The sequence below is a fragment of the Benincasa hispida genome, chromosome 11 (assembly GCF_027475165.1).
Source record: "Benincasa hispida cultivar pf3 chromosome 11, pf3_genome.v1.1, whole genome shotgun sequence".
Classification (NCBI taxonomy): domain Eukaryota; kingdom Viridiplantae; phylum Streptophyta; class Magnoliopsida; order Cucurbitales; family Cucurbitaceae; genus Benincasa; species Benincasa hispida.
Window position 1 is genome coordinate 76726966 of NC_143488.1, and position 72089 is coordinate 76799054.

The 72089-nt window shown below is 31.8% G+C and overlaps 6 protein-coding genes across 10 annotated transcripts in view; 2 read left to right on the forward strand and 4 right to left on the reverse strand.

The window, feature by feature from the left end:
- Nucleotides 1–8545: 8545 nt before the first annotated feature.
- On the forward strand, nt 8546–12391 carry LOC120089777 (actin-like). Its single transcript, XM_039047171.2, has 5 exons — nt 8546–8684; nt 9675–9744; nt 9879–10272; nt 10672–11285; nt 12078–12391. Exons 2-5 carry the CDS (start codon nt 9685–9687, stop codon nt 12141–12143), a joined length of 1134 nt encoding a protein of 377 aa, XP_038903099.1. The 5' UTR covers nt 8546–8684; nt 9675–9684; the 3' UTR covers nt 12144–12391.
- A 1374-nt stretch (nt 12392–13765) lies between these two features.
- Nucleotides 13766–17491, reverse strand: LOC120091791 (Protein phosphatase 2C family protein). 2 transcript variants are annotated; one of them, XM_039049909.2, is made up of 5 exons: nt 17294–17491; nt 16721–17112; nt 15258–15622; nt 14429–14665; nt 13766–14342 (listed from the first exon to the last, which is right to left on the reverse strand). In XM_039049909.2, exons 2-5 carry the CDS (start codon nt 17019–17021, stop codon nt 14073–14075), a joined length of 1173 nt encoding a protein of 390 aa, XP_038905837.1. In that variant the 5' UTR covers nt 17022–17112; nt 17294–17491; the 3' UTR covers nt 13766–14072. The 2 variants fall into 2 exon arrangements, with proteins under 2 accessions (XP_038905837.1, XP_090163585.1); XM_090307459.1 differs by lacking the exon at nt 17294–17491 and having other exon boundaries at nt 16721–17158.
- A 6989-nt stretch (nt 17492–24480) lies between these two features.
- On the reverse strand, nt 24481–27736 carry LOC120091691 (uncharacterized). Its single transcript, XM_039049800.2, has 2 exons — nt 27269–27736; nt 24481–24855 (listed from the first exon to the last, which is right to left on the reverse strand). The coding sequence occupies exons 1-2, from the start codon at nt 27584–27586 to the stop codon at nt 24766–24768; spliced, it is 408 nt and encodes a 135-aa protein (XP_038905728.1). The 5' UTR covers nt 27587–27736; the 3' UTR covers nt 24481–24765.
- Nucleotides 27737–29721: 1985 nt separating this feature from the next.
- On the reverse strand, nt 29722–36360 carry POLD2 (DNA polymerase delta small subunit). Of its 4 annotated transcripts, none has more exons than XM_039050298.2 (14): nt 36198–36360; nt 35779–35908; nt 35273–35379; nt 35048–35174; nt 34352–34459; nt 33134–33249; nt 32975–33058; nt 32113–32181; nt 31939–32010; nt 31774–31865; nt 31555–31682; nt 31252–31353; nt 31070–31137; nt 29722–30332 (listed from the first exon to the last, which is right to left on the reverse strand). In XM_039050298.2, exons 1-14 carry the CDS (start codon nt 36252–36254, stop codon nt 30276–30278), a joined length of 1317 nt encoding a protein of 438 aa, XP_038906226.1. In that variant the 5' UTR covers nt 36255–36360; the 3' UTR covers nt 29722–30275. The 4 variants fall into 4 exon arrangements, with proteins under 4 accessions (XP_038906226.1, XP_090163683.1, XP_038906224.1 ...); XM_090307557.1 differs by having other exon boundaries at nt 29722–30345; XM_039050296.2 differs by having other exon boundaries at nt 33134–33309.
- A 10868-nt stretch (nt 36361–47228) lies between these two features.
- On the forward strand, nt 47229–60358 carry LOC120090988 (Plastid-lipid associated protein PAP / fibrillin family protein). Its single transcript, XM_039048736.2, has 7 exons — nt 47229–47608; nt 54544–54665; nt 54748–54828; nt 54940–55036; nt 57323–57539; nt 58854–58906; nt 60116–60358. The coding sequence occupies exons 1-7, from the start codon at nt 47363–47365 to the stop codon at nt 60209–60211; spliced, it is 912 nt and encodes a 303-aa protein (XP_038904664.1). The 5' UTR covers nt 47229–47362; the 3' UTR covers nt 60212–60358.
- Nucleotides 60359–71396: 11038 nt separating this feature from the next.
- LOC120092126 (VQ motif-containing protein) overlaps nt 71397–72089 on the reverse strand; it is an 858-nt gene continuing 165 nt past the window's right edge. Inside the window, exon 1 of the mRNA XM_039050339.2 lies at nt 71397–72089. This exon is cut by the window's right edge and continues 165 nt beyond it. Within this exon, the coding sequence (XP_038906267.1) occupies nt 71597–72089 (493 nt within the window). The 3' untranslated portion in view covers nt 71397–71596.

A 72089-nucleotide genomic window follows, 5' to 3' on the forward strand; every position in this document is an offset into this window, starting at 1 on the left:
TTTTTTCAATTGAAAATCAATTTTAAAAACCATTAGTGGATTTTTCCAATTTTTGGCACAATTCCACTCATAATCCACTTCCAATTGCAAGTATGTTGTGTCAACTTCTTGTGAAGTTTGATGGCAAGAGACATGCAAAGAAATTTCTAGTGAGATTTTGTTGAAGAAGTGTTCTTCAACTTGCGAGGAAAAATCAGTGACTTTTCCTTCAAATTCTCTAAATTCCAACTTATTTTGAATTCCACAATTCAATCTAAGGTCTAAAAGAATAGTAAGGATAATTCATTGGTGGTTCACAAGCTTTTGAAGTCAAGTTTGAAGTTGATTTCGTGGATTAAAGGACTTCTACAAAGGTATATCGGAAATCCTCTTTTCTATTCTTATGAACATGCTTTCTTAATTGCTTAAATTGATGAATTAGAGTGCTTAATAATCTTGTTTGCTTCCGCTAAATGCCTGCTAACTCCAACACTAGCAACTTAGTAACTCTCTAAAATACAAAATAAAATCGAATAAATACAAAAATTGAAACATTTGTCTATTTTAACTCAAATGAGTTGTTACTTGAAAAAAATCAAACATAACTCATACAAATTGAAGTAACTATAAATTTAACTTTCATATATGTTAAATTTGTACATGAAACATCATTTTCATATGAAGTTTCAATCCAATTTGAAAGTTTCTAAACAATAAATTTAATTTACACAATTAAATCCAATTTTATGTTTCAATATTCATTTGTTTCACTTTCTTTCACTATATATATATATATATATATATCCAACATGGCGAAGGTCCAATTTGCCATTGGAGGTTGATTTTGATTCTCTAGAGGTCATCAATCTCATTAATAGGGTGGCTTCACCTCTCTCTGATATTCTAATCTTTATCGAACATATTATTTTTGTGGGCAAGTTTGTTAATGTCCTTTGTTTTTGTTATGATTCTCGAGAAGAAAACAAAGTTGCTTGTGCATTTACGACTTTGGCATTTTCTCAAGGTCGGTCATTCTTTGATTTGGAATGATTATTTTTCTAGATAGTATTATCTCCATCATTGTTGATGAAGATGGTTAGATTGTTGTAATTATTATGATATTTATCAAGCATATTATTTTTGTGGGAAGTCTGTTAATGCTCTTTACTTTTGTCATGCTCCTCAATAGGAGAACAAAGTTGCTAATACCTTTACGACTTTGGCATCCTCTCGAGGTCATTCTTTGATTTGGAAAGTTTTTTTTTTCTTTTTCATATAGTATTCTCTCAATCATTCTCGATGAAGAGGTTAGATAGTAATTTTCTTTTTTTGATTAACGTTGGCCTAAAAAATGGTCAAAAATAACTATTATTAAAATACTATTGTTCCACATAGTATATACATGATCGCTCAAAAGACTTGTGTGTTAAAAATTAGTACAAACTTATTTTGCAAATTTTAAATTAAATTAATTTTTTCTTTAATTGAAGTTAATGATTTTTATTTAGGGTGGTGCCTCCTAAATTGGAGGATAGTGGCATAATGATTTAGTGGATTGATTAAGTGAGATTTTTTAGGTTGGTGGTAACAATTTAAAGATAATGCATCAACATAGTTTCTTATAAATATTTGTATTTTTTCCACTTCAATGAATGTAGAACTCAATTAGAACATTTGGCCCTCCATACAATATTTTCTCTTTTGTTTTCACATTCGGTGTGTTTTTTTTAATGATAGTGAAAATAATAGTCATCCACTCATCTAAAACCAACTGATCAATCATTTAAAAAAAGAGAGAGAGAAATGCCTATATATTTTTTTAAAAAAATCGTAATATTATCCTTGACCTTCATATAAATGTATGAAAAAAAATACCATTGGAATAAAAAAATCATCAAATTGAATTAAATTTGGAGTTTGAAATAGTGTGGTGTCAATCTGAAATAACAATTAAAACTCGAATATAACATTGTCCTAAACATCATTGAAGCGGTAGTTCTAAAAATGTATGAATTGTGAAGATGATATTACAACAACTTGTGATAGAATATAGGTATTTTTAAAAAAAAAAAAAAAATCATTATTATTATTTTTAAGGAAAATTTTCACAAATAAAAAAAAAGTCAAACTATTTATGCAAAAAAAAATACACTGATAGACTTTTATCAGCATCTATCACATAGTATCCATGATAGTTTTTTATCGATATCTATCAATAACTTTTATCGATATCAATTAAAAAAAAAAAAATTACATTTTACTATTTTGTGTGAATAATTTTTTTAAATTTTTTTTTTTTGAAAATCTCCTATTTTTGAATGACAAAAGTTCCCTAGGCAAATCGAACAACGGAGATCCAACTAACCTGACCGCTTCCCAACACCCAATCTTGGGAAGGGAAAGGCCCACAAAATTAAGCGCTGCCATACTTGACCATAATAAAAGTGAAACTATTTTAGTCAAACTTCCATGAAATTAAAGGCTCTCATATCTTTATTTTAAAAAAAAATACTAAAAAACTATCTTTTACCTTATTTTTGTTAAATTGAACCTACTTTCATCTTAAACTTTTAATTTTATCAACTTGCCCTAGGCAAATATTGCAATCCTATCATTAAACTCGCAAATATGTTACAATTTTACTTTTCAAATAAGTTTTTATTTGAAAACTTGTTAAAAATAAAGCAGTTTCATATGCTTTCACTATTTTCCTCATTTGATTTTATTGTTTTTTTTTTAAAAAATATCATTTATGATCCATTTGGTAATCATTTGTTTTTGTTTAAAAAATCAAGCTAAAATTTGAAAATTAAAAAAATAACTTTTAAAAACTTATTTTTATTCTTGGAATTTGACTGATAACTCAATTATTGTACTTAAAAAATAGTAATTAGGCTTAATTTTCAAAAATCAAACATAAAAAAATGAATGATTACCAAATGGAGCGTTAGGTATTATAACAATTACTTTGAACAACTCATGTATATCATTAGACACGTAATTAAAAATTTAGAAACCTAATTAAAAAATTTAAGGTGCAAAAATTTAATAAACATAAACTTATAAAGTTTTTTTAGATTCTATTCGATAACTATTTGATTTTTAAAAAAATAAGTTGATAAATATTTTTACTTAGAATTTCCTTGTTTTATTGTAGTTTTGAAATTCAAGTCGAGTTTTGAAAAGTTAAAAAAGAAAATTAATAATAATATAAAGTTTTTAAAAATAAATTTTCACAGATAGAAAAAATATTAAATTATGTAAAAAAAATAACAAAAAAAAAAAAAAGAAAAAAACGCATTTGCATATTATTAGATATATAATTAAAAATTTAGAAACCTAATTAAAAATTTTAAGGTACAAAAAATTAATAAACATAAGCTTTTTTGAGATTCTATTTGATAAGCATTTGATTAAAAAAAATGATAAATATTTTTACTTAAAACTTCCTCGTTTTATTGTAGTTTTGAAGTTCAATTCAGATTTTAAAAAGTAAAAAAGGAAAATTAATAATAATATTAAATTTTTAAAATGAAATTTCCACCTATAGAAAAAAGGTCAAACTACGTACAAAAATAGAAAGAAAAAAAACACTGATAGATATTGATAGACTTCTATCAGTGTCTATCAGTTATAAACTTCTATCAATTTCTATCACCGATAAACATTTATAGACTTCTATCCGTTTCTATCAGGTTTATTGGTGATAGAATTAGACATTGATAGACTTCTATAAACCTCTATCAAAGAATATTAAAAATTTGCTATTTTATGTAAATAATTTCGTTTATTTTTTATTTTTGAAAATCTCTCGTTTCCAAAAGTAGTTTTTTTTTTTTTTAAATTAACTTAAGGTTCAAATGTTTTTTCAAGGGATGTGTAAACCGTGATAAGAAAGAATGATTTTTTATTCATAAGTTTCATCTTTTAAAAACCAAGAAGCTTGTTAGACTTTAATTTATAAACCCCACAAATTAAAAATGTAATTTAACAAATTAATGAGCCAACTATATCTAGTTTACCTTAAGTTGCAATGTCTATGTACACTGCAACACTAGACCTATAATTTTTATTTTTTTGGAACCATAACAGTTAGAAAGATTTGAATACAATTTTCTTAGCCACTAATATATATTATATGTCATTTAAATTACGTTTGTTTTAGCTAATCTTACTAAATAACCAAATCATTAATATAAATTAAAATCTTAGTCCGAATCTTTCTTTTAACACATTTCCCACCCACAATTTTTATTTGCATTTTGGCCCTACTCGTTTTCAAAGAATAATTCGTTTTTTTTAAAAAAAAAATAGTACGACGATTATACAAAGCAACTAAATTTATTAACAAATCAATATTTTTTAAAAAAAAAAGAAAAAAGAAAGTTAAAGATAACCTTTTTAGTAGGGTCATTTTTTTAAGGAAAATAATAATAATAATAAAGATTCCTTTACTTTCTTAGCAATAACAAGTTGTCCTAGGTTTTCGGCTTTCTTTGCAAATAAGGGCAGATGCGAGATTTACAGTTAAGAAACAACGAAATTAGGAGTTCGTATTTTTAATTTATTAATTTATGAACAAAAGAAAAAAGGTATATTTTTACTTATTAAACAAATTAATTTAAAATTACAATCATTTACTATTCCTTTCTAATATTATTTTAGAAAAAAAGATACTTTTTTACTCAAGTACTTAATTGGGCGAATCAAAATTAGTCTTGAGAATATTTGTAGTCTGACACTTTTAATAGGTTTGTTTACTAATTATTTTAAATGGTAAAATTAGTTAAAATATTTTTGAATAGTATGGAATATCATTGTCTATTAATAATACATATAGGTATCTAAATCTAAGTCTTATAAATATCTATTACTGTCTTTTTTTAATATAAGAAATATGTAATTATGTTTTTAATCATCCAAAAATATAATAATTTGTATACATAAATTTTTCTATCTGTGCATTTATATTTGGAAAAAAGACCATGCATATACATTCATAGAATACAAAACTAGAGTTTTATGTATTTGAGTTTATTTAGCATGTGAGATTAACAATCTTGTAGTTTGACATATAACCTCTTATATATATATATATATATATAAAAAAAAGTACGAACGTAGGAATAAAATTTTTTAGACAATTCTACTTTCGTATATTTTAAAAATATCTAAGTTAACATCTATTCTTCCCTTTTATTTCTCATGTTAGGGTTAACTTAAAAAAAAATTAAAAAAAAAATAAAGTATGTCTTAAAAAATATTTCTCATTAATTTATTATAACATTAAACATTTTAATATAAAAAGTTGCTTGTTTATTTTAATATATGAATTTATAATGTATTATAGAATGTCAAAAGTTTTGGACTTCCAAGAATTTTTGTAACAATCTCTACTTCTAATACTATAAAAAGCTCTCATCTCAATTGTTTTCTACAAAAAGAAAAGATTTGTGTTTGTCAATATATTCTCTCATTTGTGTTATTTTCTCGAAAATCTTATACATTTAGTGTGTGTTAATGCTCTCTAACATAACACAAGATCTGTATATTGTTGTATAATTCTTTTTTATTCTTATTCCTTCCTCTCGTTTTATTCAAATGAATGAAATACGTACTATAACTTTTTTTGTACTTTTTCAACCATATGGACAATAAATTCTTTATCAGAATGCATACAGCATACCAAAAGCCTTATGCACGTTGATGCTGGGACAATAACCACCAATCGCGATAACTTCGTTTATAACAAATGATGTCCTATCAAATGATGAATGAGGAAGTGTTGATTTATTTATTTGTTTATTATTATTATTATTATTATTATTTTGTTTACGATTGTTTATAAAATTTAGTTTTCAATTTTATTTTATTTTGTTTAATTATATGTTTTTAAAGTTTGTTTTTTATGTTCAAGTGAATATGAAAAATTTAGTGAAGAGAATTAAAAGAAAACAATGTACAATATTTTAAAAAATAGACATACATATAAAGTTATGAAAATATATTAAAATAAAGTCATAAAATTAAGTATGCAAAGAGTTGCCTGATATCATTCATTTTAATATAAAAACTTAATAGCATATCAATATTAATATATTGTCTTTATTTATTTTTTTAATTTGAATATACCTTGAAATGTACTTTATTTGAATATATACCATCAAATGCATTCATAAATTTTAAATAATATTGTTTGTGCATGTGTACATAATTTCAAAAGTTAATTTTTTTTTATTAAAAAAAACCCTTAAAGAAGTTAAAACCGAAGATTTAGATACATTTATAAATTTGTATAAAAAAATCTCAAATTATTCTAAAATAAATGTAGGTAATATCTCGATCACCTTTAATTAGTGAGGGTTTTTATTTTATAGAAAAATTAGAATATAGGAACTTTTTTGCAATTAATTTATGAAACTTCAAAATAAAATTTATGAATCTTCAAAATAAAATTTATGAATCATCTTCAATTATAATCAATTAGGAAAGTTAAATAACTTTGCAAATTTTTTCTTATACTACAAACACGATAAAGAGTTATCTATATATTTCTTTTTTTAAATATTTTATATGCACTGTGAAGTTGTATTGTTTGGCAAAAATGGTTATAAATAAATTATACTATTGTAAGTATAAACAATTTAATATTATTAACTTGATAAAATAAATTGAAAATATCATGGGCAAGACACGTGCGATAAAATCTAGTGTATAATAAACAAGCAAATGCTTAAATCTCCCCCAAACATTTTTTTTTTTTTTTTTTTTTTTTTTTTTGTAACGTTGAGATTAGATGGGCTTGTTGTTGTTCAATCTAATGGTGGCTCTTGAGGGAGTGACTTTTCATGTTCATTTATTTTTATTTTCATGTGGTATGTTTCATTATTTAAAAAAAAATACAAATAATTCATTATTATGATTATTTTAATCAAAACAAATACTTAATTGCTCTCCAAATTTTAAGATAAGGAGGGTATATTTGGATTATATTTTCAAAATGTTCAATTTTAAAAATAAGTTATTTTCGAAGAAATTGAATTGTTTGACAATCACTCAAAATAGTTTTTCAAATATATTTTAATACATTTTTATCAAAAGTATTTCAATAAAAATGAATTTTTTAAAAAATATATATATATTTTTTTATCTAAACGGGCCCAAAATATCTTATATTATTATTTTTCATTAAAAGATGTAATTGCTTTTGAGTATTATCTTGTTGGCAGACAATTAAATCTTTTACGTTATTGATTTTAGGGTCGATTAGGCCTTGGATGCTTTATTTAAATAATCTATAATGATTTATTGATTGATGGTTAAATAATAATTTAACTAGAACATAGTTCAACTAATTAATATTCATCTTCAACTAAGATATCAGAAGTTTGAATTTTCTCACACTTCTGTGTGGTTGAAATTAAAAAAAAAATAATAATAACTCCATCGATTAAAATTTTAATATTTTGATGAAAAAAATTCAACTTGAAATTAACTAACTCTATTAAATATAAAATGCAAATTCAACTTCTATAATATTCCCACCTTTTTTCCCCCTTTTTTTGGTTCAAGTATGAATGTCGATGATCCATGAAAAAAAAAAAAAAAAAAGTGTTCCACTTCATGCTGAATTGAGATTTTAACTCTTGGATTTAAATCTAGATAATTGCAATTATTTTTAGGGGTTATTATTATTATTATTATTATTATATGAGTTAAAAAATGTTGGGTGGAGAGATTTGAACGGACATTTTGATATTTATGCTTAAGTTGGCATATCCAAAAATTAATAATTAGCTAAATATATATTTTAGTATCAAATGTTTGAGTATTTCTTTTTCAATTTTAGACCTAATTGTTTTAAAAGTTTTGATTAAATCTCTAATGCATTAATATTTTTCACTTTAATCTCTTACATTGTTGGTGAATATTAAATTTGATTGATGATAATAAATTGGTTGAATTTTAGAAAGGAAGAAAGGTTTTTTTTTTAAAAAAAAAAAATAAATAAAACTTGAAATTTATACTCCTTATAAATTTAGAGGAAGAACCATAATTTTTTCTAGACTTCCTTTAAATTTACACCAATTCATTAAATATTTAGTCATATTAGTTTAACATCAATTAATCAACTCCATTCAGAATATTAAAATATAAAAAATTAAATCGAAAATTTTTGTTATTTGGGTTATGCGATATTTTAATAATTATTGTTATTGAGAAAAAGTGTAAAAATAATTACAAACATTCGAGCTGAAATGTGTAATATTTTAATTCAGAGCCAATTTAATAAATAAATGGCAAGAAAATTAAGAAATGTAATAAGTTAATAACGAATTGATTAAATTCCGAATGTAGCCCTGGTCAACGAGAGGAGAGGATCGTCCGATGTGAAGGGCATAACGGTCCAGGAGAAGGCGAAGACCGAAAAGTTAGACAGCTGGATCCAACGAGAATGTGACGCGTGCATAAAGACCGTAGATCACAGATTCCAAATAGACGGTCAGGATTTGCGGAAAGGTAATGATGGGGGTTGATTTGCTTTTTCGCATTCCTTTTTAAAAACAAGAAAGCGAGGGAGGGGGGCGGGTAGTTTCTCTCTTTTCTATCGTTCTTTCCATTCGAGACTCAGTCCATTGCCGTTGCCATTGCCATTGCCACCACCTCGACAGTTTCAAGAACACGAAGCTTTCTTGATTTCAAAGGTATTATCTATCAGTAATCATTTCTTCCGTTTTTATTTTTGTTTTGATTTTGATTTTCTACGAGGAGGACGTACGCAACTGTTTGATCTTGCTTTCCTGTCATTGTACGTCGATTTACGTTGATGATCATACCTGTTTTTCTTTCCGCATTGTGTTTGAATTGAGTTTTCTTTTTGTTATTTGGCAATGCCGATGGATTCTGTGACCAATATCAGCTTAGAAATGATGATCGAGCAAAAATTTTGCGGTGATTCATTTATTATATGTTGAATTGTGTTTATCGTCTCAGTTTTTTGTTTCAGCATTGTGTTAGATTAGATTGTCTTTTTTTTTTTTTTTTTTTTGGAAATGTTTATGGTTCTGTGATTAATATATCAGTTAAAAAATGATGATCGAGAAATTTTGTTGGTGGTGATTCGCTGATTCGTTTATTGTATAATGAATTGCGTCGATCATGTCATTTTTTTTATTTTCGCATTGTGTTTGGATTAGATTTTTTGTTATTATCCTTATTATTTGGAAATGCCTGGTGGATTCTGTGATTCATATCAGCTCAGAAATGGCGATCGAGTTTTTTTTTTTTTTGTATGTTGATCATGTCCTTTTAATTTTCACTGTGTTTAGATTTGATTATTTGTTATTTGGGTTACGTGATCAATATCAGCTCGCGAATGATGATTGAACAAAAATTTTCCGATGATTCGTTCTAGTTTACATTTTTTGGTTTTCTTTCTCTTGAGCGGATGCGTTCAATTGGATCAGGCGTTGGAAATTTGCAGCCAAAATTGCGTAGTTTTAGTGTTATGTTACGTTTTTTCTTGTTTATCGGAGCAGCATCAATGCAGCGTCTGTTAACATTTTACAATGTATTGCTTTCTACGTGTAAGAATTCTAGGAATCTTTATTTTTCATATCGAGGGATCGATCTGAAGATTATGATCAGTAATTTTAATCTGAATTTTATCAATAATTTGCGACTTTTTGATGCAGACGATTCACAATGGCAGATTCCGAGGATATTCAGCCTCTCGTTTGTGATAATGGAACAGGAATGGTCAAGGTATATTGATCCGACATCCATGAACATCACGTTACAGTTACAACTTGTTTCGGATTTTTTTCTTCTGTAATCGCCTTTTTTTATTAGCGTTAAAATTTATATTTTGCAACAATTGCTGACACGACTATCTGTAGGCTGGCTTTGCTGGAGACGATGCTCCAAGAGCTGTATTCCCTAGTATCGTTGGTCGCCCCAGACACACCGGTGTTATGGTCGGTATGGGCCAAAAGGATGCCTATGTTGGTGATGAAGCTCAATCGAAGAGAGGTATTTTGACTTTAAAATATCCCATTGAGCATGGTATCGTCAGCAATTGGGATGATATGGAGAAAATTTGGCATCACACTTTCTACAACGAGCTTCGAGTTGCTCCAGAAGAGCATCCAGTTCTGCTCACCGAAGCACCCTTGAATCCCAAGGCGAATAGAGAGAAAATGACCCAAATTATGTTCGAGACTTTCAACACCCCCGCTATGTATGTTGCTATCCAGGCCGTCCTTTCCCTTTATGCCAGTGGTCGCACAACCGGTAAACAAATCTATTACCTTTTTCTATTTGTTTTGTATCCTTTCTTGTTTATTAAGGAGATGGATGAAACTAAAAGATGTTTATAAAGAAACGACCTTGTATAGTTTTCTGATTCAGTTTACCTTAACATGATCATACTCAACTTTTCATAATGAATAACCCCTTTTATTCCATTCCCTTCACTCACAAACACAAGTAAACTTTATCAGATTAAGTTTCATTGTCCAAGGAGCTGGTCAATTGATGTAAAAAGTTCCTCTCCTGATATCAAAGTACATGTATTTTTTCTATCTTCTATAGTGTTAGCAATCATGTTGTTTGATATATTTTATTTTATTTTGTTGGTGCCTTGCTTTTGATGTTGATGTATGTATATCGTGGGTTGTTTTGAACTTGTAGGGATCGTTTTGGATTCCGGTGATGGTGTCAGCCACACAGTTCCAATCTACGAAGGGTATGCTCTCCCACATGCCATCCTCCGTCTAGACCTGGCTGGCCGTGATCTTACAGATGCTCTAATGAAAATCCTAACTGAACGTGGTTACTCTTTCACCACCACCGCCGAGCGTGAAATTGTGAGAGATATGAAGGAGAAATTAGCTTACATAGCACTGGACTTCGAGCAAGAGCTAGAGACATCAAAAACCAGCTCTTCAGTGGAGAAGAGCTATGAACTACCAGATGGACAGGTGATCACCATTGGTGCTGAAAGATTCCGATGCCCTGAAGTCCTCTTCCAGCCATCCATGATAGGAATGGAAGCAGCTGGTATTCATGAAACCACATACAATTCAATAATGAAATGTGATGTCGATATTAGAAAGGATCTCTATGGTAACATTGTCCTCAGTGGTGGTTCCACCATGTTCCCTGGCATTGCTGACAGGATGAGCAAGGAGATCACTGCATTGGCTCCTAGTAGCATGAAGATCAAAGTGGTAGCACCACCTGAAAGAAAGTACAGTGTCTGGATTGGAGGCTCCATTTTAGCTTCCCTCAGCACTTTCCAACAGGTAAACATCATTTCTATACATCAAAATTTTTTCATATATCATCTACTCGGAGACTTAACGTTATAATTGCTCTTATCAGCATGTTATTGATCAAAGTTAAGTTACGTGTTCTAAGAAGGATGGTTATACTATCGACATGGGACCTGATATAGACACGATGACACATCACTTTCTCAAAATATAGGTCACAAACACAACAAGAACTCATTTACTCATTTAATTTTATAAGGAAATTTAAAGCCAATAACTTTATGCATTTATATACTTTAGAAAAAAAAAAAGTTGGATGTATTTTACTTTCAAAATTTATTATTTTTGTCCTAAATTACTATTTATACTTATTTATTATGCCTAACAAGTAATCAATGACTTAATAAATGTCAGACTAGTAGTATCTAACACATTTATTATGCTAACAAATATCCAATAACTATTGGAGTATCTAAATATCTGACACGTTATCCAAATGGAAGGATCATGCTTCTTAGGTGTGTGTTTTGATCTTAATGTTTGTGCCTAGATTGCTATTTATACTTATTTACTATGCCTAACAAGTAATCAACGTATATATGCCTTAAAGCATCAAGCTCGTATTCACTCTGTACAACTAGTATCTAACATATGTTTACTAACTATTGGAGTGTCTACATATCCGACACGTTAGCCAAATTGAAGTATCTGGAGTTTCTTAGGCTTTGATCTTATTCTCAATGTCCGTACAATAAATAATTCTAGATGATGGTAGATCAAAATTCTTGACTGGTTTACACGACCTTGTCTGATCCAACGCAGATGTGGATTGCTAAGGCAGAATATGATGAATCTGGGCCATCAATCGTCCACAGGAAATGCTTCTGATTTATTTGAAGCAAAGTTGGAAAGGGAACTTATACTATACACATGTTGTTCTACAGATGGCAGAGCTTTCTGTCAAGTGGTTGCTTATTTTCCTTTTTCTTTCTTTTTCTTTTTCTTTTTCTTTTTTGGTTCACCATTCTTTGTTCTCTTGGTTATTTCATTATGCCCTTTTTTTTCCTTCTTTTGTTTTGCTGCTGGAACATTGAACATGGAAGCAAGCGAATAGCATTCAAGGTTCGATTTTTTTACCGTTGCGTAGAGAAGCTCATTATCACTGATTTGGATTTGATTGAGTTGGAAATTTTTTAAAAGAAATTATCATGTTAGACGTAAGTCAACTTTTACATTTTAAAAACAAAAATAAATCTTTATATGAAAGTTTTAAGAAATTATTGAACTTCCCACTTTAGTTGACATCTTGAAAAGAACCAGAACATTACACATTTGATCAGCCCACTTATCAATTATCAATAAGATTAACTTAATTAGTTTTTATTTTATTTTATTTTATTTTTTTCCCACTTCAATAACGTGGAAGTAAGCTTTAGTCAATTAAGGTTCAAATTGGCAATTGCTTAATCATTATACATTTGTCATAAAGTTTAGGAGGGAAAAGAAACCGAACCCACTGTTTAATTTTATATTACAATTTGTATAGATGGCTTTTATTTCCTCCATGCTTTCTCTCTCTTCATCACCTTTCCCCTCTCTTTTTATTAGGTTATTTATAAGGGTAAAAACGAGTCTGACTCAACTGTTATATAAATATATTATTGATCAAAACATCTGTGGATTCTTATTAGAGTAACTCTTTACAATGCCTAGACATAAAAATCCATCTATTCATTATTGTAAATGAAAGGTCAATAAAGATTTCCTTAGATTGTAGATATTGTTACATAAGTACCGATATTAAACCTATGAGATTTAAATATATGCAACAATTAATGTTTGTATTTGGATATTCACAATAATAATGTTAGAGAGATAAATGTATGTGCTTGTTTTACCAATATTGCATATGAAAATCAAATTAAATAGTTTCATATCAAATTTTAAATAGCATTAATAATTTTTTAATTTTTTAATTAATTAAAAAATATATTTTAATATAAAATTTGACTTTAGTTGGTGAAAATTCTAATTAATTAATTTAAAGAGGACAAATTTTGATGTAAGCATAATTTAAAATCAATATTATTTAATATATATTATTAATTTTTATATTAATTAATCAATTATTTGATAAAAATAAAAATAAAAATTAGACATTGATTAACGTAATATCGATAATTAAACAATTCAATTTTAACAATAATTAAAACAAGTATAAATTAATTAGAATATTAATAACTAATAAATGTACTAATTAAAATTTATTAAGTCTATATATTCACATTTGACAATTACTTAAAAAATATTTATAAATAATTATTAATTATTAATATTTATTAATTATATTATATTATGTTTTTACTCCAGTATAAAAATCCCACTTGTACCATACAAGTAGATAATAATATCTTGAGTTTTAAGAAATCCTGTAAAACAAAGAAAAATATCATCAAACATTCAGAAAGATGGCAAATTAAACTCAAATTTACAACCATTATCAACAAAGCTGAAATCCCAAAGCCAATAAATTTATTCCAACTTCTGAAGCAAAAAAGCTCCATATTCAAATCAAAATGAATCCCCAGCTTTTGTTATAAGAGTTATGACCATAAAATGAGCAAATCAGAAAGCAAAGACAAAGAACCTCAAACTTTCTGTATAAAAGGAATTTGAGCAAAAAGAACATAGAAGAAGCTGATAAATCAACCAAATGTTTCAAAAAGTCCCAAATCCAAATCCAAATCCAAGTAACAGCTGCTGCTATATGAGTGTTCTAACAATCAGATTCATCCTATCAAGTTAAACCTTGTAACTTCAGCCAACAGACCTTCCATTCTCATCGATGCCTCGAAGAACATTGAAATTTGACGGTCCCACGGTATCGGTGAAGCCACGAACAGATAATTCTGGTACTCGTGCCTTCTTCCCTTGCAACTCATGGTCCAGAAAGATGACAACAACTGTGATATCATCGTGAAAAAACCGTCGTATGCCCTTTTCAAGCTTCTTCAAATCATCGTATCTCATCTCCCTCTTCCTTGCAGCCTCAGTTAGGGCTGTTTTAACGAGTCTTTTTGCAATTCCCTGAGTTTGTCACAAAGGGTGGAATTATCAGATCAAGGATATGAGCATATACAGAAGAAACTTAAGTACTCGAGAACGTAACGTACTGCTCTTGGGTTATTATACACAATCTCGACAGCTTGTTGGTTTGTTAGATGCTCCCAGAGGCCATCAGATGCAAATATGAAAAATTTGTCATTAGGTTGTAGAACTCTGGTACTTAATGATGGTTCTGCAGTAAGAACAGGCCGTCGAAGAGGCTCCGCGAGGTGGAATCGTGGAAAGGATGGATCGAGAGAAAACTCTGGTTTTTTTAAATATGCATCACCTATTGATCTGGAAACCTGATATACCCAAATGAAGCAGATGAATGAATGTAAATGCAATACGAAGGTGTGGAATTGACTCAAATCTCAGAATGCTAGTTCACAAAATGATTGGAAACCAAATTAAGGACACAAATTCAGGAAGGGGCACACCAGAAAACCATTTACCATCCAAATGTATGCAAATATACAACTTTTAACAATTTTCATTTCGGTTCAAAATTACAAGCAGCGACATCAAACATGCTAAATCGCTTTAAAGAAACTGAAAGAAGAAGCACACAAACAGAATTAACAAATACGCGGGGGGGGGGGGGCGGGGCGGGCGTATATGATTTACTTTTGATTTTTCTTTTTACTCCTTTATAACTGAATTCCTTTCCACTCTTTTCACGTTTAGCAACTGGAATGTAATTTAAGGTTGCCGCATGTTTCAATGTCTTGAATGCATGTCCCCACTTTTATGATATTTTAAAATATATATCAGATTCTCCTGAAACTATTTTACATGTTCAACAATATACGAGAACAAAAGCCAAAACAGACAAGTTCTGAACACATAGAAGTTTTCGTAGCAATTATATTAAACATGTCTTCGGTAATGCCATACCTGAATTATGCCTTTAATACGCCAGACTCCATGCTTCATAACAACGATATGCGAGTCATCAGGATGCAAGGACCTAAGTTCTTGTCTAACCTCCTCGATACTTGCATTGTGATCCCTTGTCAACTGTTCTGCAACTATCTTATTAGATCTACTTAAAGAACCAATAACGGCCCGGGAATCACCGACGTTACCGACGTATAATGTACCTCTCCAGATAACTCCCACCAGGCAACAAGATCCCATAGCTGCAATTGTTGGTTTTATTCCCCATGACCGACGAACAAGCGTAAGAAACCCTTCCTCAGTCGCAGAAAATGCACTTCGAAGAATATCTTCAGTAATGTTTCCATTTTCTTGAGCAAGCCCTACGATACAAAGAATGAGGCAAAGCTATAGTACAATGTTGTTGCTGTTTGACAGTCGGGATGGAGAAAAAAAAATAATTTATTCAAGCATTTAAAACAGTACTAATCCACCTAAGTTGCTAGAAATCCTAAAAAGTTCTGGAAATATGATGCTAAAATGAAAATAGAATAAAATTGTAAGCATGGGAACAATAAACTGCCATTTCTTACTATTTTGGTATTCTTTAACTCGTTTATCATTGTTTATAAAACAATTCTCTTCGATATGTACATCTTTTCTGAGGTTTTCAAAGTTTCAACACATATTAAATTTAGAAAATTGTTGCAACATGTTTTTGTCTTTTACTATACGATTCAGAATAACGATATCCCTCGGTTTGAACAAGATCTCATCAAACAGAAACAATACTACACCTTTTAATCATTAGGCTATCCTTATTCCTTGCATACTACAATGCATTCTCTCACTACTCTTATTTTTCCACCTCTCTAAAACCCCCTCTTTTTACACACTTTAGAGAGTTCCCCATCTCTCTACACCTCCCTCCACTTCCTCTTAAATTTATCTTTGTGAACTGTCTGAGAAAATTCTACTTGTTTTATAGATCAAACAACATTTTTGAGTATCGGGATCATAAACATAGTCTCACATCAGTTAGAAATGAAAACGACTGTTAGTCCGAAAGCTTTTCAATAGAATCCACAACTCATAACTAAAGCAAACGTTATCGTACCATTGTAGAGATACGAGAGACACATAGTTTTGAGTTCGAACAATGAGTTGACCAAACAACCCGCCATCCAAGCACACACCAAGAAAGCAAAAAAAAAAAGGTGGAACACATATGATCAACAGATTTCACAAAGTCAATCTCTAATGGAACAGGAAATCCAAACAAGAATCATAAGGCAATAACAACTACATGTCACAAACGTTAGATTTCAGAATCAAACATAAGAATCCAAGAAAGTTCAGAACAAATCTCAGAGGATCAAGAAGAAGAAGATCGACCAAAAAAGAACACATAAAAGCACAGTCAAAACTCAAAAGCATTCCCAAAATGGGGGGCAAAGAGGCAACCCTTGTTAGAGACTCACTCATTAGATTCCTGAAAAGATGATCACAGATAAAGCGAGAAGCATCAGGGCCACCATGGCCATCATAAACGCCGACGAAAGTGACATCAGGGCCAGTCTCAACCTGACTATTATCCTCAATTACCTCATTAGCCTGAACCACAGCAAAAGAAAATTCCCCATAAGAGTGCTTTTCAAGCTCTCTACTCCACAACAAAGGGTCCTCTAAAGAACAATCTTCATCATCATCCTTGTTCATACGGGCATACCGCCTCACTGGTTTCCAACAAGCCGACGCCATCCTTGCCAGCCACGAAAACATCCCTCATTTCCCTCTGCAACAAAGCCCCAATACCCACTTTCTCAAAGAGGGATCAATTGAACAAAAACCAATCGAATTGAAGACACCCCCCCTGCAGAATTGAAGAAAAAGGTGAGAAGAAATTACAAAATGGGGAAGGCCCAGATAAGAAAATTGCGGTTTGAAGTAGGAGAAAGAGTAAAAAGAGTTGGAGAGCTTCAAGAAAGAACCAAAAGGGAAGAAGAACAGTAACGGAAACACAATCGATTAAAATGGGATATTGAGAAAAATACCAAAGAGATAAATTGTAATTGAACAGTGATTTCTGTGTTTCCAGAAAGAGAGAGAGAGAGAGAGAGAGGGAAGAAAAAACAGAGAGACAATGAAGAAGAGAGAAGTTTTCCGCACTGAGCAGCCTCTGTAAGAAAAAAAGAGGGGAAAGTTGACGAAAGCGCGTGTAAGCGAGTGATGACAAATTTTTATTTTATTTTATTTTAAACTTTTTTTTCCTCTCTAATCTTTTATTTCGTTTATTTTAATCCGATTATCATTTTTTTTAAAACATAATTATTTTGTTTGAGTGGTTGATTTTTAGATGGATATTTGTTTTAAACGTAAAACTATTAGAAAATATTTTGAAGTATAACAAAAATATCATTTATATGGATAGATGTCTATTGGTCTATTATTAATATTTATATTTTGCTATATTTGTAAATAAGTTTAACTAATTTTTTATTTGTAAATAAGCTTGACTAATTTTTTTATTTGAAAATAATCTAATCAATATTTTAGTGTTCTTTTGTAATATTAAAGCTAAAAAAGTGATTGGAAGTATAGTGACTAAATAAAGAGGTATAGAGATTAAATAAGATTTAAATCCTCAATTCCTTAAAAGAATATTCTATTTTGAGTTATCAAAATATCAATTTCAATATATGGGTCACTTTAAATTTAACAATTATTTAGAAATGAATTCATAGCTTTTTGTATATTTATTAGCATTTAAAATAGAGCATGAATTTGAGCCACATAACAATCAACTTATAGGATGAAGAAGGTTAAGTAACAAAATAATTAAAAATAAATTATCAATTACCATTTTAAATGTTTGAAGTTAGAATGTACACTCCACAATTGTTGAACTAAAAAGATAATAATAACAACAAAAGTTAAATGTTCATATTAAAAAGAAATTCAAAATCAAAATTAATATAACTCAATCTTATAAAAGTTTGCACTATTAATCTCGAGCTCAAAAAATTGATTCACCCATCTCACATACTGTCGAGAAAAAAAGTATGTTCAAATGGAAAATGAAAACGATACGTTTTTTAAAGTTCAAATCTAAAAATAGTTTTAAATCATTTTTTTTAGTACAATGAATAATGAGTTTATTTGCACTATAAACTTCTGGAGAATTGGAGTATATGACAAAATTTAGGATTTTGTTCTAAAAAAAGGTAAAATCAACCAATAATAAGATTTATGGCAGCGCACGTGACATGCACGTGGCCACAAATTTCCAAATACTTGATTTGTCATTGTCTGATTCGTAATCGTTGTTAATGATGAAACTACAAATGCAAGTATAGAATCATAAACAAGGTCGAGTTATGTATACAGATAATTGTTAATTTTCCTAAAGAACAACTACCCTTCCTCAAGAACTTGTTCTCCTTCTGGTAGCTAACATAATATGCATATTTTATTATTAATTTAGATTATGTTTAACCACTTTTCGAATTAACCTTACTTTAATTAAATATCCAGATTTTTTTTACCAAATTTATATTTTAAATTTCCATATATTATCAAATTTCATTTTATCTATCAAAATTCAAATTTATTCTAATTTTTGAATTGATTTTCATTACTTTATACTTATTCAAATTTATTTAAATCTTTGAATTGTTTTTCATAATTTTATACATATTCTTAATAAATTAGTTGGATATTTCTCATATCCTTGAAGATTTAAATTGTTTTATATTATTAGATTTTTATATTATTTTAATGATTTGGAAAAAAAAAATATCTATCACTATCCTAAAAAAATAGGTATCACTTTATTATTCACGTAAATGTTTATAAATTTAGATTTTATTGTGGTTTTTTTCACAAGCTATTGTTTTTACTATGACTTTACAACGGATTAGACTTCTTTTTTCCTCTTTCCATTGATCTATCGACTTTCTCTTCATTTGTTCTTCTTGTATGACGATTTAATATTCTTTTGTTTCATTATTATAATCAATTTTTTCGGCCAAAGAAGATGAAATCTTGTTCATCGGAGAGAATTGGAGTTAGACACTAGAGAACGCCGGATAATTGAAGTTATAATTTTTGTATGGTGGTTGACTATTTTCTAATGTACCTGTGAATCTTGCAAATACACTATATATTTGAATAATAATTTAGCATAAACAAAACTTTCTCCTCAACATTCTGAGCATATTATTATCAATTTTGGTTTATCTAAACCTTTTTTCAATTGGTTTAACTTTTTGTTACCAGATTTAGTTTAATCTAAATATTTTTTCATTAGTTTAAACACTATTTCCAGCTTGTCTTTGATGGGCTCTGAAAATTAACTAATATAAATACAATGTAATTGTAACATGAAGTTATGAGATTGCTAATCTACATTTACACATACAATATAATTGTAATATGAAGTTATGCGATTTTAACCTGTGTTTTCTGATTTAAATTAGAGATTATCCCTATTTTTCTCCAACAATATTGAATCTATCTTTTGTTATCAAATTCTGTTTTATCTTTTTTTATTATTTGTTGTGCATATTATTACTATTTATATAGTTTATACATTTTAAAATATAATCTAATGATATAACAATATATCATTGGTATATAAAACATATTTGTATACCTATTTATTATTTTGATAAGATTTGTTTTTATATTGTTTCATTTTTCATTTTTTCATTTTTTCATTTTTTTCATTTTTTCATTTTTTTAAAAATAAACTAACCCTTATTTCTAAAGTTTCAATATATTTATAATTTGTGGAAAAAAAAGCACTTCCCTCCCTATATATATATATTTTAAAATATCCTAATTCTACTTTACCTCTCTTTTATCCCATCATTTTCTTTCTCTTTTTCCTATTTCTCATTTGCAGCAAGTCTGTAGTCGTAACATCTCCACAACCTCTCCTTTAAAATCTATGTTAGCATACCCTCCACAGCCGCATCTTGGTCACCTCCTTTAGAACCCTTCATTCTTTCTTCTTTCACCACTACATTTCGGTTTGCATGACTGTGAAATCTTCTTTTGCTCATCATCGACTGGTTCTCTAAGCGACCACATACAACATTGGTGACCATCACACCACAGACACATCATCATGGTCGTCCATTGAAGAAGCAGCCATCAATGGTTTCTCGGTGATGACCATATTGACAAGTTTTTAGATTTTCGAACCATTTCTAAGATTTTGACTATGCTATTTGTTTTTTAATTTTTTGTTGAGATTGTAAGTTTTTTTGCTTCTAAAAGTTTAGATAGAGTGTATTTGCAATTTTCAAGTTGTTTTTTAACCATTGTCTATTTGTATTCAATTTGTTAGTTTTAGAGTAGTTTAGTCATTTACCAATTTATATTTTCTATTATTTAAATTCATTTTTCTATTTTTATAAATTTAAAATTTTTTATCATTTTTTCAAATGAAACTTTAAATTTTACTATTTCTCTTGTCAGCCTTAAACTTATTGTTAAAACTTATTGATAGTACAATACTAAGTATCATTTGAAATTAGTTCGCTTTATTATATTTAAAATTAGTTAAGAGCGGAAATAAATTGAATTTTTTTTAGAAGTAAAATGAAATTTAAATATTTTAGTTTTGATGAAATTACAAAATCTGCCACTGAAAGTCCCTTCTCTCAGCGGCCAGTCTAGGAGTTTGACTATTTGGAATCACCGCTTTAATTTTTAAAAAATCAACCAAAAAAAAAAAAAAAAGGTTTTTAGGTACAAATAAAATAAGTGACAACAAATAAAATTATCCTTCATATAATATAATATAAACTAGATTAAATAACATTTTTCTATTCTTTATATGCATGTCATTTTCTAATTTATTATCCAATTCTTCTAATGTATGTCATCTTCTTTAAATGATCCAAGTGTCACAATTTCATCATTTCCATCGAAAATTAATTTATCTAAATTATCAAATAGTGTAATGGTAGTTGTACATTTAAGACAACGGTTATAACATTAAAATAATAATAATAATAATAATAATAATAAAAAAAAAAGTCTATCAACAACAACAACAATAGTATTAATAAATAAATTATTTATTTCTTTTTTTAAAAAAAATCAGGTAAAATCAGGTGATTAGAAAATTTTCAAGAGGTTGAATTTTGAAATTTTAGTAGTAATGGGAGGAAAAGACGAGGACGAATGAGAGGATGACACATGGAAGGTAAAGAGATTGTGAGATTTTTATTTATTTAATTTGATGGGTGGATGTAGTTCTCTTGAATTTAGTAGAAGGGAAAGTGGGAGAGGTGGGAAAAGAAAGGCACAAGGTGCATGTGAATTGTGAAGAAGAAGAAGAAGAAGAAGAAGAAGAAGAAGAGGAAAAGAGGATCCTTTTCTTTTTGCCTTTTTGGGTTTGGGATCACAAGCATGTTATTTTAACTCACCACTTCATTTGCCTTTTACCTACACTTTTCTATTCTCTCCTCTTTCTAACCTAATCCAAATCCCTCTCTCTCTCTCTCTCTCTCAACCCTAAAAAATTCATTAGCCCCAAAATCTAATTTATTCCACTTTTTTTTTTTTGACATTTTACTTACGTCATATTAGTTAAAACGAACCATTGTGTGCACACGTTTGCTCCTCTCACTCATTTGGATTTAGGTTTTTCGCTTCTCACTCTTGCTCCCTTGGATTTGAGTTTTTTCCACTCGTACTCTCTCTGTTTTCTCTTACTCTAACTTTTTGGTTTACGTTAGCAGAAGTGAGATTATGCGTGCACAATAAAACCGTCTTCGTAATTTTTTATGATGATGACACAAGTAAAAAGTAATAAAAATGACGGGGGAGGAGGGGAGAGGTGGATAGATTTTATTTTCAGATCCAAAAGTTAGGAAGTTTATACGTGAGAAATTATTTGAGAAGACTGTCAGATTCATATTGAATATGAGAAAGAAAATGCAAAAATAATTTGTATTTATATAACCATGATTATTATGAATACTTTTGAGTTTATATATTCAATAGTTTTTATGCGGCAACCATATTGTACTGAGCTCAATTATTCAATAAAGTTTTTTAATTTAATAGATTCAAGATACCATGTTATTTATCATTGTGATTTTTTTTTTTTTTTGAACAAATTAATTTGGTGAAATAATAGAGTTGGCGTGAATGAGTTGTCTAATCAAGTTAATTAAGAATTAAACATGAGAAAGTCATTATACTTATGTGAGTTGGTAGGTTGAAACAAGTTTGGGCAAATGGAGCAATTGAAGTTGAAAAAAGTGGACCTATGTGAAGTCTAAAACTACTAAAGGTAATAGAAGTTAGTGTTTGATATTGACATCAATGTTACTATAAAAACTTTGGAGCATCTTATATATGATAACATCTCTTCAAATTTATTAAATAATGAACAGAGTAGAAAGCTCTTGTGTTAGTGCAATTAAGATCATGTGTGGAATGATGACATGTTAGGGTTATGGAGCCTTTAATTATCAAATAGATTGGATCAAATCCAAGTTGAAGCTTTATTCAAAGCTTGAAGGAAGCCTATTCTAAAGCCAAGCTAGATGAATAGTCACACCAATGTAGATGTAGTTTCACAATTGAGTAGGGTTGTTACATTGTTCACATTTTGATGGTCGATAGAAAATATTGTCTCATATATGGTAGAGAAGGAATCTAACTATTTAAGCGAGGAAAACGCTCGTGATGAACCTGAATTTACATTTTTAATAAGAAGAGAGAAAATGACTCAAACTTCACCTCTATAAAGAGGTCGCTTGTCATGTTTGAAGCATTCTAAAGAATCTTTTCGAATAGATAGTTTGAGGCAATTAAAGAGGATAAAAAACATTCGAACTATAATAGATGAGGAGTTATAACATAGTATATAGATCGAATTTTATGAATTTTAAAGATTATAAAGAGTAATAATATTGTCATACATGATCTTCATCAATAGATTTGTGTGAAGATAAAAGATAAGATGTGTATAACTTTGAATAGTAAACTTGTATATGAATTTATTGTTTATTATTATTATTTTTTTTGGGGGGTTAATTTTATATATTATTATTGTTTAATACATTTATATAGAAGAAACTAAAAAATATGAAGAATCTTCAAACCTTTCTTACTCTATTATACAAGCATATCACTTAGGAACACGAATAACATGAAATTAAAAATGATATGAAACTTTAATAAAAGTTGAATAAAATGGAACATTTTATCATAATCACCAATAAGTACAAGAATATATAACTTTTTTTTTTTTTTTGGGAACTACTTCTAGTGGTTAGAATTATTAGTTTTTATTTTTCTTCTAAAAACCCAATTGACAAGTTATATATTTCGGGTCTTTTTAAATATAAAAAATATTTAAAAATATTTATATTTTATAGATTTTTCTATTTATAAGAATTTTCCTTATATTTATATACCAATTTAAGCTTTTAACTGTCATTCTTTATTTAAAAAATATGTTGTATAATAATGAATAGTTAAGGTCCATCCGTGATAATTTTGTTTTTTTATTTTTGTTTTTAAAAATTAAGTCTATTAATATTATTTTTACATCCAAATTTCTTCTTTTATTATCTACTTTAGTTTAAAAAATTAAACCAAAATTAGAAAACTAAAAAATGTTTTTAGACTTTAGCTAAGAGTTCAATCCTTATAGTTAATAAAGACACAAATCGTGATAAGAAATTGATAGGAAGTAGGCTTAATTTTAAAAAATAAACAAAAATAATAAAAATAATTACCAAACACAACTTAAATTTTCTTTTCTTTTTTTTGGTTTGGATCTTTCTTCAATATCAACATTATCTTCTTTTTTATATGGAAAAAAATGCATTATCTCTTGTTTTCCTAAGTTTGATCAGATAAATATATGATTCAATCTAAATGCTTTCTTTGTAAATTACATTTTTAGTCCTTAATCCTTTTACATTAGATTTCAATTTTCTTTTAATAATAGTGAAACTTAAATATTTCACAATCTTTAATAAATTACGTCATATTCTAAAATGATTATTAGTAGGGTTTACACTTCAAAACAAGATTTTCAATTCATACCAACGAACAAATAGAAAGTTAAGGCAAGATGTTACACCGTTGCTAGTTCGTTTTTTCTAAATTCTACGCGTCGTTTATTATTATGTCCCAGATTCAAACAAATAGTTCAAAAATTGGTCAAAATGGTACAGTGTTCAACTAGAATATATTTCTATCCAAATTGAAACCAACACTTAACATAAAAAGTGTAAGTGTGAATTTATTAGACAGTTTTCAAATTAAATTTAATACATCAATATATAAACATAGCTTTGAGTTACTTTATTTTTCCATGAAGCACACAATAAGCTTCCTAAACTGGAAAAAAAAAATGATAAATAATTTTTTGAAAAATAGCATCAAGTTAAAGATAATAAGGAGGGTAAAATGGAGATTTCAGCCACATCTAATAATTTAATAATGGCCAGTAAAGAAAGAGAAAAAAAAAAGAAAAAGAAAAAGAAAATCAGACAATGTCACTTATCAAACGTCTGTGAGTGTTGTAATGTTTCTCTAATAAAACCTTTGATGCTCCTTCCACTGTTCTTCGCCAAGTCTACATCATACCCAAAAATAAATTTATTATTATTAATCAATAAACTTAAATTATGTAAAATTAGTCAAGAGGTACACAAATTTATGATCATATTATAAAAAAAAAAATTAAAATTATATAGCTTATATAATTATTTGATAAATTTTATAAATGAATAGTTAATTGAGATGGTTTTAGAGAAAAAAAAATAAAGGGGTTCAACACACATAATTATTTGATTTTTTATTATTATTTTTTTTTTTTGGTATAGAATACAAATATATTATGATTTGAAATTTGAATTTAACATTTTAGAAAAAGGAAAAATAAATATATTAAACAGGTGGGAATTAAAGTTGAGTAAAAAGGTAGTAGAGAGTTAGGTCAAGATTAATTTTATAATAATTTATTATTATTATTAATAATAATTAAGGCAGAGGATATCTTAAAAAAACATTAATGAAAGTGACACCGGGTGTGGGGAAATCATCACCATCATACATTACTATATAATTTTATAATAGTAATAATAATAATAATAATAATTATTATTATTATTATATATATAACCCTTTTTAATTCCATCAAATTTCCTCTCATTTTCATTCCTTTGTCTTCCTTCCAAATTACTACAAAGTGGCATGTTAAATCAATCACTACCACTATATATATATATATATATATATAACCACTATGTTATAGTTTTAAATTAAAGTTTCAAATTTTTAAATTGGAATGGATTTAAATCCATGTATTACAATATTATTTTTCCTTTTTTTAGTGTAACTTTTAAAGTGCAAAATTTTCGACTTTGTTGAATTTAAACTTAATTTTAAATTATCACCTTTAATTTATCATTCAAACAATTGAAAAATATTAGGCAAAATAAGCAAAGTTAAACTGAGATTAAAAAAAAATACTATATTCTAATTTAATGACAAAGATGAAGTAGTTTAAGTCCTCAAATTTAGAATAAAATAGAAATTACTTTTAAAAAAACATTTTGATATAACTAAAAAGATCTATATTCACCAAAATAATCTCTATCAAACCACAAGAATGGTACTAGTAAAAAATAAATGTGTATAAATTAAAATACTTTGATTGTAAGGGTAAGAATCAAATTTCATCTATAAGTATTTATTACAACCATCCTTTTGTCTTTCATTTAGATACAGAATATTGAATTATGAAACCTAAAATCCTCACTATGGCATTATGTTAAACACAAGAGAAAACCCATTGATTAAACCTAATTAGGTTTTGGTTTAAAGAAAATAAAAGAAAACCTTTATCACTGAGAAATCCTAAAAGTCTAAAACACAATAAAATTTTCTTTTGAAGAAAGGAAAAAAAAAATGTATATTACAATTTTTTCACTTAAATCTCTATACTTTAAAAAGAATAAACAAATGCTAAACTTTTAATTTTGTGTTTAATTAATTTATGTGAACCCTGTTTAATAGTGTCTAATTTGTCTTTTAATTTTATGTCAACTTGACATATTATACTTCTTTTTAAAGTAGGGAATCTATTAGAAATAATTTTTTTAAAAATTTTGTGTCCAATAAAATTTTAAACATTTAATTTTATGTCTTTATAAGTTTATGGGGGTTTATTATTATTATTTGAGTACAATAGAGGATTACGAAGTTCGAATCATAGATCTTTCAATCAATAACACATTCATATGTCAGTTGAGTTTTACTTGTTTGACAAATTATTGTCTTTAGTAGGAAATTAGAGTCTAACATTTTGCTTGAAGGTATGTACTTTAACTAGTTGAATTATGTCGATTGATAAATCAATAACTCATTTAGATATAACACAAAATAAATCAATAAATAATACTAATTTATTAAATGGAAAATTGAATTTGAGCCATTCATCACATTTTTTAGCTATCTATTAGATATAAACTAAAACACAAAGAAAAAACCATCTATTAATCTACTTTTATAAACTATATTTGATTTTTTAAAATCGAGCTTGTAAACACTATTTTTATTTATTTTTATAAACTAAAATATCAACACACTACTTTTACCTCCAAAGTTCTTACTTTGCTATATACTTTTTACCGATTGTTTTAAAAACTAAACTAAATTTTAAAAAACTAAAAAAATAACTTTTAAAAATTTGTTTTTGTTTTTGTAATTCGACTAATAATTCAACCATTTTACTTGAAATACAAATCATTGTAACACACATTAATTTAAAAAAAAAAAATTAAATAGTTATCAAATAATATTTAAAAAATTTTGTTTTTAAAACTTTGACTACAAATTTAATATATCTTTTTAACGGTAAAAACATATTAAGAGATCGAGAAGAAACGAGTATGAATTTCAAAAACAGAAAATGAAAAACGAAATCGCTATAAGAACAATACAAAAAGAAAAAAGTGTGTATATGTGTGTGTGTGTGAAATTACCTTTTGAATTGCTCCAAGAATAGATTTGTTTCTAAAATCTCTAATCCTCAGCTGCTGAGACCTTCCATTTCCAATCCCAACTTTCTTCAACACAACCGACTTCCTCCCCACCGGCGAAATCAGCCATTTCCGCTCCACCACTCCGCCGCCGGAGGAGGGGCTCTCGCACTCCTCATTAACCCTCTTCCTCCGCCTCTTCACCACCGTCGACAGCCTCCTTCCGCCGTCGGACTCCGACCCCACCTCGGCAAATTTCCTCAAAAGCTCGTCGGAGGACTTTCTAGGAACATGCTGAACATTGGCAATTGAAGAGTCCATAATTCTAGAGAGAGAAATAGAGAGAGAGAGAGAGAGAATAGAAAATGGGAAAGTTTAGAGTGAGAAAATGGGGAAATGGGTTTAGAATAATAAAGGAGGAAATTAAACCGTTGGTGGTTAATGAATGATTTTGTAAATTTTTTAATAAAGTATTCAAATGTAGCCGTTGGAGAAACAGAGCAATAAGAGAAAACAGAGAGGGGTGGGGGAAGGGGGGATTTGTTTGGTCCGAAGAAGACAATCCGACGTGTCGTTTTTCTTTTCTTTTTAATTTTAATTTTTCTGAAATTCCCATGTTATTGCTGACACCGATCCGATTCCGTTCTTTGACTGACGGCGACGTAACTAACGGATCTGGTCTACGTCGTCTTCTTCCTCTTCCCCCTCTCTCGGGTCGGGTTGGTGCCTTATGGGTTTCGGAGGCTATTATTATTATTATTATTATTATTATTATTTATTTTATTTTATTTTATTTTTAGTTTGCTATTATTATATTATATTATATTATAGATTGTACTCGGATTTTGGGATCCTAATTTTGCGGTGCCCATTATCCGCTCTGACGATGATGAGGGTTTAATTAATATTTTGGTATTTGTTTAATTTTTGTGTATGTAATTCGAAACGTTTGTTCAGTTTTATCCATTTTGGAATCGGCTCAAAATCAATCGATTGATTTTTATTTTATTATCATGTTCATTTTCGTTTTTTGGTATTTTCTTTTTATCTTTTAAATTTTTATTTTTATTTTTACTTTGGTCCTTTAGTCTATTTTCAAATTAAAATTTAGCTTATTTCTTTTTTTATAGATTGAAAATAGATGTTTTTATTTTATTTTATTTTATTTTGACATTTTTTTAATAAAAACATACAAACTCCAAAATAATTGGTCAATTAATATATATGCATCATAATAATTAAAATACTAAAAGATACTTAATGTTAGATTTTATTTTTAAGACTATATATAATTGGTTTGATTTGGTTTGGTTTTTTCAATAAAAACTAATTTGAACCGATAGTTTTTTGTTTTCCCCAAATATAAACTAAGATGTCTAATTTTATATTAAAAATCAAATCAAACTAGTATATCAGTTTGGATCGGTTTGGCTTTTTAATTTTTTGTTGCATTCCTAATTTCAATAACCCAATTTTAGGTCTATACTTTTAATAAATCTTAACTTTAGTCACTTAGGGGCCGTTTGGATTGAGGTTTTCTCAATGTCCAGGGAATTATATGTATGGAAATAAAATTACTAGGAATCAAGGATGACTGTTTGGTTGTGCATGGGAAAACAATGTCGGGGAATAGTATGTGCGGTAATAGTATGTGGGAATTAAAATGCTATATGCTTTCACGGCTGGAAGGAAGGAAAATCGTGGTAGGAAGCGGTAGAAGAAATGAAAACCCACACTTCTCGATGGATATGCAATTCCTTCATTTGTGTTGATAAAAGATACCTAAGAATTACCTTTTCCAAGATAAGTAAACAAATCCCACCAACCAAACATAGGCTTTGTAAACCCATTCCCACCCTCTTTTCCTTCCAATCAAACGCCCCCTTAAAGTTTTTAATAGAAATTGACTAAATAATAACAATAATTTTCATGCAAAAAAATATAATGTGTATATTTTTTAAATTTTATAATGAAAATATTAATAGATAAAAAAAAATTAAAAAATCAATAATAATTTAGTGGTGAAGAGCAAATTTAAGATTTATTAAAACTACAATGACTAAAATTAGACATATTGAAATTGAACAAACTTCTTACCTATTAAATTTGTTTGAACTTTAAATGGTCTAAGATGGTGTTGTAATATTGTTCACCTTGATTTTTATTAAGAGGTACAATAATTTTCTCTCTAAACAAGACATTTTCACTGGAAAATAACCATTTTCATAGAGATTTCGGGGGGGGGGGGGGGGGGGGGGGGGGGGGGGGGGAGGGAATTGTATAATGTAAAATAAAATTAAAAAAAGAAAAAGAAACTAATAAAGAACCAAATCTCTATGATTTCATTTCTATCCAATGAATCTTCGTCGTCAACTATGCATGATAACCTCAAGGTCAAAAGCTCGATCCCCCACACATTCTAAAAGAAAATGAAAAACTTATTAGATAATAGAATATGAGGTAGAGAGAGGGATGGAAAAGTCATTCCCAAGCTAATATTTCATAGTTATACATTTTCGACACTAAAAATAATACACAAGCACCAACCACTCAGAACACAAACTAATATATTAGAAGTCAGGCATCATCAGTGTTACAACCAAGTGAAGGCATAGGTTACTATGGAACATACAACTCTGAACCCAACAATGCCAGCCAAACTACAAATTTCTACACTGTTGGGGCAGGACCTACATGAACCAAAACCAGTTAATACAGAGGATGACTATTCTCACTCACCCATCAGTTCTTTTGATTTACTCTTCCTCTCCAAAGTGATTCTCCCCAGAAGATGTGATCCACTGTTGAGAAAATGGAGACGATTCTGCATTTCACTGCAAAAACCCTTTTCACACCATATACAAACCTCTAAAATTTCCATTAGAGGGCACATTTGCTCCACTTTTTTAGAAGCAGGTAATTTTAGAGAAATCGGTTTCCTGCAAAAGCAACATAAACCGAATGCGAAACCAGGTTCTCGATCTCCTTCTGGTTTCGTTCGTCACGATGATCAGCTGAATTCAGTCCCAAAACTCAGTGTGTGGCATTCAAGGTTTCTCAAGTTAAGCTGTAAAGGAAGACTATTATCTTTGGAATGAATCATAGTCGAGATAGGGAAACCACATTGCTACGAAGGATAAAAAGAGCCAAGAAAGAAAAATCCATAGCCCTCAACTCTAATGAAGTCTTCAATAAAAATGATGACTAGATGATTTGATTGCATGAACATTAAGAAGTTCAACAAACAAATTGGGGCCAGAGTTTGTTGAGCACAGCAACTTCTTGCCACAACCATGTCATCAACCAGATTAATACTTATCAACCTTTTCATTATTTCAGACAATTATAGTATGTGAAAATAATTATTTGGGGAGAAAAAAAAGACAATCCATTTAAACTGAAGTTTTTGGAACCAAAATAATTCAAAAGTCTCATTCTCCCTGATGCTGCGTATCTATAATAAGAGGCTTATATAAAATTTCATGCATTTTTTATTCCAGTTTTTACTGATAAACCATTGGGAAAGTCATAGTGATTCTCTTTATAACCAATATGCTTTGATTTTTGACAGCTGATAAAACTTTGATCTAAGGGTGCAAGAAACCAAACCAAAACGAACTAAAGGATGAAGGGTAATGACTAGGGAGATGTTAACATAAATATTACTGTTGGTAATTATCTTTATAACCAACTTGCTTTTAACCTTTGATCTAGCAAAGTTGCACGTCAACAGTAATGACTAGGGAGACGTGGTGAAGAAATATAAATACTGAGTAAAGGTGAACTGAAGTAAAAGAAATTTACCATTACGGCAACCCCGTTCTCGCAAAATCTTGGAATCGCAATGAGTCTTACCATCTGCCCTTCAGCGCCTGAATTTTCAAAAAGCATATACATGACAATATATTACCTCATTCATTTATTCTCTAGAAGAAGCAAATCAGCAATTATAATAATTATTATAGAGAGTTTATGTGAAAATATACCCTTTATTAAGCGAGTATCAAACTTGTCCTGATTGCCAATAAAATATACATGAGGACAACTCTCAATCAGGAAAGGATCTCGGTCAGTGAATGGGTAACAACCTGTAAGACTCGAATGATATAAATACAACTTTGGGAAATATTATACTATTGCAAAAAAAATTTAATGATTTTTTGTGAAATATTATAGCAAAGTTTGGATAAAGTCGTCTAATGCAGGCTTTGAATCAAGAAGGGATTGTTTCAATGGCATATCCACCAACTGAAACAAGGAAAAACCGCAAATAAGAACGTGACTTGTACCGAGAGTATTTGGAGCAGTTGGTGCCAGATGCCTCCATCTCAAAGTCCTCTCCATAAATTCAAGTTTATCTTTAGCCTCTGAGTACTTCTCGAGATCATCTATATTCTGACCTGATGTTCCAAGAAACCTGAAACCAAAGGACCATCAATTGAAGTGTGGTTGACTCAAGTTCACACTAAACAGTCAATTACCCTATCAGGCTGACATTATTGACTTGCCTGAAATTATCAAGCTCAAAACAATGAGGGTTGGTGCAAGATCTGAAAGTGTTATAAGCTGATGATCCAGGAGAAAGACATCTGTGCAAAGGCTGTAAAGAAAATGACGTTATTGACAAATCAAAACTAGGAATGAAAGACGGGAGTTCTGGCTGTAAAAAAGACCTGCTGAGGCAAGGAAAAATTGGCTGGGTCACTGGAACCCGGCATGATGTCCACAGGTAAACCCACAGCAATCTGACAAAAAGGATAGTGGATTTACAATCAGGTATTAGGATTAAAGGAAAAACAGAAATAAAATTGATAAATAGTTGGACTAAGAACCAACTGGATAAGAACCTGATTCAATAGGATATCTAGCTCTTTAAGAGGTTCTGTCAGCTTTGTTTGGTCCTTTGCAGACAAATGCTGCAGAAAATACATCATGCATGCATCAACAAAAAGCCTAACATCACTGACATTACTAGAGTTTGCAGAAAAAATAATTGAATACCGGGAGAGTTCTAAATTTTCCCTTATCCTCATCCTTTTTTTGAACAAAAACAACTTCTCGTTGATGTAATGAAAATGATTAAAAGTTTAGGAGATGCAAAATCTCAAAAGGGGAGAGAGAAAAGATACAAACAATAAATACAACCAGCCTCGTTCAGCTACTAAAAAATAAAGACTACTACAAAACTACCAAAGAAACCGAAAAAACAACCACCAACCAACAAAATACCAACAAAAAGAAAATTGAAACTCTTTTAACGATGCACAAATTTCACATTAATTTTTTAGATTTTCATCTCGAAAGTAGAAAACTACATGATTTACGCGATTTAGTTTTACCACAGACTGCCCTTCACAATACTCCTAAGAAAACATCAGATACAAACACATGTTTCAGGGTCATGTTGGCATTTGATTAGTCATCCCAAAATTCATTAATGGCATCTTGCAGTCAATTTCTCCATATAAATAATTAACTAGTGCTTTTAAATAAGAACCCTAGTAAGTTAATCAGGATAAACAATAAAAGGAGTTGTTCTGTCCAAGGCTTCTTGTAAGAGTTCAAGAAGACCCGGCCTTTCAATTATTTCACTCACAAGCAATAACAAAATAGTTACTGCATTCGTTAAAGAAATTAAAGTGATCTTGGCAACATATTTAAAAATATAGAAACGGGGTACCTAGGTTACATAGTTTGTGAAATCTCTACCTGCCCATTTAAAATTCCTCGAGGAATTTCAACAGAATTCCCACAAATGACAACATGAACTATTTGAGCCGCAATCCCTTGTTCCTGTCCAGTTATGGTTCTAAAAGTTTTAGCAACTGACAAACATATAGAGAGGGAAAATATAAAGATGAAACAAACCTTCTCATCTCCTAAATGCCCTGTTATATGATCAACAAGGAGCTGAAACTGTAGAGGATTAGAGATGCTACTCCCAATACTTATGCCCGAGACAAAAATCACATACTTATCTTCGCCTGCATGCATTTGAACCTTTATAAGAAACTTTGCAACAGAGCATCTTTGTCCCTCATGTACTGCCATAATCATTTAGAAAGGAGTGTCATATTTTTCTTAGGAAGATCATCAATATTCAAACCACCTTCCACTGCAAGGAGACCTAAGTCGAATTAATCAAGTTTAAACATCATCCATCTTAGGTCCTTTCCAGTGTTTTTTAAAACTCAAGGCACAGTAAAGCTGCTTAGGTTCAGGGTTTAGGGTCTAGTAATTTTAACAATGAAGAAAAAACCTTACCTTCTTTCAAATAAGGAAAAAGCCCCAAAGCTTGAGGCCTTGGGACTTCAGAAAAGGGCACGCCTAATGCACACTTTCTTTTGTGAAAAGGTGAGACACCAGATCTGCGCAGAGGCTGGGAGGGGTTTTTAAAACACTACCCTCCTAAAGAAAAGCCCTAAAATCTTAGTAAGAGTAGTTGTTGACCTCAAACAAATCTTGAACACTAACACCCACCCCCCCCCCCCCCCCCCCCGCCCCTCCCCACAACAGATAAGTATACCATTTACCTGATGCGAGGAACTTTCTCCAAAAACATTTAAAAAAGAATACCCTTCAAGTTACATTACCATGGAGGGAAGCCCAAGAGGTAGCCCTCCCAATTTTCATAGTAAGAAATAACCAATTATATGAAGGAGCAATTAGCATTAGAGAAAAAGCCAGTGGCCTTAGGGAGCAATTAAAAGTGAGTTCAGAGCTATGTACCCTGGCTGTTTCTCTATTCACATTCACCACAACCACACAAACTATGTTGCAATTGATTGACAATTAGTTAATGGGAATATCATTGGGTGAAGCATTGCTCTTATCTATACACCCTCAAGGCTTCAAAATGCTGACATTCTCAAAAAACTCTACCCGTAAACTACTAAATAACAAAATAATGAATTCTCGACTGTTTAAGAAGCAATGAACTAATATGGCATTAACTGATAACATTAAAGTATAACACAAATACGTGATTAACCCTCTCACTACATTATAGTTGAACCCATTTCACTCCTGGACAAATTTAAAATGATTGAAACAGTAAATAAGAAAAAAGAGGTTATCACATCCTACTTGATATGAGTGGCCGCTCTATCTGGGGTGGCAAGCCAGCTTCTAGGATGTCTAAAACCAAAAAGTCACCAACGCAAGTTTCCTTTCCACGCAATGCAAGGACAATCCCTGGCACAAATATTAGACAATACATTAAAGTGCTCCCAAAAAAAGAGAAAAAAATGTCTACACGGCAGTTTGTGCTTTTTTTAATTAAAAAACTATTTCAGATCGAAGTTATAATCTGCATGCACAACATATGGAGATTGGTAGTAAATTTCCTGCTACAATTAATTCAACGTGGAATGATTCATTCAGAACAATAAGAAACCAAAGTTCAAGAATAACTTGGTGCATCCTGCATCAATGTGCTCAAAAAGTTGAAAACTTTATGCAGTTCTTCAAAAGAAGAGAGCAAGAGAGATTTCATTTTTCATACAGCATAATATGCTTTTAAACAAACAGTTATAGCTGCTTGAGTTATAATTTACGCGCACAATATAGGAAGACAAGCAAATACATTAGCTGCAACAACAAATGCAACATGGATCAACTCATACAAGACTAGAAGAAAAGTTAAAGGATGAACAGGAGCAACATGCCAACATGTATCAACGTGCTAAAAAACTTGATCACAATTTTATGCTATTCCTCCAGAATTTGATAGCTGAGAAAAGGGCACCATAGTTCCATTCAATCTCACTCTGTGATACACACCTGTAACATATACAGAAGGTAAAAGCACAGCCCCAGAAAGCTTTACTCTCCCACTTTCATCTTCCAATACTAGATGATCATCTGGGTGCATAAAGTTGTGTGGCCTAACAAGTGGGTTGGCAGATCTCTGTACATTCCATTTAAATGTCTCAATCCAATCCCAAAACACCAAAACCATAGAAAAGTCGTGTAAATGGTAGTTGACATATGTGTTTGATGTATTACCTCCTTTGAATACTCGTCCAGAATGGTAGGTTTAAGTTTCATGTGCTTGTAGACGGTTCCAACAATGACACATTCCTTGCCTTCCTCCAATCCCAATACAGTGCAAACTACAAACATTGTTTTCAAGACAAATTTTCACCTAACCCATAAAACTCATTCCTCATGAATTTGCTTCTAAGTTCTACCTTAAATTATGATTAAAGGCACAATGCTTAAACAGCTACGCTTACAACTTACATGCAAGACGAAAAACTAAAAAAGCTGTTCAAAGTAAGGATTGGTCCAAATCCATCCTAAATTGAGCTATACCACATCAATAAAACCACTAAACTTTTTGTATGTGTTAAGATACTAAAGCCCACCAGAAGGGGAAAAAACAACAGATTAAAGAACCCTAAAGCCAGGAATTATGATGTGCCTATGCATCACAGAACAAAACCTACTTCCACCCAAACTTCTCGTGGTATCAAATAGAAAAATAAAATGTAAAGGGAAAACAGAAATACCAGGTAAATGAGGTTTCCACTTAGAGACAAGCGAATGGAGTATCGTTCTCATCAAGTGGAGTCGAGCAAAGTATATGTGACTGTACTGCTGGCCCTTGTATGTCTCCTTCTGAATCTTGTACTGCTCATCCTACATCAAATAACACTATTTAGGTCCCCCCAAAAAAACAACATCAACAACAATAAATAAGCAAATAAACGGCGAGATTGTTCCCAGTTCCGGCCCATTTTCCGGCTTTCATCGACCCCCGTTGGCTAAGAAAACGAAAGTAAATGAAACGAGCAAATAGCGAGGGAAAATTCTTTGCATTTTCCATAGTAGCCGTGCTGAGGGGGAAAGGGAAAAAAAAAGGCGGGAAAGCCAAAAACTTTGGAGGAAATGAACATCAAAGTAAGAAATAGAAGAGGCTGCGAGCTACCAATATTTCATAGGTACACTGTTTGCGCTGGAGATTCTTCAGTGAATCGATTTCCATGGCGAGGGAGAGAATGAACAGAGAAAGTTTACTCTTTCGAACCAAAATGGGGGAAAATAGAATGGAAATTTAACAAAATAACTCAAATCTCAAAAACTTTTCTACCGTAACAACTTCTTAAAAACGTATCTAACCTTTTGTCTATGTAAAATATCAATTTTACCCAAATTTAAAAAAGCCTACAAACAGCACCACACATCTTCTTCCTTCCACAATTTCTTCAGCTTTTCATTTAATACGTATTCAATGCAATATTAATATTCTACTAATAACATTGAATAACATTGACATCAATAGTGAAAGATCACTCTCAATTATTCATTTTCCATCGAATGCTTTTCATTCTTCTATTGTTCTCTCAGAGTTTCGGTACAACATCTTTGCCGATCGCTTTCATGTTTATTCATTTTAATGTGTCTTTGGGTATAGAGGAAGATTCATTCATTAGACCCGGAAACAGAAAGAATGTAAATGATAATCTACCGTATTTCTTGTCCCTCATATCGTTTAGTATTGAATGAACTATCGTATAACAATATATAGACGATTGTTCATTACATTATAAACGTTTGTTTAGTATTATACGAATGATCGTTTAATATTATATAAACAATCGTTTGTAAAATTCTAAACGATTGTTTATAAAATACTAAACGATCATGTATATAATACTAAACGATCGTTTATATTATATTTAACGATCATGTAGAATTATATAAACGGTCGTGTATATAATACTGGGCAATCGCTTATCAATTACGGGGCGATTTCTTATAATTTGATCAGGTGTTGCTTAAAATTTACTAATCCAATTGCAAATCAATGATGCTACTTTGCATCTTTGTACGATTTGGTGGGAAATGGGAACAATCGAGAAGCAATTATGTTGGAGGTCATGTGGAAGGTTTGAATATCAAAAATGATATAACAGTCAGTGAATTAGTGAATATTACGCACCAAAAACTAAATATCGATAATCTATTGTTGGCTCCCCTAATTGAATAGTTGACGATGAATATCTTAGCTTCTTTTTAGAAGACAGTGATACATCCCATATACCGTTCTTTGTGTCAATTACACCTCGTGAAAGTCATGGAGTACACATTGAGAATATGTACCAACGGTGCAGTCCAACAAATCAACTCATTACAACTAGTCAAAACTTGCAACCATTCCAACACGTAATATTCTTATCATGTCTTCAATGGATGATCATACTAAGCCATGTAACTTGAGGGGAAGATTGAAGTGAAGCTTGGTTTGATCACAACAATGAATCCTGATGCACTCCACAGTGCAATACTGACCATGGATATGGACAATCTTCAGCACCATAAATTTTTCCAACACCTTACGTTCATGTTTCAACCCCATCTGCTCCCGTCCCACCAGTTGTGATGCCTTAGGTTCAAATGCATTCTGCCGTTTTAACCCAACCATTTGTAGATATACTCAGACCATCAGAGAGCTCATCATATGACGACCTCATCACAATACCTCATGACTATCCGAATGATGAGGATATAAAGGTCGGTCAGATTTTCTTTTTGAAACGTGACTTGGCAGTTAAATTGTCAATACTTGTAATAAAAAAAGAACTTCGACTGCCGTGTAAATAAGTCAACAAAGAGCTTGCTAATTGTATAGTTTTCAGTGGAGGAATGCAAATGGAGGGTCCGTGCAAAAAAATTGAAAGAAAGTAATTCCTTCAAAGTGACAAAATATCCAAGTCAACATATATGTTCTCTTTAAATGAAAATGGGTAATCATCGACAAGGAAAAAGTTAGGTTATTGGATACTTAATCAAGTCCAAATACAAACAAATTGGTCGAACATACCAACTGAGGGATAACATTAATGACATCCGACGAGATTTTGGAGTGAATACAAGCTACGTACGGGCTTATCGCGCTAGATAATATGGATTGGTGTTTGCACAAGGGTCGCCAGAAGGATCATATGCTATTGTTAGAGCATGTGTAAGGCACTTAAGATTGCATATTCCAGTACGATCTTTGAGGTTGAAGTTGAGGACACACGTTACTTTAAGTATATCTTCATGGCACTTGATCCGTGTATTAGGAGTTTCTTGAACTGAATACGCCTAGTAATCATTGTTGATGGGATACATCTATATGAGAAATATAAAGGTATATTGTTAATAATAACGTGTATTGATGGCAATAACAATATATATCCTATCGCCTTCAGCATTGTAGATGGGGAGAACGATTCATCGTGGAATTGGTTCATGACTCATTTGAAGGCTTCGGTAGGAGACATTCCAAACTTAGTGATATATCAGATCATCACATCTCAATTGTGAAGGTCGTCTTAAGTATATTCCCCGATGAATTCCATGCCCATATGTATATACCATATTCAAAACAATTTGGTGGATAGATTTAAGAATAAGGACATAATTCCACACTTCTACCTAGCAGCGAAAGTTTATAGAATGTCCAAGTTTCAAATGTCTTGGGCTAAACTCCACCAATATCTTGGGGGATGGCCTATCTTGAGGAGATTGGATTACAATGGTGGGCAAGGGTTTATCAAGTTGATTGTAGGTATGACAAGATGATGACAAATATTATAAAATGCCTCAATGAAGTGTTTAAAAAAGATGCAGGAGAACTACCAATCATGAAGCTAATTGAGCCTATTCGTGAATGGCTATAAGTTGGTTCTATATCCGACGTACACATGCAATGGTATACACAAACATTGTAACTAATTATGCAATGAGTATTATTAAAGAATCATAATTAATGTCTATAACATACTGTGTTTCTCTGGTGGACATGCATATAATTAATATGGACAATGAATATTTGAGGGGGGGTTGGTTGATCTTTGTTCACGGACATGTACTTTCATGGAGTTCAATTGCATAAATATCCCATGCTCCCATGCAATATGTGTGGCAACTCTTAGAAACAATAATATTTAAACATTATGTGTAAAATGGTTTACAGTTGAATGTGTGCTTGCTGCTTATGCAGAACCGATCCTCCCTATTGGACATAGATCAGAAATGAGTTGAAGGTCATATTTTAAAGACTTCGAACTTCTACCACCACGAAAGATACCAAGTGTGGGCCAACATCAAACCATTAGGATACCTTCTATTGGAACGAAGCCACGACAAATCCAGAGGTATATACAATGTGGTTAGAGAGGGCATAACAAGAAAACGTGCAGACAAACAATAATAGAATCTGCCACTAGCCCATTTAGGCTCGATGATATGTGATTTATAGACGATCGTTAACTCGTATATATGCGATCATGTACTTATTTTTGTGAGATTGTTTACTTTTTTTTAATGAACAATCGTTGACCTATATATATATATGATTGTTAACTTATATATATGTGATAGTTCCCGTATATTTATGCAATCATTTACTTATAATATGTGATCGTTTACTTATATATATGTGATCATTTAGTTATTTATAACCGATTGTTTAGTATTATATAAACGATCATTTAGCTATTTATGTATGATCATTTATTCGTGTTATTTTTTGTTCTTCGTTTTTTTTTTTTATATATTGTTTGGTTCAACATAGATATACAGTGCAAATTTACTTCAAGATATTCAAGTATAGATTACCATACATATTGATTAACCCACAACTGGGCGACATGTTGTTTTATTCTAAGCTATCCCTATCTGACATTACAAGATATTCTATAAACTTAGCACAAAAAATGCCACAATCAAGATTTTTGCCCTGTTGGAGAGTCGTCTTCGATCTTTTCATTTCCTATGCCACGTACTTGAACTTTCTATGTCGCTTATCATATCCGACAGAAATCAACATCGAAGGTATTGGTCTGGCTACCAGCTGAAGATAACCATCAAGTATATCACTACCTATGTAGTTAGGCATTGAGTCAAATACATAGACGGTGCACAATTTTAAATTGATGGCAAGCATGAGTCAGTGTTGTCTAATGTTTATTGACCCGAATATGAAGTTAACCTCTGTCCATGATGGTTTATATTCTTCGTGTGGTCCAAGTACGTAGTCAATGAAGTAAGATGACCTTACCCAAAACCTCGTGTGTGCATCTTGATCCAACCAACCTACAATTTTCCATCTTCCATTTCTATACCTTCTGGCCGGATCTTGGAAGCAATTCCTTCGACGACATTATTGCATCCTAAGGCAAAACAATACGTAAATATAAAGTTGAATGAAGGGTTATTATTGATGTGAAATTTTGCATACCATGAAGCTGGAATCAACTACTGTGAATCAATAATTGCACAGGTTAGGTCTCGACAACAACTTATGATGCACGTATACTAATAAGATATCCATATTCCGATAAAAAAAGGTATAAATCGGATTTTATTATACGATTGCTTAGCTATTCTTAAATGATCGCTGAAAATTTACTACAACATCGTTCAAGCATTTCTAAATGACCGTTGATGATTGTCTAAACATCGTTGAGGATTTCCTAAAAGGTCGTATAATATTTGCTAAACGATATTTTAGGATTTTTTGAGCAATTGTTTAACATTTTATAAACGATCGTATAGAAATTTTATAATATTTATAGAATTACTCACGTCTCAATCACCCATGTGTTCTACTCAAGTGTCTTGAAGAACTCCTTGGTTCAGAATGTATATACAATCATTCACTCTTTATTTTTAGTTTTCAGATGGCTTTTTCATTTTTTGTATGCATTCCATAGCTCATCCGGGATTGGGAACAATGGGTCATATTCAGTAACGGTTCATGTTGAAATTCTGGTACCGGGACCAAGGGGTTGGGATTGATAACATATATTGCTGGTTTCAATTCCACTGCAGGTGCTTGCGCTTAAAGCTCAATTACATGTGGATGAGCTTATTGGTACGATTTTGAAGGTGATTGAGTGTGTGGATCACTTGAAAATGGTTGAGAATCACTTGGAAGAGAGGGTTGACGATCACTTGAAGGTGGCTAAGTTTCTCCCTCTTTGTTACCAATCACATGTGACTTTTTTTCCCTTTTTCATATCCTCGATTGAAAACTTGGTTGGTTTTTTCCTTTTTTAATGCTCTAAGAGGTCATTTTTCTCTTACATTTAAATTGTAAATCAGTCAGATAATAATGACTTTACCTTGATTTCAATGTTAGGATGATTAATTCACACAACGGTCGTACATTCATTTCAATGGCTTCCTTTTGAGTTGCACTCTCCATAAACATTGGAGTGGCTCCTGAGATTGAACGATTGCATGGGGAATTCAAGTCTTTCATTGACTATTGTTTCCATCGTATTATGCTCAACACTCACACATTGATCACTGATACATTAGGATTGCTCATCGTGGGGGGTTCCTTCGTTATTATTATTATTACCATCATCGTGAGTCTATTCATTATTACCACCATCATCATCATTACCATCATTATTATTACCGTCACGAGTCCCTTCATTATTATTACTAGTGTATATGTTCGTTATTATTACCAAATCCAACATAGCCCATACCTCATGGATTCTCACTCCGAGAATACCGAGGTTTCCGAATGGTTGTGTCCTCCTGGCTACCTGCTCATGTAGAAGATCATTCGGTGGTAGACGACAGCGATATTTGGTGGACGATAAACTTGACAATCTCAGCGATAACGAGAGTTGCTGGCCTGAACGAGAGCGAGGGTTACAAAGAATAAGGGTTCTTCAAGAGGTATGTCTCTTGTTCATTTGTTATTTAATTTAGAAAAGCATGTCGTACTTCGTTGTGAAATGCATAACTTATTGTTCGTTTGTGAATGTGGTATTTTTGTCACAATGAATTTGGAACGAACTTGCTTTCGTTCATAAGTACTCCTTGATAAGAGTTCCTTCGTCACCAGGATAAGGTACCCAACCTTATTCTTATACTATATACCCTTTAGGTTATTTATTGAACATTGATCCCTATATGTTTTCACATATTATTCAAGACTCACAAGATAGTCTTGCATGTTAGTTTATTGGATTTATGGTTATTAAGATAAAATAGAATGCAACACAATCAACAACATTTATTGAATTAACATCGATAACTACTTACCGATGATGGTCAATTAATAACATTTACTATCTACGAGTTTTAGGGCATAAAACTCAACATCTACTAGTACAGGTAAAAAGCAAAATTAGAGGAAGGAAAAAAATAAATATATCAAAAAAGCATTATGTAAAACTCTCATTACTCCCTCTCGTTACTCGCTTTCATTTCTCGCTCCTATTTGCATCTCTCGTAGTCTCACTCTCGTATTCACTATTGTTTCTCAGTTGCCTCTTTCTTTTCTCGTTCTATGGTCTTTCTTTTTTCACAGGACTCTCGATTCTCGAAACTCTAACTCGACTCTAAACAATCCACTAACACCATCCCATGACACTCAACATCGCCTAACAACTCACTATCGATTATTTTCTATAGGTATTGTTTTTTTTTCTCTCATCTCCTACACTCGTTCCTCATTTCATTTTTTCATCCTCTCTGTCCCCTTCGTTCTTATTTATCATACCATTCAGACACTACAATATTCTATAGACTCCAACACCAGCATATGCAATAAAAAATAAACCTTAAAAGTGAACATTCTTAAACATAAACGAAAGAAGACGTAACAGAAATAAAGACATTACCTTTGGAGTTTAAAATTTGAAGTTGTGAGGAAGCATTGCAGACGGTTGATCGTCTGTAGGTGTTCGTCAAGAGATCGAGAATGAGAGAAGAAAGAAAGAAAGAACATGTGGATTTGTCGATCTATATATACCATCAGACTTTAGAAATGCATTTTAACGGTTGAGTTCATGCTAACGAGGAGTGAGAGCGAAACACGAGATCGGCGTGTGAGAACCAAAAGCGAGTGATAGATAAAAAAATCAAAATATTTGATTGAAGTGGAACGAGAATGAAAACCAAGAGTCCCAGTGGATAATTGAGAGTGAAAAGTGAGAATTATATGTGGGGGGCATGCCATTCTCTTATGTTGGGATAATATGGTAAATTCACACGTCACTGACGCAAACAAAAGGTCATATATCATTGAAAATCTGTGAACAGACCAAATTTCATTTGGGCCCTTTATTTTGGGCCATTTGTATAAAATTCCCAAACTTATTCCTAATCCAAATTATGTAAAGACAGATTTTTTCAAAACAAATAGTGGTTTTCTCTAAGGTAATAAATACATAAATTTATTTTAATTATCATCGACTTGACCGAGTTATAGATAATTTAACAATTTTTGTTATAATTGTTGGCACTCATTACTCATTCGCTTCAGATTGCTTTGTGGATATCCAGTCGCCTTGATCTCTGGCTCATTTCACTCAAGTCTAGTCTCGAATACATACAATCGAAAAGTTGCATATGAAAATATCAAATACAATAATTTACTAAATACTAGTCATAAAACACATGCGATGCACTTGGTTAAACATTTTTAGAACATCAACTTTGTTTATGAAATGTTAAGAACAAATGAACTTATATTTTATTAAATTTAAATACAAATATCTAACATGAGAATTAAAATAAAATAACTGATGGTCAAAACTATATACATCTTATTTGAGTTTAATTCACAACAATATAAAATGAGTTACACGTTTTTTTTAATATTTGGAACAATTAAAACATAAATTTTGATGATTGTTGGTTTTGCTTGTATGTTTGTGTGATTCAACCGAATTTATTTTCTTCCTACAAAAATAGCACAACTCTTATTTAATTAGAGTAAATTTGAGAAAAAATTAAGATAAAAAAGTTAGAGATATGTATGATATATACTAATATATTTATTTTAGATCCTTTGAATTTATTGAGTTTGATTATGTTGTTTTCTATTGTTGTTATGGGTAGCTCTCCTAGCATAATGAATAAAAAAAATGTTAAATTCAAACACGTGAAAACCAAATAAACATTTTGGCTCAAATATGTAAATAAGATATTGAAAATTTTAATAAATTATAAATCTAATAAAATATCTAACTAAAAATAATAAAATAACAATAATATAAAATTTCACAAACTAACAAAGACTACATGCTCAACATTAATATTATATAATTTAAAAATTAGACAAATTTATGAATCTTTCTCATAGTTGAAAAGGAAGATACTTATTATAGTTGCGCTACCAAAAGAAAAAAAATAAAATAGACTAGATAATTTGCCAACTAGGAGAAAATCCCTTTGACAACTTGGAAATTAAAAAGTTTCTTGTAATTTGTCATAAATAATAGAACATATAGTAATGAATAAAATTGTGGCATCCTTTATGTTTCTTGTCTTTTATAGTGTTGTTGTAAAGCCAATTCGCAAATATATATTTATGAATACAAAATAATCATCATTGTCAATACTCCCTTTTGAATCTTATTCTTTACTGTCACATATCATATTCGTCCTCTTTTCTCCATTCAAACTCATTTTCATTTCTTCTCAAAAGACTCAATTCTTGTTTACTTTTGCTTCTTATTCTACAATCTAAATTCTACTTCATATATTAAATAATTAGCCAATTTGAAGAAGACCCATATAGCAAATTGAAAAAAAAAACGTATCATAATTTCTCTCAGTCGTCTCCTTAAAATTCATATAAAAATACAAAAAAAATTGTAGAAATTGGTCATAGCCTTGCTTGCAGAAGAGAAAAGATTTTTTTTTAGTACAAATGGGAGTAGAGTATTTGAACCACGAGGATGAATGTTGCATAGGAATTGTTGGAATTATGTATTTATAAAGATAAAAGTTTTTTTCAAAAGTTTCAAAATGGAAGGATGGAAAAAAATAGTAACCATTACAAAATTTCACAAAAAAAAAAAAAGAATGGAAAAGGAAAAAAATAAATTTGTACATAATACTTACCTAAAATTTGAAATTACATTTCCTTCCCCTTCACATTAATTAATTTTGTACGGACTAGATCAATGGCGACACGACAGTGGACAGTGGAAGAGAGGATATTGATATAGCCGAATGTGTCCGGTGCACTGAACAAAGAATCAAAAGACGAAGAGAAGAAAAAATATTGGGAAAGAAATAAGAAAAAACTTAGAAAATATTTAAAAAAAAAAAAAAAACTACATAACCAAATACATATATTTTAGAGATTTGCAACCTATATATTTAGTCAAATGTATTTATTCTAACCAATTATATATACAAAAATCGATATCATATCTGAATGACCAAGTAAATCTCAAAGCAAATCCACTATAATAAATTTTTATTACTTTTCTTCTCCTTTTCTTGATATTAATTGAGCAATGTATTTTATTTTTTCGGTCTTTTTTACTAAACATCCTCTATTGTTCTCTTTCTCGAAGAAGAAAAAACTCACCTTGATCAAGAGAAGACTTTACCCTGAGAGTCTCGGTAACAATAGAAATCCACTGAAAACAACAATCAATGCAACCGAGATACGAATGAGGATCGAGCCATCATGAAATAGATAATAAAAACTCGATTGTATGCTGATCACGTTTCATTTAAGTTTAGAGTTGAATTTGATGAAATTGGAAATTCATGTTGAAAACTGATACAAGCTAATGAGGTCGTAGGTAAAAGTTGATTTTCCTCTCGTTTTTTTACTTTCTCATCACTCAACAGTACTACGTAGTATTGAGAAATTGTCAGAAAGCTCTTAATTTTCTATCATTCAAAACTAGCACGCATTTTGAAAAGTCATAATCAGTTTTCCTCATTGGAGTTGAAAATTTTACTTTTTCTAAGGATTGTTTTGGGCCTTTTAGACTTTTTGGATACATAGATTAGCCAAGATTTTAGTAATTTTTTCAAATATTAGATAATCTATCCCAATCTTATATATTTTCAAAATTTCTCTCGATTATCTTTACCAAAAATTATATTCAATTATTAGATAATTTTAGGCCAATTTATGTTTCCATGATTATATGAATTTCTAAATGAATTTACCAATTACGTTTTTCAATATGGATGATTGCATTTTGATTTTCAAATTTTAGGAAAGATTATGGGAAATATATAAATCTGTACGATGATTTTATATATTTTTCATATTTTACATTTTTTTAAAAAAATTTAATCTTTTCAAAAATTTAAAAATCAATGACCTGGGATTCATCTAAAAAAATTCTTTTGGATAATTAGTAAATTGATTTAGAAATTAAAAATTTAGCTAAAGATTTAAAAAATTATGTAAGATTTTGATTATTATTTGGTAAATATAATCTAATTTGGAGAAAATTTGAAATATATAAGATTTAGGAAATCACACAATATTTTTGAAAATTTACTAGAATATTGGTGTAATCATCCGATAAAAACTATTTGAACGAGTTTTAAAAAAGATGTTAATTTTATAAAGTGAAAATTTAAATATATTATTTCTAACCATTTACATATTTAGGTCTCAAACTTTTATTTATTTATTTATTTTTATCTATTTGATCTATTAATTTTAAAAATATGAATAAGTTCTTAAACTTTATATAGTGTTTCAAATATATCATCTTAAGTTTTTAACTTTCTTAACACTTATTTAAATATTAGTGACAAAAGTAAAAATTTATGGTCACATTAGACACAATATTCACTTCTGTGTCTAATATCTTAATGAAAATTTACATTTCCAAATTTTTAAGCATTGTATTAATCTCACCCAACTGTCTAAGTTAAACCCGACTTTTTTTTAGAAAGATATTGTAATTAAAATGTGGGATGGAGAATCGAACCTAAGGTTAAATCCGACTTTTGTTGACTTCATCTATCCTACTTTTTAATGCTATTGCCTTCTTTGCTTTGGATAGTCAATATTCTTCTTTTTCTTGCTCTTGTTGACTATCTTGTTGTTGCTAAAAGTAGGATTTAAAAGTTTAAATATATAAAAATATTAAAAAGAAAAGGTTTAGAGGTTTTTAGCCTTAAAAAAATCTCTACAAACACACGTTCGCAATTCATTGGTCAAAATTAATAAGAACTCTTCGGCACGGAAGCAATGTTGCAGATTTCTCCCATCGCTACTCTCCACTCTCCTCCGCATCTCTCTCTTCCGAACTCCGAAACCGTTTTCTTCACAGTTGCTGTTGAAGCTCAATCCAACCGTCTCCAATGGCGTCTCCCCACGCTTCTCTCCCTTCACTCTCTTCAATTCGCTCCCGTCGTTCACCGCCGGTTTCTCCCAACATCGTAGCTTCCTTGGTTCTGCACTCCAGATTGCCGTTCGGTGGCCGCTGCCGGAGACTTCTCCGCAGACGTCTCTGTAGAGCTATGGTTCAGCAGGCCGCTCAAGGAGCTCCGGCGATTTATGCCAAGGAGATGGAGAGGCTCTCTGCTAAGGAATCGCTGCTGTTGGCAGTGAGTATCAGTGTTTGAGTTTCTTAATTGTTTAAAATTTTGTTGATTTGTTTCACTTTAAATACCGTGATGTTAGTAGAGCATAACACGACCGGGAATTATGTGTATATATCAGTGATTTTACTATTTTGGTGTTGAAATTCCTCTATTCTGTTGAGTTAAATACATATTTCGTTTCTGAAAATTGAAAACATGCTTGATTTTATATCATCTTGCTGTCGAGAAGCTACTTTGTGTCAATTTGGATCTAACGTAGTATGTAGTTTGACGTTTTACGTATCCCGTTCTTACTATAGAAACTGAGAAAGTTGGTTGACGATTTGAATATAAAATGGCTCCGATATCTATTTGTGGTCGCTTACCTCCAAGAGTTTTCAATCTCGGGTCAAGAAAAAAAGAGAGAAACAAAGAACTCACTTATAACCTAGATTTTGCAAGAAAAGAAAATAGCGAGGCTGTGCCAATAAGTTCAAGGGATATGCATTCCAACGAGGATATGGATATCCTACATATACTAAGAATAGTAGCATTGTTTTTTTTTTTTTTTTTTGTTTCGCAGAGAGAAGAGCAAGAAGATGATCCCCCAAGTCCCATTACATCCATTTCATAGACCATAAAGTTTATTTTTATTATATACATATGTATATTAATTATTAGTTTTCTATCTTCAACGGGCTCAAAATTGTTTCTAACAGAAGACAGTTAGTCATTTTAACTAATGGGAACTGAAAGAGCAAACTGTCACATTTCTGAACAAGATGGCTAGAAGAAACGCATCATCACCTCGCAGAGTTCATTATCTTTTCAGTTATTTCTCACGGAGGTTTAAATCTTTACAATAGAATGTGCATCCACCCACTCTTCTCCGTGATTTGAGACATTTTATTGTATAGATTTTATTGTATCGATTGAAGAAGTTGTGGACTGGGAGACAATTCCAATCTCTTAATCACCTTTCTAGAAAATCTATTTTTCTTTCTGCTCTTTGTTTGAAACTCATTTAAGTTTTATGATTATGAATTTATGCTTGTTCTGTCTCAGCCTATGTCCTCTCCTTTGCATTTATTGGGGTTCCGGCGTGCTTTGTCCAATAGGGAAAAGCCGAATATTGTTGACCTTTTTTCTTTGCTTGGAGAATTTTGCTGTATTATGGAGAGAAGGGTTTTTCATATTTGGAGTCCTTGTCAGTTAGAAAGATTTTTGTGCTAGTTTTTTTTCCTCTCTTTGTTTGGTTAATCTTGAGTGGTTAAGTCTTTGCCTCGTCGTGGAAGGTGGAAAACTCCAAGAAGGTTACGTTTTTAGTTTGGCAGGCCTTCCACAACAGAATTAACTCCTTGAACAGGGTAGCGAAGAGGGTGACCATCTTGACGGGGCTGTTGTGTTGGAGGGCAAAAAGGATTCAAATCCTTGATCATATTTTTTGGAGTTGTGATTTTGCTTACATGGTATGAAATCGGTTTTTTAAGGAGACTGGTCTAGGCTTGGCATAGGTGGTGCAGGGAGATGATCGATAAGTTCTCTCTCTATCCTCTCATTCTCAAGAAGGGAAGGGTTTGGTGGTAAGTGGGGGTGTACCCTATTTTGTGGGGTCTCTTGGGAAAGAGCAACATGAGAATTTTTAGAGAGCTTGAGAGATCTCTGAATGAAGTTTGGTCCTTTGTTAAATTTTATGTTCCACTATAGCCTATGTGTAGAAGCCTTTTTGTAATTATCTATTAGGTCTCATTTTACTTGATTGTTGGTTGTTTGTAGTTTGCCTCCTTTTTTTTTTCCTTTGGGTTCTCTATATTCATTGTATTGTTTTATTTTATTCAATGAAAGTCTGGTTAATCATTAAAATAAAGAAAAAAGAGTATGAATATATGCACACCACCAACTGCAAGTGTGTTGATCGCGACCTGTGAATTTATGGTTGTTGATTGATGATTAGTGGTATGTATCTTTGCATTCATGTTTGTACGTATAAATTTATTAGTTATTGCTTGTGTATGTTGTTATAATATGTATTTATATTGTAATTATAATTAGTTGTTATTTATTGTAATTTTATATGTCCTAGATTAGGGTTTCTTAGTTGCCTATATATATATATATGTATCTTTAGCCTGATTAATGGAATTAGATCATTATTCTCTCGAAAACTATTGAGTACAAGATATTAGAGCAGTTTAGGGTTTAGAATTTTTGTTCGACGGCTATGTTAGGGTTTACGCTTATCACAAGGTTAGGGTTTGAATTGATTCATCAAGTTTGAGTAGCCATTTGTCTACACCACCCATTCTAGGAGAAGCGCTGTTGCCGTCCGATCAAGTCTGCCGTCGTCAGTCGTCGGAAACGTTCGTGCGTGAAGGTCACGCACTGCCACGCGCCGGCACGTGGGACCACTTCTCCACATTCTGTCAGTTGGGTTATTCTCGCTCATCTTTTCTGATTGTTTTGTGCATTTGATTCCATTGAAATCTACTTGGTTGTGAGTTATTTGGAAAAAAAATGCCCTTTGATGCTTAGGGTTTGTTGTTGTTTTGTTCTTTTGGTTCACCTTTGATTTCAATTCTGGTTTGTTCTTTCTTCTCGTGAGATCTACAAACTATTTATTAACTCATAATGGATGAAGTGAAGCATATGGTAGTATCTAATGTAATTCCCCTAGTATTGAAGATTAAACACAAGTTAAATGGATCGAATTATGATTGGCGTCGGACGATTCAATTTTATTTGCTTAGTACAAATATGGAGGATGATCATGTGATTGAGGAGCCACCAAAAGATGAAAAGAAAAAGGCTTGGCTTTATGATGACTTTCGACTTTATCTTCAGATTAAGAATTCTATTGAAAGTGAGGTTGTTGATTTGGTAGATCATTGTGAATTTGTGCAAGAACTCTTAAGAATTCTTAGAATTTCTATACTTTGGAAAAGAACACGTTCATAGAATGTTTGATGTCTGTATGCAATTCTTTCGAGCTAAACAAAAAGCAGAATATGTTACAAGTTACTTTATAAGACTTAAGAAGACAATTGCTGAACTTGCTTCACTATTGCCATTTAGTCCCGATATCAAAGTTCAACAAGCTCAGCAAGAAAAGATGGTTGTTATGATATTTTTTAATGGACTTTTACCTAAGTTTGGAATGACTAAAACATAGATTCTTTCCGATTCTGAAATTCCGTCATTAGAAGAAGCCTTCAATCGTATTCTTCGTATTGAGAGTTCTCAATCCAATTCGTCTGTTTCTAAATCTAATAGCGCTCTTATAAGTAAGAATAATAATAACTCCTGCGGTACTTTAGGGATGACTAACAATTTTCAGAAGCCTAGTTATGATAATCGAAGATCAGATTTTCAGGAGATTGTCTGTTACCATTGTCGTAAGCCAGGATATATGAAACGTGATTGTCAAACGTTGTTGTATAAGACTCAACGATCTAGACATGTTCAGATAGCTTCCAACAATGATATGATTAAGAAGTTTGTTACCATCTCTGCTGACGACTTTGCTAAATTTCAAGTATTCCAGGAATCCTTGCAGGCATCTTCTTCATCAAATCCTATTGCCACCATTGTCGAGACAGGTAATACGAAATGTCTTCTTACATCATCTACCAAATGGGTCATAGACTCTGGTGCCACCGCTCATATGACAGGTAATCCTAACGTATTTTCTATGCCTTTGTCTCCTATCTCATCTCCATCTGTCACTTTGGCAGATGGATCAACCTCCTCTGTTCTTGATTCGATACTATCTCTCACTCCATCACTTTCTTTGTCCTCTATATTACATTTGCTTCAATTGTCTTTTAATTTAATTTCTATTAGCCAGCTTACTCGTGACCTTAATTGTTTTATCTTGTTTTTTCCTGGTTATTGCTTGTCTCAGGATCGTATGACAAAGAAGATTATTGGTAGAGGACATGAGTAGGTTGGGGGGGGGGGGGGTGTCTTTACATTTTTTACCATCAGATACTGAAAGCTGTGGCTTGCTCTGGAATTACATCCCCGTTTGAAGTCCATTATCGTTTAGGTCATCCATTGTTGTTTGTGTTGAAGAAACTTTATCCAGAATTTCGTTCCTTATCGTCTTTGAATTGGGATTCGTGTCAGTCTTCTAAATTTCATTGTCTTAGTTCTAGTCCTAGAGTTCATAAATGAGCTAGTGCTCCTTTTGAGTTAGTCCATTCTGATATTTTGGGGTCCTTGTCCAGTCGTGTCCCAAACAAGTTTTCGCTACTTTGTTATTTTGATTGATGATTATTCTTGTATGACTTGGCCATACTTAATGAAAAATCTTTCTGAGTTATTGTCTCATTTTTGTGTTTTTCATGCCGAGATTCGAAATCAATTTAATGTCTCTATCAAAACCTTTCGAACTGATAATGCTGGTGAATATTTCTCTCATGTACTTGGATCTTACGTATGTGGTCATGGCATCATTCATCAATCCTCTTGTGTAAATACTCCATCTCAAAATGGAGTTGCTAAAAGAAAGAATAGACACCTCCTTGAAACAGCCTGTGCCATATCCTTTCAAATGCATGTTCCAAAGCAATTTTGGGCTGATGTTGTGTCTACTGTTTGTTTCTTGATTAATAGAATGTCTTCCTCTGTCCTCAATGGAGAGGTTTCTTTTCGTACTCTTTTTCTTATGAAATCTTTGTTTCCTGTTGCTCCTAAGATCTTTGGTCGTGTTTGTTTTGTTCGGGATATTCGTCCAAATCATACCAAATTAGATCCGAAATCTTTGAAATGCATTTTCTTAGGCTATTCGTGTGTTCAAAAGGGTTATCGTTGTTATTGTCCTACTCTGAACAGGTTCTTGTATCTCCTGATGTTACATTTTTTGAAGATATACCCTTTAGTCCATCACCGTTGAGTCCGTGTCAAAGGGAGGATGAAGTTCTTTTTATTTATGAGCTTACATCTTCTACATCATCCTCTCCTCCACCTTCCTCTGTGTCTCTTCCTTTTGACCCTTTAGTTACTTGAGTCTACTCTAGGCGTCCTCCACAGCCATCTTTAGACCTATATCCTCCACTAATGACTTCTTCGACATCTGATCCGAGACCGAGTGATGATCTTCCCATTGCCTTTTGAAAAGGTAAACGCACTTGTACTTACCCTATTTCTTTGTTTGTTTCGTATAACAGTTGTCTTCTCCCACTTATTCCTTTATTACATCTCTTGATTCTACCTCTATCCCTAACTTTGTTAATGAAGCTTTATCTCATCTCGGGTGGTGTAGTGCAATGATTGAGGAGATGATTGCTTTGGATGATAATGGTACTTGGGATCTCGTTTCGTGTCCGACTGGAAAGAAGGCTATTGGATGTAAATGGGTATTCGCTATAAAGGTCAATCCCGATGGAATAGTGACTCGGTTGAAAGCTCGTCTTATTGCTAAAGGTTATGCCCAAACCTATGGGACTGATTATTCTGATACATTTTCTCTCGTTGCTAAATTAACTTCCATTCGACTGCTTATATCGATGGCTACTACCGACAATTGGCCTTTGCATCAACTTGACATTAAGAATGTTTTTCTTCATGGTGATCTTCAAGAGGAAGTCTATATGGAGCAACCACTTGGGTTTGTTGCTGAGGGAGAGCATGATATGGTGTGTCGCCTTCGAAAATCTTTGTATGGACCGTAACAAAGTCCTCGTGCATGGTTTGGTAAATTTAGTCAAGCACTCGAATGTTTTGGTATGAAGAAAAGTAAGTCCGATCATTTTGTTTTCTATCAACGATTTGACAATGGTATTACTTTACTTGTTGTATATGTTGTTGATATTGTTACCACTAGAAATGATGTATCAAGTACATCCTCTCTCAAAACTTTTCTCCAGGGTCAATTTCATACAAAAGATTTGGGGCCGTTGAAGTATTTCTTAGGTATTATGAGAAGCAATAAAGGTATTTACTTGTCTCAATGAAAATACGTATTTAATTTGTTGTCTGAGACAGGTAAACTAGGAGTCAACCTATGTAGTACTCCGATGATACCAAATTTGCAACTTGCTAAGGAAGGAGAATTGTTTAAAGATCCCGAGAGATATAGAAGATTAGTTGGAAAGTGGAACTATTTAACAGTGACACGACCTGGCATTGCTTATTCTGTGAGTATTGTGAGTTAGTTTATGTCTTCTCCGACTATGGATCATTGGGCTGCAATTGAACAAATTCTATATTATCTAAAAGCTGCACCTGGACGTGGGATCTTATATAAAGATCATGGTCATACAAGGGTTTAAATGTTTTTCAGATGCTGATTGGGCTGGATCTCGAGAAGATAAGAGATCGACATTTGGATATTGTGTTTTTATAGGAGGAAACTTAGTGTCGTGGAAAAGTAAGAAATAAAATGTAGTTTCCTGTTTGAGTGCCGAGTTAGAATATAGAGCTATGACACAATCTGTGTGTGAAATAGTGTGGATACATCAACTTTTGTCTAAGATGGACTTCAGTATTACTGTGCCAGCTAAACTATGGTGTGATAATCAAGTTGCTCTCCATATTGCATCCAACCCAGTATTTCATGAACAAACTAAACATATTGAAGTGGACTGTCATTTTATTCTCGAGAAAATACAAGAGGGGTTGATATCTATAGGATATGTGAAGACTGGAGAACAATTGGGAGATATCCTTACTAAAGCAGTAAACGGAGCAAGAATAAACTATATGTGCGACAAGCTGGGCATGATTGACGTATTTGCTCCAGCTTGAGGGGAGTGTTATAATATGTATTTATATTGTAATTATAATTAGTTATCGTTTATTGTAATTTTATATCTCCTAGATTATGGTTTCTTAGTTGCCTATATATTTGTATCTTCAGCTTGATTAATTTATTCTCTCTAAAACTATTGAGTACATATGTCACTTTCACATTATTAAGTTTTATTTTTGTTGTTTCTAATGTAGATCAATTGTTTCAGTTCAAAGATTCTGGAGGTTTTGAGGCTTTAGTTACTGGAAAAACAACGGATATGCAGAGAATTGATGTGAATGAGAGGATAACTGGTCTTGAGCGTCTTAATCCCACTCCTCGACCAACAACGTAGGTTTCTTTTAGATTTTTTTTAAAAAAAATTATTTTCAATGCCATTGGGTGTTTTTACTTGTATGTTTCAGCTGCTCAGGTCCCCTTTTCTAGAAGGTAGATGGAATTTTGAATGGTTTGGATCTGGAAGCCCAGGATTTGCTCCTACGATAATATTTCAGTAAGTCTATTTTTGTAATAATGCATGTTTTTTCCCATAGTCAGGTTGTCAGGTAAAACTGTTACTAGAAATTCAAGTGCCATCATAGCTTGAGAATCTTTATTCTTGTAGGAGATTTCCATCAACTCTGGCTAATTTGTCAAAACTGGATGCTTTTATCAAAGATGGCACTGCTAGGATCACTGCTAATGTTAAACTATTAAATTCGGTAATCCTTGTGCTTGTAACTATATTTTTAAATGTTTAGCTTCCTATTCACAGGCATGAATCTTTACATGAGCCATTATTTGTTTCTCAAGAAAAGGAGAAATTATCTCTCGTCATCTAGTTGCTTAGCCTCAGATATTTCATCAGATGACATGTTAAAAGAAATTACATGCCTTTTCTGTTGAAACAATATGGTTTGGCCTACCGACAATATAGCGTAAATGTGTTGCATCCCTAATCTTCTGTAAGAGTTCGGATGAAATTACAGAAGTTTGGATGAAATAAGCTTTTATTGTTTTGTTGGAGTAGTTAGACATGGTTGATTTCGTGGTGATGTACTTGGAGTGGAGACATAGTCACTCAATTGTGTTTTATGATTGTTGAAATATTAAATTCTGTTGTTTCATTTTAGTATTTTTGGTAACTTAGTTTGGTTTTTTTTTTTTTTTTTTTTTTTTTTTTTTTTTATCAATTAAAAAGTTTTGTTTCCAATTAAAAAAGAAATATTGAATTCTGCCGACAGATTTATTGTTTTGAATGCTGTGAAACTTCAGCACGTGCATAAAAGTAAGCAGGTACACTCATGATATATGTATATATATTTGTGTGTGTTCGTATGTACAGTGATATGATAAAATTGCGTCAAATAAAAAGAATAGAAAAGATAAGACATTCCCCCAAACATATCAATTGCTTCAAATGATTAATTGTAGTCTCTGGACTTACCGAAAAGTACTTCAATTGACAATAATAATTTCTTTGGAACAGTTACTGAACGGAAGTGTGTAGAAATAAGAAAATTAACTCCATATAGAAGTTAGAGAAGACACTAAATTTCACAGATCCTTAAGATACATGTCCCTCTCACTGAAGGTACCATCACCTCTTTAAGGCAACTAATTCTGAAGGATAGCTCTAGAGCTATTAAGCCCCAAAAATTATAGCTTTCTTTCTAAATGAGTGCCCATAGGAGATCCGAAAAGATTTTAGGGAAGCACTTTTAGGTAGTGAATTTATTCAGCAAGTAGAACGAAAGCGTCTTAGTAGGACAGGACAGGACTAGAATTGGAGTATAATCCTCCATATTCCTGTTGTCCAAAGAGCACCGATTGGGGGAATATGGATAGAAGAGTTCTTTTTAAATTCATTACAGGCGTCATGACCTTCAAGAGCAACAATTATTCACAAGAGTCCAATAATCTGATGTGTCTCTGTCTAAAAAGATGCTCTTGTTTGTGGCCTTTCTTCTGGTTAATCCTATGAATTCCAAACGTCTTCTATCAATTGAAAGAGGTACAAAATAGTACAACGCAAAAGACTTCATTGGCATTCTGTTAGGTATCTAACTTGCCTTGCACACAGAAAAACCCAACAATTCAAGAAACAGGGGAAAATGACTCCCTGTACAACATATTTACTGGAGAAAACACATTTGTTCATAATGATAATAAGAAGTAAATGGCAAACACAACTAAGGAAAACGATAAAAGGAAAATAAAGAACCTGACAGCTACTAGAGAGAGCCGTTTATCTCCTTCAGTGATTTTACTCACTCCAAAAACATTCCCCTCTTCCTCTGACCTGCAAAACCCTCCATAACCCCCCTCACAGAGTTGGTCCCCCCTTGCATACGTACAACTCAGCAGCTGCACCTCTAACCGTCTCTTCTGATTTACCTCCTTACCCTTCCTTGAATACACATTCTAGATTGGGGGTCTCACAATACCCTTGGGTGGAACTTGAACGTGTTTGGAATTATGCATGAACTAGGAGAGCTTGAGTCTCTTTGGTAGTATGTGCAAAGGGGGATTTGCAAGTAAATAAACATAACATGTTCAGACATGCTCTTGAATCACGGAGTTGATTTGGGATGCAATCTTCCAGTGGGAAAGCAAGCCGCTTTGAGGCCTCTCTAGTGTAAAAATTGCTTCTAAATTTGAGGTTCCAGTAGCATTTCTTCATTCAATAATTAAAATAGAGGTTGCCTCCTCCCTCTTGACCCTCCTCGATGGAATGGAAGTGGAACTACACCAAGTGCTATCTTGGTGTTGATCATATATCTTCTCCATTGAAAAGGTCAAGTAGGAAGTAAGAGCAGAGGCAGCCAAACATTCTTACGGACGTGACAGTTTATATTCCCTCGCCCTTCAATGGAGCTCCGAGCTCTGCAGTCTGGCTTGTGAATTTTTTAAAACGTTGCGACTACTCTTAGTTTCTTTGCCACCTAATTTTGTTTTGTTTTCCGAGATTAGCAGCCTATGAATTGAGGTTTTACTGGCAACTGCAGATAGAAAGTAAAGTTATTTTGTCCACCAAGTTATCAGTGGAGGGACCCTTACGACTGAAAGAGGAATATATTGAAGGGATACTTGAAACGCCATCTGTTAGTGAACAATCAGTACCAGAACAGCTAAAAAGCGCATTTAGTCAGGTAGTCAACACGGTGCAGCAACTTCCAGTTCCTATCAAAGATGTCATTGCCGGTGGGCTTAGAGTTCCTCTAAGTACGGTACCTTCTCACGATTTCTTTAATTTGAAATCTGTTGTAGTTGCATTTTTCCAGACGTGATTGAACTTGTGACTAGATGTTGTTCTTTAGATTTCGGGAATTCTGCTTGCATTCACCGTTAATCCTATATTGATTTTCTTTTTGTTTATCTTCCTTCTCTAATTGTACCTCAGTTTTTTTTATCAGCCCGTTGGTGTACAACTTGGGGAATAAAGATCTTGTTTCCTTTCAGATTATTTTCAAATTTTCATTCTTCATCCCTAGTTATTTTTGTTGTTAATGTTATTGTTTATTTCACACATCCAATGTGAAAAGATATTGAGAGGACCTGTTGAAAACATTACAACACCAGTGGGGATTGGGGCTACAGACAGACAGGATATGGGACAAAGGGACAAGACATCCTTTTTCCCCAAAGGAAGGGTTACAAGAGGTTGATAGTGTAGATGGACTAAATACAAAAAAACTTATGTTGCTCACTCCTGACAGGCCGTAAATTGTACAAGATCACAAAAATAGGCTAGAAAAGTTTTCTTATATCAGAACAACGTAGAATTCCTTTCCTTCCAGAGAAGCCAAAGGATTGCCCTTGAAAGATTCATCTAGAGCACTATCGATTTGTTGTTAAACCACCACCCTGATAGAGATTCTGCCATCCAGCTCCCCACAAGCTTCGGTTTACAACCCTGGTGACTAAACAGCTTTGTCGCTCATTAATGCTTTAAGTTTGAATATAGTTTGTGATGTTTAAACACTTTTTATCAATCAATTGATTTATGAAAATGACTATCTGATAAGAAAAAAATTTAAAGATTCATTCATATAAAAGGTGAAGTTCATCATAGAAAAGAAAAGCGAGGGAGATGAGGAATCTCCTCCGCATAGGCCCTGGACTTATGAGAATGTCCTCCAATTAATCATTGATTAACAAAGTAGAATAAGGTATGATAATCCATGTAAAGCAATTTAAGTTCCGACCATTAATATTATAGTTTGATATTTAGGACTCTGCTTAGTAAGTGTGAAGTGATTTCATGGTATTGGATACTTGTTAACTGCGTACTTCATTGCCATAGCCATCAACCATCGATCTTTGGCAAGGGATGGCTTGATGCATTCTAATGGATTATGGATGTTAAGTTTTATGTTTTGATAGTACATCTGATCATTTATTGTCTCATTTTTTGCAAATGCCCCCTTCCAGCATGTGCTGTATACAGAAGAAATAATCTTTAAAAGCGAACAAATATGAGCTCTGTTCAAATTGTTACAACTTCATTGCTAAAGCTCTTTACCATTATGCCTGCAGCTGGATCTTATCAAAGGCTCATGATGATTTCTTATCTTGATGAGGAAATTCTAGTAAGTACTTTTCTATTTGGATCAGAACTTTCTATGATTTATATGGTATGCTGGATTTAGAGAAAGGACAAAAGTCTTGTTCACGTAATAAATAGACTGAAAAGTTATGCAAGCTGAAAAAGAAAACCCCCCCACACATTTGGTAGTCTCAATATAATACAGCTAAAACACAACTCCCCCGAAACAAAAAGGACTAGAAAACATCGCATATAGCAAATTTTAACTATTCTCCAATCACAATGAACATCGAGAATGATTTTGAACTTAAATGAGGACAACTCAGGATCCAAATTCTTACCAGCATCAGCCAATTTATGGAATAGAAACCTCACCAGCACTTGATTCCAACAACCGAACTTTTTTTCTTTTTGTGCGTGTGTGTTTGTGTGTTTATACCTTTAACTCAACAGAACTAACTATTTCCTGCAACAACCTCAATTCCTTTTATTCCTGCAATTATCTTCTAGTTTCGAATTATTATTATTATTGATAAGAATCATAACTTTCACTATCAAAATCAAAATACAAAAGAGAGGAGATGAGATATCCCCACACACCAATAGGTTACAAATAAGAAGCCCAATTGGTGTAAATATGAGTCAAGCTATAATTACAAAAGAATTTACAGGTAGAAGTGCAAGTAGAAGTAAAAAGAGTGACAAGATCCCAGAAAACAGCCCCATTTAGTTCATGACCACGAAAGATTCTCAAGTTTCGTTCAAACCAAAGCCTCTAGAGAAGGGTAGAGACCCTATTGGTTATTGGCCCAAAGGATTTTTGCCTGAGCATGAAACCTGGGGTCCTCAAGAAGCTGAAGAAGAGCATCTAAGGCTTTGCTAGGCCAACACAAAAAGATTGCCTCTATATCCCACAACTCACACACTGTTTTGACTTTATTCATCACCACATATTGCAATACAAAGAAACTTGACTGCCACTGCCAGAGGACCATCATCTACCCACACATCTTCCCAAAACTTGGTCATCATCCCATTCCCAACCCTTATTCTATAAAATTTCAATCCCACATATTTTAAATCTGCACTTCCTCCTCTTCTATCTCTCACAAATCATTCCACGTTTTCCTTTACATCAATAATGTCAACCGCTGAAAACCAAAGTAGACTGTTATTATATTGAAATATGAAATTGCAATTGAGATTTAGAAGAATATGAATAATTTGCAAATGGTTTTGGATTGGTACACAGATTATTAGAGATACTTCTGGGGTGCCTGAAGTTCTTACAAGGCTGGATTCTCCTCCAACTCCCCTGGAGCCAAACGCAACAGACTATGAAAGCTAGTGTGATCTTTCTTCAATGCATTTCCATTATAATAAATTCAATTTCTCTCGTTCTCTCTCCCAGATTCTTTTGCCTTTTCATCCCATACACTTCCACTTTAATGAATGCCATAGCACTTGACAAATTCTTGTCATTTCTGCCTTAAAACTAATCCAAAAGGTGAAAGAATTCATCCATACAACTTAAGATGTGGTATATATATATACACACACACATACACATTCATACATACATACATACATATATATATTTAAATGAAAAAATAAAAAAGAAGTGGAAAATGTGGTTGGGGGTTCCCTCTCTGTCACCATTCTGGTGGAACTTTTCTGGCCTGCAGCCTTGGCCAGCGGCTAGGCATGTGTTCCACTGCATCAGTGAAGATTTCACATTTTAATTACTTTACTTTTAAGTTCAATGCAACATTTGGGATGAGTGGATTCGGGCCAAACATCTGGCCTCATAGTCGAGAGCATATGCCTTGACTGATTAAGTTATAAATTGATTTTTAATATATATATATATATTACTAACAGTAAAGATATCAACCAATCCCAAATCTCTCTTATTTACCTTCATAAACATCAGCTTTTCACTTTCCTTTTCCTTTTAATTGTTTACACTAACAACCCTGCTATATAATCTTTTAATTGTTTTTCTTCGATATTTTTATTGAATAAACTCATCTATTTTTAATTGAGGTGAGAAAAATATCTCATAACTTAGAGGAGATGACGGCTACTATAGAACACAAACAATTTTGTTTGTTGGTTTTATATGTTAATAGGAAGATGTCAATAAAGAAAGAAAGAAAAATAAAAATAAAAAAGACGAGAAAAGGATATAATTTTCCTAGTTAGTGTAATTCAATGTTTGCTCAACAACAATAGCCAACAACAAAGTTCTTCATTCTTTTGTGCTTTTTTCGTTTTTGTTATTTTTTTTTCCCTAACAACAAAGTTCAAACAGCATGGCCACGAAGATTCGAATTTTGATTTTTTGTTTTGAGGATATAATGCCTTTTAACTTGTTAGTGTGCCTTTTATGATAGCCGCCACTAAAATTAATAACAAATCAATTATTTTATGAGAAGAATCTGAAATCAAGAAATTAGTGTATGATTTGGATTGACGATGAGAAAAAAACTCGGAGCAAAAAATTGTGGTTTTAATCGATGAACACATTTTATGAAAAACAAAACATAGGCCTCCCGTTTTGGTTGACTTATAGGAAATAGCAGATATTGTTTTCCTAAGAAAATGAGAAAAGAAAATAAAAAAAGATACGATATATTTATTTTCTGAAGAAAAAAAAAATCTACAAGATTACATACCCGATGGCTCTGGCTGTCAGTGTTGACAATTTAAAAAAAAAAAAATGTAAAAAGAAGTAATTGAAGATGATGTAGAGATTTTGAAATGATGTACTTACTATTTTGTAAAAGAACTAAACAGCTAGTGTTAAATCTGAAAAAGGATAAATGTCACAAATCCATTAAAGCACATATCTTGAAGCAAGAAACGCTTTAGAAAAATCTTCCATATAATTATGGGAGTATCTATTCTATATCATTTATAAACAATTTTTCAATAGAAAAAGGCAAACATTCGATGTCCTACTTTTAATAATGTTGATGACAAAATTTAGACAAGGAGGTTCATCAGACTTTCTTGTGCTATTGATATAAAATTGTATTTTAGAGAAGTTACCTGCTAAACAATCAAAATAACACATCGATGTGGTGCTTACCATAAATATTGTATAAGGAACAAAGCAAGCAATTTAGAAAAAAAGATGAACTTACCTAATATGAAACTGTTAGCTCTATATAATAGTGAGTTTAAGTTTGGGGTTTTCTTTATCTGAAAAGGAATCAGATTTCCTTTATCCTTCTAGGAATGGAACTCTTGAGGGCTACATTAGGCCATACGAGGTGTCAAATGGGGACCTGTCGAGAGTATGCTCCAGAGAATAAGATGAGGGATCGAGGTTGAGGCGGGCCAATTGGGCTAAGCAGCCCAATTGCTTTGTCCTTTCTTCTTAGGCACCAGTTCAAAGGAAAAGGGCACGTTTGCCTCAACCTTAGCCTTTGAAGTTGAGGCAGGCCAATTGGGTTGAGCAGCCTAATTTTCTTTGCCCCTCTCATGTTCGACATTTGTTAAAATGAGAGGGACGAAATGGCATCGACCTTGCCTCTAAAGATAAGGTAAGCCAATTGGGTTGTGGTCCAATTGCTTTGCCCACTCTTCATTGGCATCTCTTCTTGACATGTTTCCTGGCTATCCCAAATTCATTTGGGATGAGGCAACTTTTTCAATTTTACCATCGAATTTGACTCTTTTAGGTCCACAATTACCCATAACAAGTGATACTTCATTATTTTTTTTTCTCATGACCTTCTCAACACATACAATCTCTACTATTGACATCTCTTTATAGACTTTCCTTTATAAATTATAAGTAATTAGTCTCCCTTATCGTATACAAACTCTCTCGCTAGTATCTCATTGTTTTTTTTTTTCTTTCTTTTTAGTTCAATTGTTATAGGTTGATCTTAGAATCAAGGGTAAAAGGGTCAAAGGAGAGAAAGGAAAGATCAAATGAATAGTCAAGGGAGAATTGGGCTTGGTTGGTCTCGACGAGCCTCCAGGACTGGTCCAATTACCCAAAGGCCAACATAGTTAGACCTTAAGGGATAGAACCATATCGTGCCTAGGTATAATGTTGGGTCGATTGGCCTCGACCCAAGTAAGGCTCGCACACGTTCTGCCCAATGTAGATCCCTAATAAGATAAGGAAAGAGAAATAGTAGATAAAATGAATTTATCTAATCATATATAATCCTAACTTATTAGGATTAGGAAAGATCCATATGATCCTTATCATAAAGGGAAAAGGTAAACTCTATCTCATTCTCCCTATAAATATACTCTTATGACTCCATATGAGGTAACTAAGAACTTCTAACTTCTTCTCTATTCTATATTTCTCTTATTGACTTAGGCATCATAGCCATTTTTCTTTGTTTTGCAGGTCATCTCTTCCATAAATTACAAATTTATCGTTGATGTCATGTGAAGGTCAGGTGTGTTTTCCCTTGACCAAAATTTGGCATCAATAGTTGACGCCGTTTGTAGGGACAAGAGTGTAGGGACAAGAGTGATCTACCAATATAAAAATAAGAATCTTTGAAAAATTAAGGAAATAAAGCCCATGGTGGCTTAGTTCTCACGATCAATTTAAAAAATAAATTTTAAAAGTAGAAGTCGTTGGTGAATTAGATCTCAATAACCAGAATCAAAAGAAGGAAGCCAATAAGTCAAAGAGTCAAAGTCGAGTTCAAGATGCCTTAGGCTGAGGTTACCAAGGCTGAGGTTGAGGTTACCAATACCGAGGTCGAGGCTGAAGCCGAGGCATGGACTACCAATGCCTAGGTCGAGGAGACCAAGTTGAAGCAAAAATTCAAGGCAAAGGCCGAGAAACCAATGCTAAGGCTGATGTCGAGTTGAAGCCAACTTTGTGATGACCAATGCCAAAGAGACTGAGTTGAAGTGAAGATCCAAGATAGAGGCAGAGGTAGAGGCCTAGGTCGAGGAGACCAAGCTGAAGCGAAGGTTCAAGGTCGCAACTACTAATCCCAAGGCTGACACAGACACTGGGGACGAGGTGACCAATGCTAAGGAGACCGAGTTGAAGCAAAGATCTAAGGCATCGATCAAATTTGAGGCCGAGGTAGAGGTTATTGATGCCAAGACTGAGATAGAGTTGAAGCCAAAGTTGAGACTAAGGTCAAGGATGAGGCAACCAATGTCAAGGAGACCGACTTGAAGTGAAGATCCAAGACAGAGGTAGAGGACGAGACTGAGGAGACCAAATTAAGGTAAAGAGCCAAGGTCAAGGCTGCGGTCGAGGCCAAGACTACCGATATTGAGACAAAAGGGATCAAACTTGAGGCTAAAGAGAACATGTTGAAAGGAATAGCAAAGGCTAAGGCAACTAATTTTGAGGCCGAGGAGACTAAGTTGAGGTGAAGAGCCAAAGTCGGAGCTGAGGCTCAAAATTATTAATAAAGTGTGAAGTTATGATCAAAATTTCTTAGGGGACTGATCGAGGTCGACCCTAAGTGCATCAAAGTACAATATTTTCACCTACCAAATGCGTCTAATCACACTATGCACACTATGAAAAATGGTCGAGGTCGAGATCGAAGCTGAGGCCGACTTTAAGCACATAAGAGCTAAACATCCCAACTTCATCCTAACGTGTCTAGGAGGTTGTGTGAACCCTAATGGTCTAAGATTAAGGTTGAGATTGGGGTCAAGGCTAACCTGTTGAGGTCAAGGCCGAAGTTGGTTGATAAAAGTAGGTCTAGAAAAAATGGTTGACTTAGACTTGGCTAAAGCCAACGTGCTCGACCTCGGCCAAGGTCGAGGCCGACCCTTACCAAATTCCTAACAAGGGATGCTTTATGCATGGCTCAGCTCAAAGGATCATTTTAGTCTAGAATATTGCCAAAAGAAGACTCTCGACCTTGCTAGCCAAGGCTAAGGCTGATCCTTGCCAAACATGAAACTGGGCGCTCCTCTTAACTCGTTAGGTTATCCAATTATCATAAAGCAACTCTAAACAACAATGGCATACAATTACGGACAACAACTTTATATGCGGCTACGCGAGGTGGTACAAATATTTGGATGATCACTCTATTTGAGCAACAATTTTCGACCAGCAACCTACTTCATTCAACGATAACTCCCAATTAATGTTTGGCAAATAGACACAAACTTGCTCAAGGTATTTGATGAAAAACTCACCCATTGACGATACTATTTGTAGTCAGAGAATGAATTGGTCAACAAGTCACACACACACATTTTTGGGACACCACCATTACTTAATAAGGTTCGATGACCCAGTACTTCACTACCCATTTTGCATCAATGAAAGTTTTACAATAAAAGTAAAATTCGAAGCAACAACCTAGGAAACCTCTATAAAATTGCAAAATACAAGATAAATTTTACTCTCTCACTGTTTTACACATATCTCAAGTTATTGATTAAAGAATCACGAAGAACTTACAAAGAAATATTTATGAAGAATTATAAAAGCAGTACAACTACATATAATTAATTGGATGGAAGACTTTACAAAGATAGTTGAAGAACATTAAAATAAAGACATTACTCACAAAAAAGAAAGTTGTCATGAAAAACTCAATTGGGACTCAAACAATTTTTTGAATAAATATATTTGGTTAAAAACTGAGGACTGGCCACCCCACAGTCAATTAACCAATTCAAAGTCCAAAATTTGGGGACAACCATCAGTCGAATTAAATTTTGTCACAAAAGATTGACAGATTAACCTCACTAAGGTGTGATAAAGCAAAGAAGCTACGAGACTAATGATCAAGCTACTGGAGATGAACAAAGAAACTATGAGACTGATGGTCAAGCGACAGAATTATTGAAGATAAGCAAAAGCGACGACCCATCGAGGGAAAATGATGGGTGAAGTAACCATAACTCTACCCACAGGGCGGGGAATGATACTATGAAGCTGGTTAAGATGTAACATGTTTGGTCAGATAATATTCCAGGTACGCTCATGACCCGGGGCCCACCTTGGGATAGGAGAGCAAGGACCAGTTGACGGGCCTGTCACAATTTGGCTTATAGCTTCATCAAGAGATGGAGAAGTGTGTTGGAAAATCAATTGAACCTCAAAAGGATTTGGCTTGATAGGCCCAACAACTCGTAGAAAGTCCAAATTAAGTTTTGTGACGAGGTAACGTGGAAATTGAAGGGGAGATTATACTCCAAGACAAGTTCTTAGAATTAAAACCTGTGGTGAATGGCTAGAAAAACTACGAAACTTAACTTGGGAGTGGGGGATAATGTTACGAGTGAATTCTAAAATCAAAGGTAAAGAAGAGCAAGGGAAGATAAACGGAATAGGCAAGGAGGAATTGGGCCTGGTTGGCCTCAACCTAGTTGAGGCTGAGCCTCTAAGACTGACCCAATTGCCCAAGGTCCAACATGGTTGGGCTAAGGGATAGAACCCTATCATGCTTAGGTAGAATGTTTGGTTGGTCGACATCAGCCCAAGTAAGGGCCCTACGCGTTTTGCTTGATGTATATCCCTAATAAAATAAGCAAAGAGAAATAGTAGATAAAATGGATTTATCTAATCATATTTAATCCTCACTTATTAGGATTAGGAAAGATCCATATGATCCTTATCATAAAGAGAATAAGGTAAATTCTATCTCATTCCCTCAAAAAATATAACCTGATGACTCCATATGAATAACTAAGAACTTTCGACTTATTCTCTATCCTATAATTCTCTTACTAACTTCGGCATCAGAGCTCTTTATCTTTATTTTACAAGCCTCTCTTTCATGAATTACCGATTTATCGTTGATGTCATGCAAACGTCAGGTGCGTTTTCACTCGGCCAAAATTGGCATCAACATCAATAATTTTGGAAGTGGGAGGATTGAACCATTAAACTTTGAGATGATAATTGATATTTTATTTTATGAATTATATTTAAAATGACACATCGTACACCCATCTCATATTTATTATTATTATTTTAATGATCTTAATTTCTTTCATTTGGTAATTTCTTTATTGGAGTGATCACACCTAGCTTAGAATGTTTGTTGGGCAAAGTTTTATCATTAAGAAAAACGAACTTTTTATTCATTCATTCATTTTATTGTAGCCATCACGTCATAGACTCATAGGTAATAAAACAGGAGAAAGATTGAGATGTTATTTATTTATTTAATTTTTGTTTGTTTGTTTTGTTTTTCTTTGGCCGGCTTTGTGAACCGGCGGCAAATACATCTTTATTTTTTCTAATTAAATAAAATGAAAAAAAGAAATCCACGCATAATTTTAAAGCAATTTCCTGCCTTTTTTTCCCCTCGCTGTGTAAATTTTGTAGTTGTATATAATATAGGTTAAATTATATAAAAATACTCTTTTAACTTGTAAGTAAATTTCCATGATGTTCATAAACATTTAAAAATACCATTTTACTTTGAGAAATTCTTATAAATAAAAAAAAAATCTCAAACATATTTATAATTAATAGCAAAAATTTTAAAAAAATGTTTGTATTTTAAAACTTTTTGGTATAAAGTGTAAATACTTTTAAATATTTTTTAATATTTAAAAAGAAATTTTTTACTTTTTTTAACTTTGAAAATTTGTTTTTAAAATATCAAAAAAGAGGATTTTTTCCCCACTTAAATAGGATGAAAATCGATATGATGATTAATATATAAAATTTAGAGAGCATACATAAATATCATTTACAACATTGTAGGTAAATGACGTGGCAGCTAATGTGCAAAAATGATTATGTAAATAATTTTAGTGATATTATTTGATATTAAATAAATGACAAGATTGATTTTAACATTCAATATAGTTGTATATAATATCATGTATGCCTATTAATTTTTGTGTAAATTAGTTGTCACATAAATTTTTCATCCTTGATTTTAATAGAAAAAGTATATTTCTTTTAACATTTTCAAAGTTAGAACGAATTTCAATGTACGGAGGTCATAATAAAAACTCAATCCAAAATTTATGGATATTTTATATAATTTAACTAAAGAAGGAGGAGCAGAATAAGAGAAGAAGGTACGAGAAGAAGAAAAGAGGTTACATAGCATGGTGTATTTTATGAAAATTATTATTTATATTTTTTTTTATAAGTTGTGAAAATGTTCATATATAAGTGTATTTTCTTGTATGAAAATTATATTTATTATTTAACTAAATGATTAAATTTAAAATTAATTGAAAATAAATAAATGAAATAAATTGAAGGGGTCTTTTTAAATATAAAAAATATTTAAAAATATTTAAATTTTATAGCAAAAAGTTCTAGAAGTACAAACACTTTTAGAACTTTTTACTATAAAGTGTAAATATTTTTTTGATTTTTCTATTTATAAGAATTTTCTTAAATTGAAAGTACAATGATTAAAAATAGGGGATTTTCAAAAATAGAAAAATACGGGAAACTATTTACACAAAATAACAAAATATTCATCTTCTTTGGTAGAGGATGATAAAAGCTAATAGAAGTCTATCAGTATCTATCAGTATCTATCAGTTATCACTGATAGAAGTCTATCACTTATAGATGCTGATAAAAGTTTATTAATGTCTATCAGTGTTTTTTTTTGTTATTTCTACAAATAGTTTGATATTTTTTTTTTCTATCTGTGAAAAATTTTCTTTAAAAGTACATAAATAATAACATATAGTCTACAATGGAATGAAACCTGAACAATATAAGTACTAAAATGGAAAATTTTTCCATATAGAAAAATGTCAATATGATTGATAAACACTAATAGACTTCTATCAGCATCTATTAAAAAAAGGTTAAAAATTTGCTATTTTGTGTAAGTAATTTATCTTATTTTTCTATTTTTGAAAATCCCCCAACTAAAATTGTATTTTCACATACTAAAAAAAGTATTTTGACTTAGGGGGTGTTTGGCCCCCAAGTTGGGTTGGGTTGGGTAAAAAGAACCCACCCGCCGTTTAGTTCACCAATTATTAAAGAAGCTTATTATCTCGTTATTCGCGTTAATTCACATTTCTCACCTCGTTATTTGCATCAACTCTTTCAATTATTCTCCTCTTATAATAATTACAAACTCAATTCAACTTTGTGCGTCAAACACCCCCTTAATAATAATTAGTATCTATCTCCTTTTATTATTGTAAATCATATATTATTGTTTCCGTACTTTTGTACGATCACTTTATTTTACTTCTGAAGATTTAAAATATGCAATAACTTTTCTATCACAAAGATTTAAAATATTTCATTTTAGGATATAAACTCTTAGGAGACATTTGGGGCAAGAATTGGTTATTATAGCCCTAAACTATTATAACCCACTTATATAAGTGGGTATAATAGTTTGTATTTGGGGTGTAGATTATTTTAGTTTGAGTTATAATAGTATGTGTTTGAGATGTAAACTATTTTAGTTTGATAAGGAATAATAAACACTATAGCAAAGAATAAAAAATGATGAATGTAAAATAGTAAAAATGATAGCAAATAGTGAATATTATAGCAAATGAGGGTTTTGAAATAATGTTGAGTGTAACTATTGGAAAATACAAAATAATATTTACTGTAGGAATATGTGGTTATTATAGTCTTAAGATAGTTCTCGCCCCAAATACACCTTTAAATATTATTTTATCTTAGTTTTCATGTACTTTATATAAGAAACTATATTAGCTTTCCACTAAAATCTTAACGTTAGATATTTGATCAACTAAAACACGTTACTCCAAACACTTATCTACTACATGTTTATATATCTCAAGCATGTTATTTTTATATAGCGATCGTTTCTCTTTCTGATAACACCATCTACAAAACATTTAATCATCTGTGTCTCATCATGTCAACTTAACCAAATTTTTATATCATTTTTTTTAATGATGTCATCTATTGGAATTAAATAGAACAATAAACAAAAGTTGGAGGACATAATATAAATTATTGTAAAAAAATTAATTCGATATAATGTTCAAACTTCAAAGTATAACCCGAATTTATAATTTAACTAAACTAATTGCTATTATATGGTTTAGTGGTTTAAAAATTGGCCTAAATTCTTATCTCTCCTTCTATATTTCATGCTTCTTTATTATTATTATTATTTTCGCAATGGCTATTTATCATACATTTCTCTCTCTTTATATATTTTTATTTCCTTCATTAAAAAAACAAAGGAAAGAAAAGGGGATGTTTGAATGTATTTAATAAATTGATTTAAAATTCTCAAATAGTTGCATATATTAATATTATCTACTAGTGGGAGGCGACTTCGAATCTTTAACAAATTATATGTTAATAATAATACATGCAATTCTTGCAAGAAAAGGAATTAATTAATTAAGAATTAATGTGGATTAACACGTTCTACCTTGATTTGCCAACCAATTTATTTTTTTAATTATTTAATTATTTTTTTCTTTGATTAATAAGAAAAGTCGAAAAAGACATTGGCAACTGCCACATCCATTGGGAATAAACAAATGGAATTTCATTTTATTTCCACTTCATATTGCGATATTTTTTTTTGAAAAATCAAAATCGAAATTTCCCTTTTTTGTTCTTATTATTTTTTCTTACCTGAACGTTTTCATAAAAATAATTTATAGTAATTTCTTATTTTGTATGTATAATATTATGTAATTTGTAAAATCATTTTAATATTGTCTTGAAAATCTTAGCGAAGTTTTTAAAATTAAGACCCTTATCCATAACCATTTCAGTATTAATATTTAAATTGTAGCTAAGAATTCAAAATTATTTATAAAAAAAATTATGAATAGACAAACAAAGATCGTTTTTGGTTGATATATTTAAAACCACTCACTGATATGAGATCCAAATGAAATGTAAATTTTCAAAACTTAAAACTAAAATTTATTTGAAAACATAATTACTTATATATATATTCTTTTAATTTTATATAATTATTTGCCAAGATTTTAGATTTTCTTCTTTCTAAAACATGGATTACACAAACAAATACATTATATACACACATCAAATGGGCTAATTTTTTTTTTTTTAGATAAAGGAAACCTATAAACAAAAACATTATCAAACAACATAATGTTATAACAATGTTAATTCTTATGCCATTTTTGCTATTACTTATTTTCTTACAAAAATATTTATAAAAAGTCCATTTCAAAGCGGTAAAGGAACCGAAAAATCACTAAGAATTACATCAATAATCCAACTTAGGAAGTCGGAAGTCCAATTGCACCCGACATCTTCCGAAATGGAAGAATCACAAAAAAACAACCAAATATGCAAAACCAACAGCGTATGAGACTATACAATGAGCAGCTCTATTAAACACACGAGGACAAAACGAGAAGGAGATAAGACCTAACCGACTCATCAAATCCCTCATTTTTTTGTCATTATCCTTTTTCTTTTTTGCTTTTACCACTCAATATTATAAACTAGATTAAATCTATCTAGAGGCCGAAATGAAACCAATAAAAGAAAATTGAGAGATTAGAAAATTAAGAAGCAAAAATGAAAATGTAAAAACCAATTAAATGAGTTAAACAAGCTAAAAAGGTCTAGAACAAAAAAAATGTGAAAAATAAGAAAAAACGTATATTTTCCCACATAAACAGACCATTTAATACAAAAAAAAAAAAGGGAACAAATTAAGTGATTCAAAGGGGAAAACCCAAATGGTAATTAGTTACGGTAATAATAATTAACCACAGAAAATTGGAGACTAATTAGTAAAAAAAAAAAAAAAAAAAAAAAAAAAAGAGAGAGAAAAAAAAATTAAGCAAATTGAGTTTCTTCAAAACCATGCATTATTTGATGAGCCGAAGGAAGCAACGGAAATTCACCCAATTCTTCAATAAAACTTTCAAATCCAACGACGTCGTTCCACATCCCAACGACGTCGTTTAACACCTCTTCTTCATCTTCTCCTTCCTCCTCGTCCTCTTCCCGGTCTTCCTTCTTCACCACTCTCCGGCACCCCCCGCTGCCGCCCATCTCCGTCTTCCGATCATCGAACGCCGCCGCAATACTCGCCACCGCCACCGTTTCCGGCTGAATTTCTTCTGGAAGAATCTTCTCCTCCGCGGTGGCGGGCTTTCCGGTGAGTCTCTGAACGAGCTCTCTGAAATTGGCGACGTCGGTTTTAATGATCTCCGGTGCGAAGATGTGAATGATACGAATCTTGGGTTTGGGCTTTGAAATGGAGTGAGAAGCTGTGTGAAGCGCCATGGCCGCCGGGTGAGCCGAGTTGGGCAATAGATGACGGCGT

What these genes read in the sequence shown, in the direction of transcription:
- LOC120091691 (XM_039049800.2), bottom strand. Translation starts at nt 27,586, where the DNA reads ATGGACTCTTCAATTGCCAATGTTCAGCATGTTCCTAGAAAGTCCTCC. An exon ending in TTCTTGGAGCAATTCAAAAG is followed by an intron (nt 24,856 to 27,268) that starts GTAATTTCACAC and finishes GGTATGATGTAG; the next exon opens with ACTTGGCGAAGAACAGTGGA.
- POLD2 (XM_039050296.2), bottom strand. Translation starts at nt 36,254, where the DNA reads ATGGAAATCGATTCACTGAAGAATCTCCAGCGCAAACAGTGTACCTAT. An exon ending in TAGATATCCTATTGAATCAG is followed by an intron (nt 32,011 to 32,112) that starts GTTCTTATCCAG and finishes CCTTTTTGTCAG; the next exon opens with ATTGCTGTGGGTTTACCTGT. An exon ending in TGATACTCGCTTAATAAAGG is followed by an intron (nt 31,138 to 31,251) that starts GTATATTTTCAC and finishes TTGAAAATTCAG; the next exon opens with GCGCTGAAGGGCAGATGGTA.
- LOC120090988 (XM_039048736.2), top strand. Translation starts at nt 47,363, where the DNA reads ATGGCGTCTCCCCACGCTTCTCTCCCTTCACTCTCTTCAATTCGCTCC. An exon ending in GCTCCTACGATAATATTTCA is followed by an intron (nt 54,829 to 54,939) that starts GTAAGTCTATTT and finishes TTATTCTTGTAG; the next exon opens with GAGATTTCCATCAACTCTGG. An exon ending in TGGGCTTAGAGTTCCTCTAA is followed by an intron (nt 57,540 to 58,853) that starts GTACGGTACCTT and finishes TTATGCCTGCAG; the next exon opens with CTGGATCTTATCAAAGGCTC.
- LOC120089777 (XM_039047171.2), top strand. Translation starts at nt 9,685, where the DNA reads ATGGCAGATTCCGAGGATATTCAGCCTCTCGTTTGTGATAATGGAACA. An exon ending in ATGGAACAGGAATGGTCAAG is followed by an intron (nt 9,745 to 9,878) that starts GTATATTGATCC and finishes GACTATCTGTAG; the next exon opens with GCTGGCTTTGCTGGAGACGA. An exon ending in TGCCAGTGGTCGCACAACCG is followed by an intron (nt 10,273 to 10,671) that starts GTAAACAAATCT and finishes TTGAACTTGTAG; the next exon opens with GGATCGTTTTGGATTCCGGT.
- LOC120091791 (XM_039049909.2), bottom strand. Translation starts at nt 17,021, where the DNA reads ATGTTTTCGTGGCTGGCAAGGATGGCGTCGGCTTGTTGGAAACCAGTG. An exon ending in TCTTTTCAGGAATCTAATGA is followed by an intron (nt 15,623 to 16,720) that starts GTGAGTCTCTAA and finishes TTTGTATCGTAG; the next exon opens with GGCTTGCTCAAGAAAATGGA. An exon ending in TGTATAATAACCCAAGAGCA is followed by an intron (nt 14,343 to 14,428) that starts GTACGTTACGTT and finishes TGACAAACTCAG; the next exon opens with GGAATTGCAAAAAGACTCGT.